Source organism: Cajanus cajan, chromosome 2, assembly GCF_000230855.2.
Source record: "Cajanus cajan strain Asha chromosome 2, NIPB_CcT2T_4, whole genome shotgun sequence".
NCBI classification, from domain to species: domain Eukaryota; kingdom Viridiplantae; phylum Streptophyta; class Magnoliopsida; order Fabales; family Fabaceae; genus Cajanus; species Cajanus cajan.
The window spans coordinates 50,605,259-50,677,347 of NC_138518.1; the positions used below are offsets into that span (position 1 = coordinate 50,605,259).

Here is a 72,089-nt window from a genome sequence, read left to right on the forward strand (position 1 = left end):
CCTACAACTCTCATGAAGACACCAAGTCATAATTCTTTCATCTACCTTGTTAAAAATTCTAAAAACCGCAACAGCTATACGTAATGCTGGCAGCTTGACCTCTCTTCACTAAAACAGCCATAACTGGAGTTCTAAAACTCCTTTTTGGGTGATTCCAGCGCCATTGGAAAGCTAACATCCAAGGCTACAACTTTCATGAAGACTATGAAGTCAATTTCGGAACTTCAAATGCGCGCTCAGCGCGTTCAAGTTCGCGCTCAGCGCGTCTCAACCAGAGACCTATAGAGGTCTATTGCGCCCAGCGCGGTTCTCCCCGCGCTCAGCGCGATTCACCCAGTGAGTCCCCATTTCAAGTCGAGCTCAGCGCGAAGAACTGCGCTCAGCGCGAATTCAAACAGCAACTCTCCCCAGTTCGAAAGTTTCACCCAAAAACCTGCAAAATCAACTTCCCAGGCACATGCAATCGGTCCAAAGCATCACATTTCCATCCAAGAACCCAAAAATACTACCTTTTTCAACATGCAACAACAAATCACGGATTTCCCCAAATTTTCTCAAAAACCCCGAAACCCCCAAAAACAGGTTCTCGTTCAACACAGCCACGAATCAACCATCCATAAGCATCTAATGAGTTTCTAGAACTCATCCACAGCCAAAAACAGCGACAAAAGAAAGAAAATTACTAGCTTCCCTTACCTCGGTGCGAAAAATCCGAGCTTCGGGACCACGAAAAATGGAGAAGAAGATGGAAAGAGCTTGAATAACCGAAAGAGGGGAAAAGACGGCTCCGAACACACAGCTAGCAATCCAAAACTGCTCCTCACCACCACCTTGAGTCAGCAAGAAAAGGAAACCAGGGAGTGAGTAGAGAATGAGAGAAAAGAAAGTCTTGAGTGAGTGAGGGAGAGAAAAGATAGCTACGGGGTCTCACACTGTGGAGTTCTTATGAGATAAGCTACAGAAAGGCATATGCATATTGTCAATATAGGTAGTACAAATTAATTCTTTTAAGTCATCCTTAAATATACAATCTCATACTTATTTTATCTTTGGATTCCTCTCATTTCGGTGTATCCGAACCGTTATAAAAATATAATAATATATTTAATAATTATATTATCAATAATAATAATTATATTATATTTAATTAATCTTTATTTATATATACTTACTTTTATAATTAACAATCTACTTATTTCTATTTAAAATTAATATTATGATACAATTTAAATTATCTATTATAAATTTAAAATTTTAAATAATAATTTTTATATTTTAAAATGAGAAGGGTTATAATAACACTGGTATAACTTTTACTAAGTATTACATTGTTCAATAACTTTATATTAAATGTGAATTTTGTAAATCCAACCGTTAAATTGAATAACAACTTGAAGGTAATCAAAGTGCTCATATTTTAATATATTTTGAAATGTATATGCTACGTCAATTTTATTTTACAAGAATGAAGTATCAAATCATCTTGAATTCATATAAAATTTTGTATATATGATCTAAGAGTAAAAAACTTTCAATCTAACGGTTGAATTTATAAAATTCACATTTAATATAAAGTTATTGAGCGATGTAATACTTAGTAAAAGTTACACCTGTGTTATTATAACACCTCTCTTTTAAAATATTATTTTTATAAATTAAATTTTAAAATTTTAAATAAATTATTAATTAACTTAATATATTTATTCATCTTAAATCTAAGATATAAAATTCAAAAAATGTATTTATCCTTGTTTTATTTTCTAATTATCAACCATTAATAAAATACTAATTTAAAATCTTATCAAGTTATATCATAATATTTTCATATCAAGTTTAAAACCAGATATTAGTTATAAAATATGTTAATTTGTGTTGGAATTTTATTTCAACATGAAACTTTAAAATAAATGTGCGAATAAAAAAACTCCGTTAAAACAGTCACGTATTCTATTTGATAGAGAAAAAAGCAAGGAAACGCATTGTGATGTATTAAAAGCTGATCAAAAAGAACCAGCGGGTGGTTTGCCCAATTAGTTGAGGGGGAAGACTTAAGATTTTCTCCACGTAAGTATGTGTGTGGATTCGAGCTCTACTGTCAGCAATTTTAGCCTTTTTAAACAAAGCAGGTGTAATTGTAATAAAAAGGAGGTGTATATATCATAAGTTAAATACTATGAACATCTATGAGTAAATTAAAATCAAAGGATAATAATTTTTTTAAATTACTAAAAAATATTTCATTTTATAATTGTTTCATAAATTCTTACTAATTTTTGTATAAGTCAATTGCTTTTAAATAATGAAACTAGCACGATTATATCAATTGAATTGAATGATTAAGCTTAACTTTTAAAATAACAACTGAAATAAAATAAGATTCATGAAAATAATTTCAAAATATATTAGGTAAATAATTTTTATATATAATAAAATTAAAGACAAGGATTAAAATAATCAATGGAGTTAATGTAATATTCATTTATAAATATTTAAATAAATTATAAGTAGCAAGGTATTATTTAATTGATGTTTAAAATTAAATATTTTATAATATCTAAATGAATTGATTTTTAAGATAAACTATTATATACATATTTAATTAATAAAATTTTAAAATATATATGTATAATTAGATATATTTTAAATAAATATTTTTATATTAAAAATTAATTTATTATTAAAAAAAATAAAAATATTTCAAAATATGGTTGTTGTTGAATCAGTTTCCCATGGTGGGATCATATTTATATATATAATAATAGAATCATGTCTCCTCAAAGAAGCGGTATCTACCCCAAGGTAGACGAGCATAATCGAAGATAGATGGTATAACGTATTTTAAGTATTTCATCTCATGTGTTATTGGTGTATATATTTATATAAAATTTATTTTATAATTTTTATTTATTAAACTAATGGAACATTAATTATATTTTTATCAATTTTAGATTTGTTTGATAAATTTTTATTAATCCTTATATAAGCCAATTATTTTTAATTTAATGGAACTAACGTGTTTATATCAATTGAACTAGATGTTTAAGTCAATTTTGAAAATAATAATGAAAATAAAATAAGATTTATGAAAAGAAGTTTATTTATCTTAACAAAATTGGAAAGTATAATAACTTATGTATTTTCATATTATCTAATAATGTAATATAATATTAAGTATGGTAAAAGAGAAAAAAATTTCTCAAGAGAAAAATAAATAAATTTTCTAGATAAATTATTATTTAAATTAGTCTAATTTTTTTAAAAAAGATTCAATTAAAAAGATTATTATTTAATTTTCTTTTATAGCAATATGCTTCTCATTTTTTAATACATCATGATATATTAATTATCTATTTTAAATTATATAATTTATACTATTTTAAAAAACAAATTATTTTTATTGGGAGGGTACTGATTTTTATTTCTTATCATTAATATTTTTATCATTATAAAAATAATATTATATATTTTTATATTTGCTTTCATTTAAAAGAAATATATTTCTAAATTTTAAAAAAATTACATTTAGCGACCGATTTTAATTTAGTCGCTAAAATTATTATAAATAATAATATTTTTATTTTTTTAGCGACCGATTTTAATTTGGTCGCTAAAATTATTATAAATAGTACTATTTTTATTTTTTTTGCGACCGATTTTCATTTGGTCCCTAAAATTATTATAAATAATAATATAATTTTTTATTTTTTTAGCGACCGATTTTAATTTGATCGCTAAAATTAATATAGATAATAATATTTTTTTATCTTTTTAGCGACTGATTTTAATTTGGTCGCTAAAATTATTATAAATAATAATATTTTATTTTTTTAGCAACTGATTTTAAGTTGGTCGCTAAAATTATTATAAATAATATATTTTTTTTTTATTTTTTTAGCGACTGATTTTAATTTGGTCGCTAAAATTATTATAAATAATAATGTTTTATTTTTTTAGCGACTGATTTTAATTTAGTCGCTAAAATTATTATAAAGAATTTTTTTTAATATTTTTTTAGCGACCGTTAAAATTATTATAAATAATAATTTTTTTTATATTTTTTTTAGCGAGATTTTAATTTGGTCGCTAAAATTATTATAAATAATAATATTTTTTATTTTTTTAGCGACTGATTTTAATTTGGTCGCTAAAATTATTATAAATAATAATATTGTTTATTTTTTTAGCGACCAAAACCGTTCCGTCGCTATTTTAATCAACAATTATTATTTTAGTGACCGATTTAGCGACCGATTATTTGTCACTAAAAAATTCGGTCGCTAAATTGGTTGCTAAATAAAATTTGCAACCAAATCAGATTCGGTCGCTAATTATGTCGCTATTAGCAACAGAAAAAAATCGGTCGCTAATTTCGGTGGCTAAATTGACTTTTTTTTAGTAGTGAACTATGATAAGATACTTTGCATATTGAATTCATACAAGAAGATTGTATTTGATGCACATGGCACACAAAATAGAGTGGGCTCGTGGAATTAAACGGTCCATATTAACAGGGCAAATACTTAGTCAAATTTTATAATTAGTAATTAGAATCGTAGTAGAGAGCACTAACAGACTCAACAGATTATAAATACCATGGGAATCTCAACTTATCATATCATCTGTCTCAAAAACATTTTCAGAGATACATAACTAGCAAGTTCATTCTCTCTATACAAAACGCCTTTTAGTTCTTCCTTAACTCTTCAGTGATCATGGTTGTGCACAAATATTTCTTCATTTTCTAGCCCTAGTTGCTTGCCATGAACCCCTTCAAACACATGGCAGGAAAATAATAAGGCCATTGAACCGACATGCTTCACAAAACACTGTAGCTAAGACCTTCTATCACTTAAAACAAGCTTTGAATCACTAAATTATTCATCAGGCAACAGAACTACATCTCGACCAATTATACCAGGAGGGAGTCATGGTGTTGGCCACAGAATAATTACATCACAAGATAACAACAAGATGAAAACAATGGTGGCATTTTAGAGTCCACGTGTTGAAGTTTCTGTGACTGAGGGCTCAAAAGATGATTTCAAACCTACAGACCTAGGTTACAGCCCTGGTGTTGGACGTGTTTATCCAAACAAAATTGGACATGCAAATTAGTCATGTAAACTAAGCATTAAGCAATAACTCCACCAAAACTAGTTGGCCACGTGTATAATGAATAATGATGTCTTTGTTTTTCCTTTTTGCACTAGACTCTTTATTTGGCATTTCTTTTGGTGCAAATTTTTTTTAGGGGGTACCAAAACCCTCTGTGACTAGGACTACATAAATGATGATATGTGTTAATTTTGTCAGAACTTATATTTTTTAAGAATGTTTTAATATTTGCTATTTAACCCTCATTAATTATATCCTTTTAAATAATAGTCCCCAGCCTATTTAAATATGTTTTATCTTCTTCATTTCCCTACCCTTTCATTTTCATTTTTCAATCTTCTCTCTAGCGCATCTCTGGCTCCGGTGCTCTCCCTACCAAAAGCTCCATCAAAGACAGTAACTTTCCTGTTTACCCTTCGTTCCTACCCTTTTCATTTTCATTTTTCCTCTTCTCTCTGTTGCATCTTCTTGCAAGCAACTCTGATTTTTTGTTGTTTTTTATTTTCGATTACCTCCCATTCTCTAGTCTCCGGTGCTCCAAAACCTACTCTCCCTACCAAAAGCTCCATCAAAGAAGGTATCTTCACCGTGTACACTCCGTTCCACATACCACAACGAGTATCTAGGTTGGGAAATCTTCAGCATATGGTTTCGATTGAGGTTCGGATTTCGTTAGTCATTTTCTTTCTATTACTGTGTTTGCTTCATTTTTATCATCTTCATATTCCAAAGTAGGTTTGTTCTTCATTTGTATCAGGTTACTCTTCGAAAGGGGATTTCTTTTGAAGTTTGTTAGAAAGTATGAAATGCATGTTAATTTTATTAAAAGGTTTTATTTGTTTTGACTAAATAACAAGTACATTTATAACATTGTGTATGTTTTTTATTTATTTATCATTGTTATGAAGATGGATGAGTTTAAAGAAATGTCTAATTTGAATGAAAATGGTTTTATTGATTGTAATCGTAGTGAGGTTGAAAAAGCAATTAATATAGATAGTCAAATTGATGAAAAGGTTAATTTAGAAGATGAAGGTGTTGACGATGTATACAAAAGTTATCTTGATCTGACGGTAGATGATATTTATGGATTGGAGTTTGCAAGTGAAAATGTTGCTTATAAATTTTATTTCACTTATGCTAAGTGTCATGGTTTTGGGATTAGAAAAGATGAGATAGGTTATGATGATAAGCACAATATTGTGATGCGACAATATTTATGCAACAAAGCTGGACTAAGAGACAAAAAATATTTTATGAGAGATGATAGGAAAAAAGAACATAGACCACTATCTCGTACAGATTGCAAAGCAAAGTTACGTGTGCGTTTGGATCAAAAAACCTCTAAATTTAAGGTTATTTCATTTGAGGAAGGTCATAATCATATTCTATGTGGTTCTAATTTTGTGCAATTAATCCGTACGTACCGTGGTTTGACTTTTGCAGACAAAGTTCAGGTTGATTCGTTACATGCCCAAGGTGTTAGGACATGCCATATAATGGGTTTTATGTTGGACCAAACAGGTGGCCATATCGGCCTTAACTTTAACAAAAAATATTTGTTCAATCATATTCAGCGTAGTAAGCATTCTAAGATCAAAGATGGAGATGTAGTGGCTGCTTTAAGTTATCTTTAAGGCAAGGCAGATAATGATCCATTATTTTTTTCAAGGTACATGATATCATGTGAGGGTCAGTTGAAACACCTATTTTGGGCTGATGGCACCAACAGAAGTGATTTTCAATGTTTTGGTGATGTACTTGCTTTTGATAGCACATATAAGAAGAATAAGTATAACAAGCCATTGGTGATTTTTTCTGGTAAAAACCACCATGCTCAAACTGTTATATTTGGTTGCGCTATTGTTTCTGATGAAAGTATCGAGGCATATAGGTGGGTGTTGGAATCCTTTATGAATGCAATGTCAAATAAGCAACCAAAAGTTGTAGTAACTGATGGAGATGGTGCAATGAGATAGGAAATTAAGCAGGTATTTTCAGAAGCAACACACAGGCTTTGTTCATGGCATTTGCAAAAAAATGCCTGTCAGAATGTAAGAATAATAATTTTTGGAAGGATTTCAAAAGAGTAATGTACGGTAATTTTACCCCAGAAAAGTTTGAAAGATTATGGAATGAGTTGGTAGAAAGACATGAACTACAAGACAATAATTGGGTTCAGCAAACTTACCAAAAGCAGTTTATATGGGCTACTACTTATTTACGTGACAAATTTTTTGCGGGTATAAGGACTACTTCTTTATGTGAAGGAATAAATTCATGCATAAAGTCTTATTTGAAGAGAAAAAAATACTATAGTTGAGTTGTTGTACAATTTTGAGCATTCTTTAAGAGATTATAGGTATAATGAGTTGTTGTCTGATTTCAATTCTTTTTATACAGAACCTGTTTTATCCACGTCTTTGCCCTTAATTGAAAAAGAAGCCTAAAAAATATATACCAGTGATGTGTTTAAATTGGTAAAGGTTGAGATTGTTACTGCTGGATCTTTGAATGTTATTGATACAAATGACAATGGTGATAAGCTTACACTCACAATTGACAATTATAAGCATTGTCAATCTTTACACAATGTTGTTTTTGACAAAGATGAGTGCAAATATGAACGTGGTTGTATGATGTTTGAATCTTGTGGCATTCCTTGTAGTCACACTACAATAAATGAGCTAAACAATGGAGGTTATTTTTATGTTTAGTGGAGGTTTTTACCCTCCGCAAAATAAATCGCAGAGGTTTCTAAAAACCTCCGCAGTTACATTCGCCGCAAGTAATTAGCGGCGTTTTTTTTAGAAACCTCTGGTATTGTGAGTGTTTAGTGGAGGTCTTTTCAGAGGCGATTTTAAACCTACACTAATAGTGGAGGTTTTTTAAAAGAGGTTTTAAAGCTATGCTAACTGCAGAGGTTTTTTAAGGGAGGTATTAAAGCTATGCTAACTGCAGAGTTTTTTTAAAGGAGGTTTTAAAGCTATGCTAATTGCAAGGGTTTTTTTTACTAGAGGCTTTGAAGTGGAATAACAGTAAAGATTATTTAGTGGAGGTTTTAAAGTAAATTAACTATTACAATCATTAATCAATATATTTTTGTGGAGTTTCTAATCCTCCCTATTTTCCTGTGTATATTTTATACTTATTTTAATTGCATACACTACTAGAAAAATTAAAATTAGAGAGGGAAAAAATCCGTCACTAAACTTCATAAAATTCGTCACAAATAAGTTAGTGACGGAATTTGTGACGGAAATGATTCCGTCACAAAATTTGGCGTCACAAAATATTTAGTGACGGATTATTTTCTCCGTCACAATTAGTGACGGAATTAAGGCGTCACAAACAATATAATTTTCGTCACTAATTTGTAACAATAAATGTTTAGAAATTAATAAAAATCCGTCGCAATTTGTGAGGGATTAAACCCCTCGCAATTTGTGACGGATTAAATCCCTCGCAATTGATGAAAGAATCCCTCGCTATTTGAGAGGGATTAAATCCCTCGCTATTTGAGAGGGATTAAATCCCTCGCTATTTGAGAGAGATTTTATCCGTCACTAACTGAGATGAATCCCTCGCTAACTGTTTGATGACTAAATTTGGGGAAACTATTGTTTTAATAGTCTGGTAATCGATTACCTATACATGTAATCGATTACCAGACAATGAAAATCATATGTTCGAAATTTACTTATTAAAGGTTCTCTGGTAATCGATTACCCATTTATTGTAATCGATTACCAGAGACTATTATTGAAACAATTTCAATCAAAACAAAAATATCAAGTCTTTTTTATGAAAATGCATGATATCATTTAAAATGAAGATAAAAGAACAATACAGACATCAAGAGGAGTTCCGAAGTTTAATGATGTGCTTAATCGGCAAGACAACACATGAAAAATAATGAATGACCTCTATCAGTGTAAGTATGACAATAAAGCTTCATTGGAGTATATCCATAGCCATGATACTTTTCATCATTTAGAGATCAAAATCCACAAGGCACACATTTAGGCAAAGAAACCCCTTCAAACAATACACATGAAGCAACCTAATTTTACTAAGCTAGATTGCTTATATAGTGATGACCTTATACCTATCTACCAAACATACAATTAATAGAGGCAACATGTTCCAAATCAAATCATACAAAAATTCAAATACAGGGGAAAAAATTCTTAAAATTAATTACCTTTTTTCCCGGCCTAACAAGCCTCAAGGCCACCTCAGCAGCAGTATTTGCAGGAGCAATAACATCAGTTGCCCTTCCTGTGACAGGACCTTCCTGAAGAAGATGAGTGTGAGCCACAGCTGCGATGAAACCATTTATATGACAAGCCAAATCACTACAAACAACCAAAGAAACTACCATCAACTTTTTATGCTTCACTCCAGAACAGAGACAACAGACAATCACAACCAGTTTCACAAGTCCATTTTCACTTCATGGTGACTTACAACCATAAGTTTACATTCTCTTCACGATTTCACAATATATCATATTGCAACGTTAAAATTGAATCACAGTTCCAGAACAACTGGAAAAAAGATGACAATCGTCATACTGTTGAATAAATGAAATGTTGAAACAAACTGTTGCAAATTAAACCCAAAGAATGGGAGACTAATAAAGTGGTTCCTCTCCAAAGAATGGGAGACTAATAAATTAAATCCAAAGCACTATTCTCTATGACACGGCAGTAGGATCGTGAGATCACTAGATTGCAACTTTAATTTTTAACAACATTCCATGGTAAAACAAATATAGTACAAGCAGATACCAAATGGAAACTAAAGGAAAACCAGCATCATCAAAGCCAATATATGAACTGACAAATTAAAAAATATATATAAGAAAAAATCATGTGGGCATAAGTCTTAATACAAGTGTTGGGAACTTCCCTGCAAAGTGGTGCAAAATATCAAAATAAGGTTCAGCTAAAGCAATATTGAAATCAGAAACCCAAAATATAACAATTCTAAAAAGCAGGGAATCAAATTCAAAAGTACCAATCCAATTGCTAGATGTTAAAAAAATTGAACTTGACAGTTAACTATGTGTACGTTTCACTCTTAGAGATGTTGCAAATATAGTTACTCGATCGTTAGATAATTGATATGCATAAAGGCCAAGAATTAATCATCCAAGTACCTAAAGTTACCTTTGAAAAATAAGCAATTTTCTAAATTTATGCTATCACAAACAAGCACATAATGCAACTGCTAGTTGTAGAATAAACTACAATGATACTCAACTCGAAGCTATAGAAAAAAGGAAAACTGTGTGAGGATGTATCTAATGAAAAAGTTTTTTTGACTAGTGAGGGAAACCAATTTTAACCATACAACTACAAATGGATGATTGAAATTAATAGGTCACATGATCATCCCAAAAAGTACATGATTTTTATAATTTAAACTTAATCACTCATGATAAAGATTTAATGGCCAATACCTGTTCCTGTCAATCACACACAAAAAAATATCATTGATGTCTCTCATACATAGATGTATAGTTTACTGCAGTATCATAAGCTTGGCGGTTCAATATCTTAGACAAGTCAATTTCAAAATATGAGGCACCACTAGGCCCTAAGGTAACTACAATAAAGCACGGTGACATAACAAGAAATTTTACCTCCATAATCCTTCTCCTTGACATTCAAATGAGAATGAGGAAGCACCCACCGAACTCCCGGCAATTCTGCATTTCCAAAAAAACCACAAATCGAATAAACCCTCACTAGCACAAAACACATGCAAAACACTTAAAGCTCAAAAACAACATATACCTTTAATCTTGTAAGAAAGCTCTTCAGACACAAGCGCACCAAACGCAAAGTAGTGCCTAGTCGAAACAGAATATATCTTCATCCGGGCTTCCTCTTCACTGCAAAAACCAAACCAACCACACTAAATAATCAAAATCCAAAACCCACAACCACCTAAGGGATGCACCTCCAATAGCTTCTACATAGCCCATTTAGGTTCACCTTATCATACAATAAGAGCTTAATTTTAATTAAGCCACTAGAGCAAATAAAAATAAAGAACTAAAACTAATTTATGTTAAAAATAAAATTCTTGAAAAAACTAATAGGAGAATTAGGTTATACACAAGGCAAATTATTTCATTTTTACTTGTTAATTTATTGTCCTGAAGAGGCTAGGTATGATGGATAAAAAAAAGGGGTTTTTTTAATGTTATTTTGTTACCTTCCGATAACCTTGGCCAAAGTTTTGATGTAGGAATCGATGATTTCGTCGCGGGTGGGGTCGCCTTCGGGCTACTCCATGACGACGAGCCAGTGTTCGAAGTGGTAGCCGTCGAGGAGGATGGTTTCCTTAGGGGGCGGTTGGACCAGTTGGGGTTGGGGTCGTTGAGGGAGGAGGTGGTGGCGCGTGTGGGGAGGGCGCGGAGGGAGGGGGTGGCGGGGAGGAGGAGGCAGCGGAGGGAGGGGGAGGCCGCGAGGGAGATGCGGTGGAGGAACGAGAGGGCGGAGAGGGAGGGGGGTGGCAGCGGAGGGAAGGGGAGGCCACGAGGGAGATGCGGCGGAGGAACGAGAGGGCGGAGAGGGAGGGGGGTGGCGGGGAGGAGGAGGCAGCGGAGGGAGGGGGAGGCCGCGAGGGAGATGCGACGGAGGAACGAGAGGGCGGAGAGGGAGGGGGGTGGCGGGGAGGAGGAGGCAGCGGAGGGAGGGGGAGGCCGCGAGGGAGATTTGGCGGAGGAACGAGAGGGCTGAGAGGGAGGGAGGAGCAGTGGCTGAGAGGGAGAGGGAGCGGGAGAGGAAGGGGGTTAGGGTTCGGGTTTTGGGGAAGACTGAGTGGCGGAGAGGGAGAGGGAGAGGGATAATGGAAATGCAAAAATATATTTTTAGGGAGAGGGAGCGGGAAAAGTAAAAGAGGGAAAATGATTAAAAAAATTTCAAGAAAGAGTGGTGCCTCTCTTTAGGGTTTAAACCCGTTCCTCTCCTCTCTGTGCGTTTTAAAAATATATTTTTTATTTTGAAAAAAAAACTACCATTTTAACTCCTATAAATAATATGAAATAAATATCTTTAAAATACAATTATTTTTAAAATTACTACCTTATATTTTTATTAATTAAATTAATATATAAATAATATTTTGAATTTAAACTTGAAAATAATGATTAATATAATTTAATTTAAATGCAAAATCGTAGTATTTCAAATTTAAAATAATAATATATTTATAATAACAATAATAATAGTTCAATTTTGAAATTTTAACAAAATTTTAATGTTTTATGTACAACACTTTTTTCTTTGGATATAAAAAAAATGATATTCTCTCTAAATAACTACATAAAATCTTCTAACAAAAACAGAAGATCGAGTAATACCTGTCATATTAATATTCTCTCTAAATGATTTAACACAGCTGGAGGTGTGGTGGCCGGGGAGAGACTGTTGGAACGGTTTAACACAAAAAGAGGTGTGGTGGCCGGGTGAGGGACTGTTAGAATGGTTAAAATTAATTAAATATTTTTATCAAACAAACTCATTCAGATTTTAAATTTATTTACTATCTTTCATAATCAAAAGAAATCCAATATTAATTCAAAAGATAATAAAAATTATAACTAAAATATTTATAAATTTTCTAATATTACATTTAGTATATATTTAAATTAATTAATTAAATATTTGTATTTAAGAAATTGTTAAAGATTAGATTTTTATTTTAAAGTTTTTATTTTATTAAATTAATTAAATTTTATCACTTTTTAATAAAGTGAGTGAATGATAATGAATTAACTAAAATTCAAAAATATATTTTAATTAAAAATAATTTTTTTATTACCGAAACAATTAAATTCTTTGTTTAAATATATTTATATCTTATAGAATTATCTTAACATATCTTATAGAAATTAGGAGAGGATAAACTAGTATATCTAAACTATATCTTATAGAATTATCTTAACATATCTTATAGAAATTAGGAGAGGATAAACTAGTATATCTAAACTATATCTTAGTTATTATTATTATTATATTAAATTTAATGACTATATATAATATATTAAAATTATATATACTATAATATATTAAAAGATTGATCTATTTCAATAAAAATGAATAATAATAATAATAATAATTATTATTATTATATTAAATTTACAATAATATATTGAAATTATATATACTTTTATTTATCTTTTTAAATATTAAACTTGTTGATTTATATAATAAAGTGAAATTTATAAGTCTAAAAATTTGTATACTTTATCGTTTAATCAATAATTTTATTGAGTTTTGCTTATATATATATATATATATATATATATATATATATATATATATATATATATATATATATATCGGACAAGATAAGAAGATAAAGAAAATAATTCTTATAATGTGTGTTTGGATGAAAATTTTACAAATTTAAAGAATTTTAAATTCTTACTATTTGTAATATAGTTTTGTTGAAATGATTTTGTAATTTTAAGGCAAACATTTTCAATCCATAAAATTATAATGAGTGTGGATGCTTTGTAAATTATCACTTGAGAGTGCAAACGAGAGGTTAGAGTTGTTTGAGGCTAATTTAATGCTGTTTCATTCTACCGTTGACTGTGGATAGTTATTACAATATCAATTAATTCATATGTTATTTCCCTTACTTTTTCTTTGTGATACATATGAATATATAGTTCTAATATTTATTCATTTAAATCAATTCTAACTCATATTTTATCACAATATTAGGATACTTGAAAACACAAGATCGAGTAATACCTGTCATATTAACAACTTTCATGCAAAATAAAATATCTCCATTTTTTAGGTTGTGCTTATTTCTTTCATAAATCTAAATTAGATTAATTTATAAGTTTGCTTTTAAGCATAAAAAATAAGAAATTAAAGGATATTAATTTATTAACAAAAAATAAATTTTTTTTAATTTTTAACTAAAAATTTAAATTTTAAAATTAAAAATTATGAAATTAGAAAGATATTTTTCAATAAATAACTAAATTAGTTAATTATTATTTATTTTATATTTGTGGACATTATCTTTTTATATTTATTTTAATGACTTTTATAGAGCGTTTTAAAGGTTTTTAATAATTATTAGTATTTTAATAATGAATATTTATGAAAATTAATTTTTATAATATTTTGATTTTTAACTAGCCCAGAACGGCCGTTCTCAAACTGGAACGGGCCATTCTAGACTACTAAAATAGCCTATTAAAACTAAAGTGGAACGGCCCGTTCTAACACATAAATTTATGAACAATCCGCAAATACGGAACGGCCCGTTTCCAAGGTGGAACGGGCCGTTCTAAAATACTAAAATAGCCTATTAAAACTAAATCGGAACGGCCGTTCTAACACATGCATTGATGATCACTACGCGAATACAGAACGGCCCGTTCCAGTTTTGGAACGGGCCGTTCCAGACATGGCTGATGTACCTTAAAATGTGATCCCAGAACGGGCCGTTCTGTTTCTCCAGTTTTGGGCAATTTTCTTATTCCGGAACGGTCCGTTTCACTTTTGAAACGGCCCGTTCCGGCCACCAGCAATTTTGATATTCAACTTATTAAAAATCTAAATTTAAGATATTTCTATTTATCAAATTCATTTTTTTATATAAAATAACATAAATATAAATTATCGTTTCAATAATTTCTAAATTCATTTTTAAAAATTTAAATATATAATCATATTTTATTATAAATTCAATTTTAAAATTAGCCTAATTTTGAATTTTGAAATTTATATAATTCTTATGGTTTTTTAATTACAAAAATTCTAATAACTAAATTAATGTTATTTTGAATATTTTATTTAGAAATTTGATTTCATTTGAGTTTTTTCCAAAAAAAAATTTATAAATAAAATCTACAATAAATTATTATGTTTAGTCATTTTTTATAATCTAAATCATGTTTACTCATTTTAAAAAAAAATCAATTTAAACTTATTTATAACTTAACTAAAGATAAAAGAAATACAAAGGTTTTGGTCTCCACTTTATTAAAAAATAACCTCCATGTAGTAGTTTTGTTGGTTATCCAATTTTACAGTTTTGTTGGTTTTTATAATAAAAATAAGACATAATTTAAAACAGATAAATTATTGACGGTTGAAAGAGGATGGAGTAAAGCAATTCTTGCATTTCAAAATCAAAGTGTTTAGGGTTTATCGAATATGCATTCCAATTCATCACAGTAGTAGTACTTTCTATTTTCATTCGAATTAAATCTTCGATATAAGGTTCCCAACCTCTCCATGTTCTTGTTAATCGAATTCATAACGACCATGTGTTACTGTCAAACCCATGGTTGAGTCAAATACTATGGTATTGATAAAAATTTATTCACTAGAGTGTGAGATTGTTTCTCATAATTTGTTAGATATCACTCAATGAAGGGTTTCAAGATATCTTGTTTTCTTACTTTTTTTCCTTCATTTAGAAGCAATTAAAATTAAAAAAATAATTAAAAACTTGTAAATTATCCTTGTCACTTTTAAATCTAAATTACATTAATTTATAGTTTGTTTTTAAACAAAAAAAAATAAAGAAATTAAAAGATATTATTTTATTAACATAAAATAAGAAACTTTTAATTTTTTAACTAAAAATTTACACTTTAAAATTATAAAATTATGACATTAGAAAGACATTTTTCAATAAACAACTAAACTAAAAAACAACGTGTATTATAATTTTCATTAATACTATATTATTTGTCTATTCATACATACATATATATATATATACATACATACATATGTATTATAATTTTCATTAATACTATATTATACTCTCATTAAAAATTCATAATTTTACTATATATACATACATACACACACACACACACACACACATATATATATACACAATATTTTAAAATTATATTATTTGTCTATTCAAATCAACGTGTATTATAATTTTCATTAATATATCAAATTGTAACATCCCGAATTTTCTATTAGTATAATTGTTTATTATTACTAAATAAATAAAATTTATATATTATTATTTTTATAATATTATTGATGAATTAATATCAATAATATTATTAGTGTATTTATAGATAAACTCATAATTTGATAAATATAACTTATTATATATTAATATACTTTTACAAAATTATAAGTATATTAATTATAAATATACATATCTTATCTAGTATATTTATATTTTTGTAAAATTATATTAACATATACTAAGTTATATTTATCAAATTATGAGTTTATCTATAAATATACTAAAAATATTATTGATATTAATTTATTAGCAATATTAAATTATTAATAATATATAAATTTTATTTATTTAGTAATATTAAATATATATCATTTGTTACATTAATAAAAATTATAGTATATGCTAACTTAAATAAGCAAATAATTATATAATTTAAATTATTATATATATATATATATATATTAAAATTTTAAAATTATTAAATTTTTAATGGGAGACATTCAAATTGTACAATTATGATATTTGAGGGACTAAAATTGTTCAATTAAAAATTAAAGAACTAAAATTGCACAATTACAATTATTTAGGGACTAAAATTATCTAATTAAAACCTTAGGGATCAAAATTGCACAATTACAATACTTGAGGGAACAAAAATGTAATTAAGCCAAAATTAAATTAATACTTTTTTTTTAATTTCACAAGTTTTTTTTAAAAATATTTTTAATGAATGTCTTAATTTCTTATGCTCAAAATTGATAATTTTTTATTTAATTAATTAAATTTCATAATTTTTTTAGTCTTTTAATGAAATAAAATATTTTTATTTTTATTATTATTTTTAAAAATATTTAACATATTTTCTTTAATTATGCATAATTCTTAAATATGAAAGTTTCATAAATAAAATTTAATATTTTGAGAGGGAATAATTCGTCACAAATATTTTCACAAAATATTTTAACCTATTTGTGACGGAATTTTGAGAGGGAAAAATCCGTCACTAAATTTTTTTTATTTAGTGACGAAATTTGTGACGGATTTTTTAGAGACGAAGTTTATTCCGTCACAAACATTTTTTTTTGTTTAGTGATGAAATTTGTGACGGATTTTTAGAGACGAAAAATTTTCCGTCACAAAATCCGTCACAAATTTTTTTTTTTGATTCAGTGACGAAATTTGTGACGGATTTTTAGAGAAGGAATATATTCCGTCACAAAATCCGTCACAAAAGTCAATAAATTTTAGTCCATCACAAAACTTAAAATTCCCTCACAAAATGCGTCACTATTAGCGATGCTATTTTTTCCATCACAAAATTCGTCACAAATATTAATTTTTCTAGTAGTGATAATCTACATGTATTACAATTTCTCATTTTCACTTTTGATATTTATAAGAAAATTAATGAAAAAAAATACACATAAAATGGAAAGCAGTGGGGTTGGCTTTCAACTGTACTTTCCTTCTCTTTGGATTTGTGATTCAGCTCATAGGATGTGCATGGTCAGATCCTTTCTTAATTTCTGCAATAGAAAAGGGTTAATCTTATATGGTTTTGTTCTCATTACACAACACAACACCTTTAACACTCTCTTTTGGTTCCTGTTGCAAAAACAACAATATATATTACAGGTTTCTGTAAAATAATATTACTATTATATATTCATGTAATAAAAGTTTATTTTAGAACTGTAGAAGCGATTTTGCTCTGTTTTTTTTTTCATATATTTGCTTGCTGCATAAATGCAGAAAGATATGGTACATTGTTGAGAGTGTTAATAAAGAATACAAAGTTAATCTGCTATACATTATGTCACAGCTTTGTTATGAAAACTCCACAACTTGAAAATATAGAAAAACTGTTACAGAATCCAAAGAATCACCGAATTCACATGTACCTTAATCAATTCACAATCCACTAGGAAATATTTAACTAATTACATATATAATACAAATAAAATTAGTATAAAAAATATTCCCTTCATCATTTCAAGTTCTAATATTTGAAACTAAGAAACAAATTAAGAAAATTCATTTTTATAATTAATAGAGAAAACAGGAAATGAAAATACAAGTGTTTTCCCATACACAAAAATCGATCTTTAAGTTGCAAATGTGAATATTCTTGAAAAGTTTTCTATTTAACAGAGTGACAAAACCTAAGAAAATCCAATCTCCTGTTATACAAACTAGGAAAAGACATTATCCAATACTTTAGAATCATAGGTATAGCTAACTTAAAAGAATTTAGACATTTACAACTAATGTCTGTAAAGTACTGTATCAAAGTCTGTATTTCCTATTTGCTTTCAACGAAAAGTGAAGGGATTAGGTGATGGGAGAAACAAAAGTCTGGCCACGAATGAAAAACTAAGGAATGAAAGAGTAGGGAAGTCTTAAGGGTTTAGGTGGGATTGTTGAATGAGTGTTATTTATACATTCTACTAAAAGGTCACTCAAAATCCACCATATAACATAATCCATCAAAATTTATATGTTTTTTGAATGTCATAGGACTTTTCATGAATCACAAACATATCCTAGACTAACACTTTTTCAGGCTCTTGCTCAATGTGAGAACACGCTAACAAAATTCGGATTGGTGCGAGAAGCAGTTGATGACACAGTTGGTGCTGCTAAGGTAAGTGTAGAATTATTGAAAGCTATTTAGCTGGTATCATTTTACGTGTTTCTGTTGACTAATGGTCATGCTACAAAAAGAATTTTTTTTTCCACAAATATACTAAAATGGAAGAACGATTTCAAACTCGAATATAAAATCACATATTCAGTTTCCAACCAAACACATATTTTAACATTAAACATCACCTAATTTCCCATTAAGTGTAAAATGGAAGAAGGATTTCAAACTCGAATATAAAATCAACGCGCATGTCTACTCTGAGTCAACAAAAATAATGCAGAAAAACATACTGGCAGGAGTTTAATCTTCGACCATTATTAAAGGGTTTTCATTTACCTTTTGAAAGACAGCAGTGCGCAAGAATCGCCTGATGAGTAAGTATGTGCAAGAACTGGGCACCCAACTCAGCGTCAAAGATGACCCAATCAACCTAAACCCCAATTTGTAGACAACCACCCAACTCAGCACGAAATGCAACAGCAGCGTGACCACGGAGATGTAATTGCTGAGGGGGCCACCACGCTTCACTACGAATGCTACTCGAACATCGTTTAGGGTTTTCTAATTTCACAAAAGAGAATTCTGATTTTTAAGAAGAGGGACGCGCAGGTTTAAGCGGAAAAATAATTTATTTTAGAGAAAAATGAGATTTAAGCGGGAAAATATTTTTTAATTAGAAGAGGTTAAAAACCTCCGTAAATTAATTTAAAAAATTGCAGTATTTGCACCTGATTTAATAATTTAAGGAGGTTTTTAAAACCTCCGCAAAATAACCTCTATTATTTAATATTTTTTTTGTAGTGATATTATATGTGTTATGCGATATCAACATGTTCATGTGTTTCCTCCAAGTTTAATATGCAATCGATGGTTGAAGGATGCTAAAAATTCAGTTTATATGTCTTATGAGACAGGGGATAATTCTAATGATTATTATTGCACGCTTTGGGGTTTTAAGTGCATGTTTTAATAGACTTGGTCACCTTGCCTCAAAGAGTCGTGAAAGTTATAATTTCATAAGGAATGAAATTTTGAAGCTTACTGATAAGTTACAAAAAGAAGTTGGTTTGCAGCACAATGGATATGCTGCTAGTAATGATTATTGTGACCCCCTTGTTGTTAAGACAAAAGGTGCCCCATCAAAGAAAAATGTCAAGAAAAAGAGTAGGAAATGTTCTAATTGTAATTTAACTGGTCATGTAGCTTCAACATGTCCTGTCCTCCTTTCCATGGATTATGACTTTAGTTCTAGTGAGGATACTATAGAATTGGATCATGCTGGTGTTATAAATAATGATCAAAGAAGTGTAAGTAATTTATTTTGAAATATCATTTTAGGTAATTAATTTATTTATTTGACACATCAGTTTATATAAGTAATTTATTTTGTTAATTGCAGGAAAATTTTACATCCTCTGATGATGATACTAACAAAGAAGATGACAGTAGTGCTCCAGTGAAGGTATTTATTGTCTTTAATGTATATTTGAAAAAAGTTTTAATAGTCTCATTATTTGTATTTTGTGATTAATTTATGAAGTTTGTTGATTAATCGAATGTACAGAATAAATGAATGGATGATGATTTAAGTATAACAACATTGAAATATAAGTGTGTGTTTGTATAATCGGTGGTGTGCATTCCAAAGCAACGAAACGAAAAAGTATGAGTCTTGATGCTTTGAGTTGAACGGACGTTTACACGATTTAAACGCCAAATCAAACACACCCTAAGAAACCAAGGGTTTCAAAACCCAATTTGAAGGAGGAGAACATTGTAAGTGAATTTTATTTTCATATATGTATGTATTAAAATATTTATCTTTGTATTTGATTAGAATCATTTTTTTATATTATCATATTTAATTTCAGAAATTGAAAGCTTCAGATAGTGGCTCAAAAGTACATACAAATGGTAGGAAGATTTGTGAAAAAAATGTAAAAGCAAAAGGAAAAGGAAGTTGTTGTAAGTTAGTGAAAGATGTGAACATGGAGTCTTCAATTCAAAAAATAGAGCACCAGTTTGTGAGTAACTTTTGTTTTTGTTGAGTTCCATGATGTTTAGCATATAAATTTTTTTTAAACTTGTAATTTGTTTATGTTAATGAAGGAAGCTGAAGAATCTGACAAAAGAGATATTTTTTCCCCGGCATTAATTGAAAGAATTGATTTTCTCCGTACTTATAATCAGTTTCCTACTGTGCAACATCCCTTTTATAATCATAACAGCAATAACAGATGTTAAACTTTCAATATCCACAATACTTGCCAATAAATGAGGTTAGTTAATTTTGTTTCCGTAATGTATATACATACATTATCCATGATATGTTATTAATATAAAAAAATTAAAACATTCATAATATTGTAGAATTATCGTTTGATGGACATGGCTGGTGCATCTCGTTGGTCTGACTTACTTCAAAATGTTATGAATGGTGTCATTGAAACAAGTAAGTTTGTTTGTTGACGGTGTTGTACATTAAAATAATTTTTTTTATAATGCTTGTAACGTTTGACATTTTTTTTGTAGGTAAAAAACCAGGGTAGAAAATGGTGATTTCCCAGCTTTAGATGGTAAATTTTACAAGCAACGATGGTCTTGCTTTGACTAGATCGGGTGTTGAGACAATGTTATTAGTTTGACATGCAAAATTATTAGTGAAGTCTGAAATTTAAACATATTTAAATTTTATGTATTGTGAAAAAATGATTGTCGTACACTTATTTTGAAATGATACTCGACCAAAATTTTAAATACTTATGACTTTAGATGGAGAAAATGATTTATATTTGATTTGATTATGCATGTGGAAATTGACTGGTTAAATAAGAAAATATTGTGTGTATAATTTGTGTTAAATTAATGTACTAATGTTGATGATAAAAAAGTAACAATATGATTACAAATTATAAATGAAAAATAGATAAAGTCATGTAATACGTTATTTATTATCTATAAAATTCTTACAAATAAAAGGAAACATCATTAGTCTTTTTGTAAATATAGTATGTTAGGATTATGAGTAAAATAAAACTGAAAGACATCATCCACCACAAAGTTGTTGGAGCAGACATACTCATACCATCCTGCAACCATGTACCTTTCATGAGAAGTTCCTTTCAAGTCACATAAATATTGATTTTCATCTTCATCCTGTAAGACTATTATTTTTTGTTCAACTGGGATAAAATCTCTAACAACATGAGATGGAATAGTCTACAAAACCAACATGTTATCATTAGTCATGAAATATAAAATTATATAAATTTTATCCACAAATTACCATATAAGTTGTTAATTACCATAAAACTTACTAGTGGTTGAAATTTATTAAAATCTTGATCAGTAATTATTTTGACCCAACTTTTGTCAACCATAAATTGTTGTAAATTTTCTTCATCTTTTACAATATCGTAATTAATTTCCATCTTGCTTCCAAAAAACACCCTTATTAAGAACTTATTATGTTCCAAATAATGAATTCAAACCAGATGATTGTTCTGAAGATGATATCTTTGTACTAGTTGCAAAGCCCCAGTCAACTGGAAATCAATACCAGTTGAGTCCTATTCTAATTGCAAAGAAAATTCATTTCTTGCAGGATCAGTAATGACGGCAACACCAACATTCATCTTATCTTGCCAAAAAAAATTAAAACTTCTTCCAAGTCACAATATATCCTGCGTTAAATAAGCAAAAGAAAAAGTTAAAAGAAAATATATTGATACACAGATCTGCACACATTTTGTGTATGGATTAGTAACTTTAAAATTAATACCTGTTCATTATTTATGTTGGTTTTGAATGTTTGAAAAAAGTTGGTTGAAAAGTCAATAGTACATAGGTTGATGAATGCGTTTGAAATTGGGTAATCTATTTCAAAAAAAATTTCATTGAATATACGTAGATGAAAATAATTATTTCCTATAAAGTGCATTAAAATAACATGAATTGTGTTCATTTGATAGAATTTTTCCATATCAGTGCACCCACTTGTAAACCAATGCTTGTTTTTTCTTTTACAAATTACAAGTGTGTTCACATTGCCATTGGGATCCATTGCATAACATAAATCAGTAACTAAACGATGACCCTAAAATTTGTCAAAATTTTTGCATTCATTAAATCCTGTATATTGAAATAATAAAAGTTAGATTACAAACAACAATAGTTGATAAACAATATTAGTGAACATTAAAAATAATATGAAAATACCTTTCCTGGAGTTAATTTTGTAGCGGAAGTTTGAAACCAGTATTTGAACTTGTCATTGTTTAGGGATGTCGAAGAAGATGTCATCTTTAAAATATGAAGAAAACATTAGTACGAAGTGAATGCTGAATAAAATCCAAACGAATTTGTCATTTTTAAAATTTGAAAGACAATACAGACATACCTGGATGAGAGAAGGATGAACTGAATGTTGAATAAAACCAAAAATGAAGGCAATGGTACATGTTATGGAATTTAAGTTTCACTCAGTGAACATACAAACACTTTGAAAATGAAAATATATGGTCAACGGTTATGGAATGTGAAAAGTGTGTATTGTAGGTTACTTTAAATAAGTCATTAAGGGGGTGGGGGTGTAAACTCATAACAGGAAAACGAAGAGTCTTTTAATAACTTTACACAACTGGATATTAATTATATAATAAAGAAATATATATTAATATAAAACTGACGTGTACCCAACCATATAAAATTTATTTGTATGACTGCGATTATATGATTCCGATAAGCAATGATGATTTCAGAAGTATGCAGTAATATCACATGATATAGTCATACACGTGTGCAGTAAGAAAGTAGTGTCAGTTTCAATAATACATGCGTGTTTAGTGTTTATTGTCCGAATCATTTTCCCAATGTTTGATAGAAACTGATTACAATATAATATTAATATTTTTAATTAAATTTATTGATTAAATCATTAATATTAAAATATGAATTATATAATTATTTATTAATAAGAGTAATTAATTTGTTAGTGTTTCGGAATACAATTACAAAGATGAGAAATTATTGTTTTCGAAAACAGGACATTAAAAGTTTAAAAATGATATAAATAAATATGTAAAAAAATATGAAAAATTGAAAATTTAACTAATAACTATAAAAAATAATCACATTTTACAATTATTTTTATTAAATTAAATAAAATTAAGGTAATTTTTTGTTAGTTTACAAAATAATATATTTATGTATTTCTCGTAATTGGAATTAAAAGAATGCATATTAGAGTAAATGACACCAAAACTAAGTATAAAAGTTACCAATGTTTAACAAAAAATATATATTCAACGATTCCCGAGAACAACAACAACTAAATTTTGAAAACGTTTATCAGTAGATATTTCGAGTGAAAAACTTTTTCCAACTTCAGGATGTCACCCTCTTTGAATTTTCCACCCTTCAAAAATTGCATCCATGCAGAATCCAAATAACATTCCTTAGTTTGACAAGACGATCTTTTGCTTAATTATATATGATTGATATTGTTTTTTTTTATTGACATCAAATAAAAAATAATATCCATAATGATTTATGTTCCAACGACGTATTTAACAAGAAAATTCTGCCACCAAACAATTAAATAATTAGTAAACTATATTATAGTAACGATATGTTAGTTATATTAATTATTTAGTGAAAATATACAAAGTTCATTAATAAAATTATTTTAAAATAAATTATTTACTCACCAATGGTTGTTTTCCTGTAGCTGCTGCCTTTGTTAGAGTCAAATACCATGGTGGATATATGGGCAGGTTATCCTCCGGTTCGTGATTAGGTTGTGGTGCTGTTGGAATTATTAGTTCTAGGTCTCTTGATTCACCCTCATTGGGCTCTTGTATTATTATGTTATTGTAACTGATAACAAAAACTTCCAACATTCAATGAATTTAAAGTATGACAATAAACAACTTAAGAAATTTTGTAAATTATTAAGACTTACCTTAGATTTTCAAAGCTTGGATTGTCGGGATAAATAATTTCTTCCCCAGCCATATTAAAAATACGCATATCAAATCTACTATTACCTTTATACCGAAAATCAATAGTATGTTTTTTTATACCATAAAAAATGAGTAATTCCTTTACTCCTTCTTCAATAGTATGTGTTTCCTTTTGGATCAATAGTTTCGCATACACACTTAACTTCCCTTTCCATTGTTTATAAAATACATACTTCCAAAAACTTTGGCCCTGGAAAAAAAAATTAAAAATTAAAAATCACATATATAATGGTAAAATTTGTATTAATTTATAAAAAAAATAAAAAAACGTTAAATACCTTTTTTGGTCTAAAAAAAGAACTGAAGTGTGTTACCAATGGCCTAACAATAAAGAAAATCGCATTTATCATACATTCAGTGTCTGAATAACTTAAAAATTAAAGTTGAACACACTAACCATAAGGAATATTACGATTTCGGTTAAACAAGTTAAAAGTAAAAAAAAAATTTACTCAGACTTAAAAGCAATAAAATAAGTTAAATCATTGACTTTATATATTCGTTTTAGACATGCATAGACTGAAACTTTATTTAAAAAAAAAATAGTTAAAATCTAGAAAAAAATAACAAATATCACCATCTACTGGAAAACCCTAAACACATGCAATAACAACATAAATGAAGCTTACAGACGATTTTTGTTTGGAGAAACGATGCTATCATCGGTCATGTCTGTATAGATGAGAGGGAAGAAGATGAGAAAAATTTTCCTTTTAGAAGAAAAAGATGAAAGGGAAGAATGTTAGATTTGTTTCTCTCTGATGCAAAGAAACTGTCAGTCTTATATTTTACAAGTAATGAGTAATGATTACTCTCCCAATAATGCAATAAAGGGGTTCACCTTTTTCAACTAAATTATTTCATAAAGTCCCTTTGTATTAAAAATAAAAATTTTGAATTCCAGAAGCAATAATTACACTCACTAATCAATATACGGGATGAGACAGTCTGTAACAGCCCGCGCAACCCGCATGAGGATATTGTCCGCTTTGCCCTAAGGCCTCAGGGTTTTGTTCTAGGCAATGCCCCACGTCGGCTAGTAAGGTGAACGAAGCATGCCATATATATGGGTGTGGATACCTTACTCTTGAGGACGCGTTTAGGGATGCCGTGGGGCATTGCCTAGAACAAAACCCTGAGGCCTTAGGGCAAAGCGGACAATATCCTCATGCGGGTTGCGCGGGCTGTTACATTTGGTATCAGAGCCGGGACCCGGGCAGGTGTGCCAGCGAGGGCGCTGGGCTCCCCGAGGGGGGGTGGATTGTGAAGTCCCACATCGGCTAGTAAGGTGAACGAAGCATGCCATATATATGGGTGTGGATACCTTACTCTTGAGGACGCGTTTAGGGATGCCGTGGGGCATTGCCTAGAACAAAACCCTGAGGCCTTAGGGCAAAGGGGACAATATCTGGCCATGTGGGGTCGCTGTGCTACTCTGATGGGGTTGGCAGGACTTGCCTTGGAGGACGCGTTTAGGGATGCCGTGGGGCATTGCCTAGAACAAAACCCTGAGGCCTTAGGGCAAAGGGGACAATATCTGGCCATGTGGGGTCGCTGTGCTACTCTGATGGGGTTGGCAGGACTTGCCTTGGAGGACGCGTTTTGGGGTGGTGTTGGCCATTCCCGAGAACAAAGCCGTGAGGCCGTGGGCCAAAGCGGACAATATCCTCATGCGGGTTGCGCGGGCTGTTACACAGTCTATCGTGTAAGAAAATATTAACTGACTATTCCTTGCATTTACTTCAAATGAAATATTACGGAGTATTTTTCTAAACCCCAATAATAACCTTTGAGTTATGAAATCATTTATATACATTAATTAATTGTTCGTAAAATGCAATTAACACTTTTTTCAACATAATCATTCTCAGTAAATAACAATTTTTTGTTATAACTAACCTTTTATAATATGGTAATAACAACTATATACACAAAATGTTATTAATCTTAAATATAAAGTACATATAAGTGACACAGTGTATTCATATATTTACCCCTTAGACACAGACACCTAAACATTATTAATCTTAAATATAAAGTACATATAATATCAAGTTACTTTAGTTATCTGGTCATGTTAAGTAAACACGAGTGTCATCAATTTAAGTAAGTCACACAGTGTATTCATATTTTACCCCTTAGACACAGACACCTAAACATTATTAATCTTAAATATAAAGTACATATAATATCAAGTTACTTTAATTATCTGGTCACGTTAAGTAAACACGAGTGTCATCAATTTAAGTAAGTCACTCAGTGTATTCATATTTTACCCCTTAAACACAGACACCTAAACATTATTAATCTTAAATATAAAGTACATATAATATCAACTTACTTTAGTTATCTAGTCACGTTTATTAAATATTAGTCTAATCAAAGACACATAAACTTTATTAATTTTAAATATAAAGTACATATAATATCAACTTACTTTAGTTATCTGGTCACGTTTATTAAATACGAGTCTCATCAATTTAAGTAAGTGACACAGTGTATTCATATTTTACCTTTGAGTTACAGACACCTAAACTTTATTAATCATAAATATAAGGTACATATAATATCAACTAACTTTATTTATCTAGTCACGTTTATTAAATATTAGTCTGATGAAAGACACCTAAACTTTATTAATCTTAAATATAAAGTAGATTTAATTAAATTTTTATTTGTTAATTTAATCATTAATAATGACAAGTAGTTAAATTAAAATATGCGGCTTCAATAATGTAAAGGAATCAACCTGATCCACTTAAATCCACTTAAAATAAATAAAAATATTAAAAATAAATAAAAAGGTTACATAATTAAAATAAACAGTTGTACTCCAGCAGACGTGGGAGCCAGGGGAACGCAACTTCTAGTATAAATATAACTCTTTGTATATGTCATTTTTCGTATAAATATCCCCAAAAGTCATTTGTTAGTCATCATTGCTTCATTGCACAACAAATACTGTACAATCATTATCTACAGTAAACATCACCATCAAAAATGGCACTTCCAGTGGAGTTAGTAATTGAGAGTTTTTTGCGGGCACCCGTCAAATCAATTTGCAGAGAAAAAGCAGTGCGTAAACTTTGGTTAGGTTTGTTTGCCGAAACTCTCTTCACAAAAAAGGCACTACGCAGAATCCAAAATCGTCAAAAAAGTTATGTTTTTTTCATGTTTCGTAAATGAAATACTATCCGTAGACGTAAGCAAGCCTCTTGTTGGTGTAGACGCAAGTTGCATTCTTCAGAACCCAATGCACTACTCCAATGCGTACATGAAAATTATTGGTACATGTAGGGGCATGATTCTTTTTTGGGTTCCTACATCCTTATTCATTTGGAATCACTCTATCGGGTTTACTCGTTCTTTTTGTCCATATCCACCTACTATACTGAGAATCTGTGGGGATTTTTTTGGCCTCAACTTCTATGGATTTGGTTATGCCGATCTGAAGACAATTATGTTGTGGTTCAAATTTATCTTAGTAAATGTGATCCATCTCATCGCGCATTCATCTATTCTGTCAATGGTGGTTCATGGAGGGATTTTGAATATGACTCCCTTATGACAATTACACAACCTTCTATTTCTGTTCATCAGGGATGTATTGGACTCTATTTTGGCGATTCTCTTCATTGGATTAGTTTCAACTGGCAAACAAATGTTGATGTCATACAAATAAAGCACAAACCTAATTTGGAAGATGAAGATGATAAAAATGAAGCAAACACAGTATTAGAAAGAAAATGACTAACGAAATGTCGTATGTGGAAGGGAGGGTACACAGTGAAGATACCATCTTTGATGGAGCTTTTGGTAGGGAGAGTAGGTTTTGGAGCACTAGAGACCAGAGAATGGGAGGTGATCGGAAACAAAAAATAACAAAAAATCAGAGGTGCTTGCAAGAAGATGCGACAGAGAGAAGAGGAAAAATGAAAATGAAAAGGGTAGGAACGGAGGGTACACGGGAAAGTTACTGTCTTTAATGGAACTTTTGGTAGGGAGAGCACCGGAGACAGAGATGCGCCAGAGAGAAGATTGAAAAATGAAAATGAAAGGGTAGGGAAATGAAGAAGATAAAACATATTTAAATAGGCTGGGGACTATTATTTAAAATGATATAATTAATGAGGGTTAAATAGCAAATATTAAAACATTCTTAAAAAATATGAGTTCTGACAAAATTAACACATGTCATCATTTATGTGGTCCTAGTCACAGAGGGCTTTGGTACCCCCTAAACAAAACTTGCACCAAAGGAAATGCCCTTTATTTTTGCATGCTCAACCATACGTGTAGTAGTATGAGCATGGCTTTAGTTTGTTAGTGCTTGGGATCAGTAGTAGGTCTTATAAATGTATCAATCACTCAATTTGATATCATTTGCTCATTATTTGTAATGGTAGGGTTTACTATGTAATGCAAATTGCAAAATAAATGAAACTTGGTTTTTTGGAATACAATTTGTATTTCTTCATGAATGTTGGAGTTTTATTAAATTGTTTAATTTGTACAAGCTTACACAAAACTATTTGAATTTATTAAAGTAATTCATATAATAAAATTTTGTTAAATAGGAATTAACTAAGTTATTTATTCAAAAGCAATCTTGATTCTCTTCGTCCTTAGTGCCACTCGAAGAAAACTCAGAAACTACTTGTGTTATATAGGTTATATAGTTGTAAGCAGTGATTTAAAACTCGCATCAAACCGGCCGGGTTGGACCGAGAACCGGTGGTCTAGCCGGTCCGAATCTTAAATTGGATCGGTTATGCAGTCGACCCGTTTCAAACCGGATTGAACCGGTCAATTTTTTGGTTCAACCGGTGAACCGGTGGGTCAAACCGGTTCAACCACTTTTTTTTTCTTATTTAAAAAAAAAAATTAAGGGACCATAAACCATAAAAATAATAATGAAAATTGAATCTCTTAATGGAAGAGCAAAGAGTCTTATTAAATATAACAATGACTACTTGTTCTGATGTATTTGTTTGTAAAATATACAACTTAAATAACTTTTATAGTATATTATTAATTTTAAATTATGTATTTAATAATATAATATCTATGTAGATATTACATATATTATTTTGTGATATCAATTGCAAGCATATTATATATGTACATATTATTTATATTTTTAATTTGTATTAATATACAATTTAACATGTAATTTTTTATGTATTTTTTTACAAAATAAAAATAAAAATAATTTTAAATAAGATAGAAAAATTGAAATTTAAAATAAGATATGAATTTATTAAAATTTATAAGTATAAAATATATTTAATATGAATATTTTTTTAATAAAAATAAATAAAAATCGAGTTATGCGGTTCAACTAGTGACCCACCGGTTCAACCTTTGACTCACTGACCCAGTACCTTAACCGGTTCAATGACCGGTCCGGATTTTAAAACTATGGTTGTAAGTGCATAGTTTCGCGTTAGATTATCAAAGAGTGGTTATATAAGTTATCAAAGATAAAAATAATTGATGAAGATCTTCCTCTCAATAAAAACATTACACACAAGATATACCCTATCTGTTTGTTTGTTTGATGAAAATAATTTTAAAATTTTGTCAAATATATATAGGAATAGTATGTGATAATATATTGAGTGTAAATATCATCTATTTTTGTGAGATGACTGATACGCTCAAGTGTGAGGATCGTGGGTGTGAATTTGTGTAATGGAGTTAATGTTAATGTTAATTAATTGCTCGCATTACTTTTTTTTTCTTTTTATTATTTGTCATTGTTCTTTCTACTTGTATTTTGTCTGTGTGTGCAAAAAAATCTAAATTAATCTAAATTGATCTATAACCAATTTGATTTATATTAAAAAATTTGATTCATTTAAAAAAAAAAATTGTACTAAACCGATCGTTTCAATTAGATCCTTAAGCTAAAAAAAATTGTATAATTAGATCTTCATCTTTTATATTTTTATAATTTAGGTTAGAAATTTGTTATAATTTATGAAATTTTACAAAATATTCGCTACATATAAATAGAGGATGACACAAAATAATAATTTAGATATTATTATTGTCCATATGTGATCTAATTACAAATTCCTTTAGTTTAGGACCGTATTAATTGAAATTTTTTCAAATTTAGACTTAAATTTATCAGGTTGTTGTTGTTTTTTTTTTTTTTTTTTTTTTTAATGTGTTTTGCAGTGTAGTAATAAGTTCAGTACTATTTACTAGTATCTTTTTTTTTATTTTAATTTTTTATGTTGATCTAAATTTTTTGGCGCATTTTATGGGCTATATTTCTTTCAATAAATCATTTAGCTTATAACTAGCATCAGATAATTCTTTGATATTGTTTAATTTATTAGCTCACTAGTCCAAATAAATCGTCTAGCGCTCCGCCACCACCGGGACTGTTCTAACTAAGATCAGATACTTTGCATATGAAATTCTCACAAGATTAGATGCATCAAAGGAAGAAATGATCAAATCGAATACAAATACTTGATAGAAAAATGATGAGTCCAATTTATATTTTATACACATGGACACTTGCACAAGAGGGAGTGGGCCATGGAATTTGAAAGCTATTTGACATATAAACGGTCCACATTCGAAAAATCATGCACTCCACAGACTTAGTCCAGTTGCATAATTAACAGTTAGAATATTGGGAGAGCACTACTCAGTACTAGCTAAACAGATTATAAATACCATGGGGATCTCAGAACTTGTTATACCATCTCCCTTCATCTGCCTTGTACTTAACTAGCTCATTCTCTCTGGTCTTGGTCTATAGCTACCTATACAAAACCCCTTAGAGTTTCTTTGCTTAATTCTTCAGTGATCATGAGTAAATTTGAGGCCATGCACAAATATTTCTTCTTTTTTGTTGCACTAGTTGCATGCCATTCCCTTGTAGCACATGGGAGGAAAATAAAGGCATTGAACCAACATGTAGCCAAGCCTCACCTTCCATCACTTAAAACCAGCTTTGAATCACGAAACTATAATGAAGGTGTTAGTTTGGGAGATTCAGGTGAAGGCAACACAAACGCTTTTCGACCCACTACACCAGGAGGTAGTCCTGGTGTTGGCCACAGAATAGTTACATCACAACATAACAACGTGAAAAAAATGGAGGTGGTTCAGAGTCCACATGTTGAAGTTTTGGTTACTGAGGGCTCCAAAGATGATTTCAAGCCAACAGATCCAGGTCACAGCCCTGGCGTTGGACATTCTTACACAAACAAAATTGGACAGGCAAATTAAATTATCAATGTTACGTACCAAAACTAGTCCATTGGCATGTGTACATATAATAATGTCTTTCCTTTTGCTTTTCCTTCTGCACTAAACACTGTATATACTATTGCATGCCTAGCCATACGTATGATGAGCATGGCTTTAATTTGTTATTGCTTCGGATCAGTACGCAGCTCTTTAATTGCAGGGTTTACTATGTAATTCAAATTGCAAAATAAATAAACATGTCTCATATTTTCCTTCATGTATACAAATTGTATTTCTTCTTAAAGTCAGAGTAGTGATTATATATTGGTTATATAATTAGCGAGGTGCTTAGTTTCGTGTTTGCTCACGCCAAATATATTCACTAAAGAGCCAGCTGACTATACAGCACTTAATTAGGATCAAATCATAAACTTTCAGCAACTAATTATATATTAATTGTACAAAAAATAAGTGTAGAAAGAACAGTGAAAGATGGTTAAAAAAACAGATCAGAATGTTCTTTTGTAATCAGTGTTTACATTAATTGCCTCAATTTGTTCTCGTACATGACTACGAACAGGTTTACAGTGGCTGATAAACTAGACGCCATTCATAACTTTTTTAATCTTCATCTTCAATTTCCTTAACTTAATTTGCACTTAACGTCTTAATTTGCTTTAATTATTGAAAATATGAATTAGCTGTCGATGTAATATGCGTGTGTATGCATTCAATAATTTACTATATATTTATTATTCTTTAAATTGTCAAGTACCCCCAGAAATACTGGTTAGGGACTTAGGGTGGATTTCAAAGCTTCTTCAACTATCGAAACTAAATTTCTTCAAAAATTGAATAGCACTATATGTAAAAAAAAAATAGATATATTAATAAGATTTGGTACGGCGAGGTTAACATTTTGAAGATGATAAAATTTGAGAAATTTATTTTGAGTGAGATATTAATTTGATTTAATGGATTTAACTCATGATAAATTTGAAAAGAATAGATATACGTTCAAGACTTTTTGGATATAGAAAAGAAAAACTTATTGAGGAACTCGACGGTAGTAATTTAAAAAACGAAGTAGTTGAATATAACAAATACAAAGTTAAGAAATTAAATTAAAACAAAATTAATAGGAAATTAAATCATTCATTAGTTATAATAATAATAAAAAACACACACACACACACTATATATATATATATATATATATATATATATATATATATATATATATATATATATATATATATATATATATATATATAAACATCACTCTTGTGGTAATCGTTATTTTTTTTTTGTAATGTAAACCAAATCTATTTTTGAGATTATATATTCAGAGCAAATAATCTACAACACAGTTTTCTTAGTAAACAAAAGAAAAATGTTTTCTAGTATATATTCGCTCTCTCTCTCTCTCTGAGACAAAAAGATAGAATTCAAAAATTATTTCTCATTAAAAGTGTGATTCTTAAATTAAATATTCACAAAATAAGTTCAAATATTTCTGTTTGAAGAATTTTAGTTTTTCATGAAAACCGTGTAACCGCTTGGATTAATGCTTGTAGAGTTAAGTTTACAAAATAAACTTCATTTTGTAAAAGCAATTAATCCTTTTTTTTTCCCTTCTATTTCAAATTAAGTTATAAGGTTTTGTTTCAATACATAAAAGAATCTTAAATCAATTAATAGTTGAGATGAAACGTAATTTATAAGTATTTTTTTTATTGAAAATCTCATGATGATATGACTATAATAAAACATATAAATGAGAATAATTCTTATTTTATAAATTGATTTTATAAAGTTGAATTAAGTTTATTTTACATTTTAAGACTTATTTAGTCAATTGACACTAAAGATAATAACTTTGAATATAATATGACTATATAATAATACCAATAAACTTAAGATCATAAAAAATTTAAAGTAAGACTCAATTTATAACTTAACTAACTAACTATATATATATATATATATATATATATATATATATATATATTAATTAACTATATATATGTATTATTTTTTTAAAATAAAATATATCTGTTTTGTTTTTAATTTTACTTTCTTTTTTGTTAAAAAATTTAGAATAGATAAGGCATTTTAATTTTACTTTTTAAACGAAAGTTGGGAGGCCTCCCAACTAAAATTGATAGCCTTTGTGTTTTTCATGAAAAAGAACTACATTAATTAAGCCTTTTATTATTAATATTTTAAAAGTGACAACATATAGTAGAATATTACATGTCTGCCATATGAATCAAGATATTTTAAGCACAAACACATCGTTGAGATTCGAACGAAAGGGACCCCAAAGATTCCTTGTCTTACCGTCAAAGACGGCATAATCGCACATTCACTAAATATATATTTATTTTCTTTTTTAAATTTGAGTCACCATGTTAATGATGATAGCATATAAAAATAAACACCCTCGTGCACTACAGCGAGAAAATCTAGGCACTAGCCACCACAGCTACCCTATACCCATGGGCACTTTGCTTCTTATGATTTTTCATTTTTAATATAAAGTTGAGAGTTCATAAATTATACTAATCTCTTATATTTATTCGTGTCATGTTGATTCTCCGTACCTTAGGAAATTGATTAAGCGAAGACCAAGCAGAAGTGAGGGTTCCCCAATCTCTGGAGTTAAGCTAACTTTTTGGAAGATTCTCCATATATAATTCCCAGTTCCCACCACCCCTACTTTATTTGTTTGTTTATTTGCTTCATTCATTCTTTTCTTGTTTGGTGCTTTATTGATTACGAGAACGACTGGTATAGTGACAATGTCAAGTGGTAGGGACTGTGCGACCATGCCGTTCTTGACTTTACTTTTGTTGCCTCTCTTCAACATCATTTCTTAATTTGATTAATTGCAGCACACTCATAGTTGATGCGTGCAATGATTTGGTGATCTGTATAATTTTTTATTTTAGATTTTTTTTTGTTTTAATTTTTGTTTTTGGTACATGAACATTTATGAGTGAAGGATGGTGCTTCGGTTATGCATATGGAAAACTTCCAAGTTCAAAGAATTTGTAAAGAAAATTACATTTACCCTATCTCGAAAAGACGACTGAAGATTTAAACCCATAATCTATTAGATATGAAATTTGTCTCACTCTACTTAATTAATCCCTCAAAGTTTACTTGGGAGGACCACATCGGCCACATATGACACACTCTCTCGGTTATCGAAACGGCTGAGACAAAAGGTATTTTTTAAAGTACAGTAGTCTCAGGTATGTCGGCCATCGAGACGGCCGGGATGCAAGGACTTTTACATCACATGATTTAGCACAGACTCTCAAACGCGTCGGTGACCGAGATGGCCGAACTTACAAGGCCCCTTGTGCCCAAAACGTCAAAGTCCCGACCATATTAGTAACCTAACTAGTCAGCCAAATAACGTCTCAGCCTGGTCAGAGGTCGAGACCTGAAGATAGCTTTGTACAAGACGCCCATACTTAGGCGGCCCTTTACCTCTCAGCTCGGCCAATGGCTGAAACGACTAAATACTGCAATTAGAACAACGATCACGATTAACAAAGAAAAACACACGATTAAGGCATAATTGGTCATTTAGCATCGTATTACCTAATTTGGCAAATGTCAAAAGAGGCCCACCACACTCAGGACCCATTACAACCAGTATAAATAAGTCACGTAAAACGAGGTATGTCACTGTTCATTAATTACTATCGATATTCATGTTTGTTCTGACTTGATCATCGGAGTGCCTTTTGCAGGTACCCTCCCCCTCACCGAAATATTTGCTTGAAGTTCTCGTTCGACCTTCAAATTACCAGAAAATTACTAGTGTACCCTTCAGACATGTACAATTTTGTTTAATACTATATATTATATGATATATGCTAACACCTCATAAATCTTATAAAACAAAATATATATAGTGGTATGATTTCCATAATGAGTATTCACACATACATATATATATATATATATATATATATATATATATATATATATATATATATATATATATATATATATATATATATATAGAAGACTAAATCACTAAGAGTATAAGGTTGTGCTAGTTGACAATGAGAGGTGAAGATAGATTATATGAGGTCATATGATTAAATCCCACATAAAACTTTATGTATAATAAAATGTTACTTTATTATTTCAATATATAAAATAAAATGCTTATATTCTGGGTGGAATAACTAGTTTCTTAAAAATAATTAAAAATCGCATGATGTTTTGCATATAACTTTAACTTTTATTGGATGGGATAGTCTATTCAGTTGGGTCGAACAATTATTACTCTCAATCGCACTGTGATTGTTCTATACCAGGAATGGAAAGATTCTTCATTTTATACACGTTGGCTTGAATACAAAATAATGGTGTCTTTGTTGTCTCTCAAAAATCGTCATGTTATTAAAATATAAAATAAACTTGAATATATATATATATATTAAATAAAATCCATGAGAATCTCGTCATGAGTCACAAAGTAAATTACATTTCACAATTCACAGTGACGTGTTGAATAATACATATGGCTAGTTTATTGATGTTAACATGGGTGAAATATAACTCCTTCTAGCCTTCTCATCAAGTTGATTTTTATAAAAATAAAATAGTATTTTCATTTGTAAATTTTGTTTTTCAAAATAAATGTCTAATATATCTAGTTAACGAACATAAGTAATGAATCACAAAAAATAACTTTAATTTTGCCAAATAACAAGTTAATGAAACAATAATTATGTTGGTTGGAATGAAAATCGACTTGATGCCTTTAACTAACGTTCATATTCACGATGGAAAAATCGTAATTAATTAGAACTTACAAAAGAAAAAAGGAATTACTGTTAAAATTTAGTATATAAAACAGCATAATTATATGGAAAAAGTGAATGGCTCTGTGGGTCAAATCATGGATCTCATATGAACCATCCTTTTGGAACCCTTCTTCACGTATACATCACATCGTGATAAGAATATTTATGCGATGTTAGCAAGTGTAAGTGGTTATGTAATGTTGCGGCAGAAGAAGGGATACGTTAACTAAAGTGCAGTCTTACTTAATTTAGTGTTCGAGAAGGCGGCAAGAATATGAATGGTAGTAATCTTTGTCTCTTAAACACCCAATGAAATGGAGCATAAATGCAGTGGTACCAATTTTAATTTGATGTAGGCTAGGTCAAACGTAATTTAATTAATAAATAAAAGAATCTTTCTCCTTTTATAGGGGCTGCGCAATCATGCAACCCATTTGAAAATTTTTATTTGTGTGTCACTTGAACTGGTCGACCATAGTAAAAGGATTTCTGAGCAACAGAGGCCATTCACTTGTAGTGGAGGGGGGAAGGTTTAGCCTGCAGGGCCCATTTTCATATATGGTGCGCAAGTCCACGAACTTTTTTCTTTTATTCATTTCTCATCACTTTTTCAACTCGTTCCTGTTTGGAGTGGAAAAAAAATTACTTTTTTTTATATCATTATTTTGAATTTTGTTAAATATGGTATATCTTCGCTAAGAATTCATAAAAATAATATAAACTTTTAATCTAACGGTTGGATTTACGAAATTCACATTTAACATAAAGTTATTGAGCGGTGTACGTAATACTTAGTAAAAGTTACATCAGTGTTATTATATAACCATCCTCTTTATAATAATATCGGTATAACTTTTACTAAGTATTACATTACTTAATAATTTTATATTAAATGTGAATTGTGTAAATTCAACTGTTAGATTAAAAGTTTTTGACTCTTAGATCTTACATACAAAATTTTATATTAATTCAAAATAATTTGATACTTCATTTTTATAAAACAAAATTGACGTAATATGTACATTTTTTAAAATATACTGAAATATGAACACTTTGATTATTTTTAAATTGTTGTTTAATTTTAACAAAATTTGATATAAACATATAAAGTGATATAAATTTTCAATCTAACGATTAGATTTACAAAATTCACATTTAATATAAAGTTGTTGAACGGTGTAATACTTAATAAAAATTACACTAATATTATTATAATCCTCCATTTCATATATATATATATATATATATCTTAATGTTTGAGAATCAAATTCATCCATATTATAACAATAAAAAGACTTTCACAACGTTTGACAGAAAGTTTGGGCTATAAAAACATATTAATTTTTCTAAATTTTATTTTGTTGTTGTCCCTAAAATTATATATAAAATAATACTACTACTACTAATACTAATACTAATAATAATAATAATAATAATAATAATAATAATAATAATAAAAAATTATTATTATTATTATTATTGCCAGCATTTAGTGAAAGATAAAGATCACACATCATTTTTTACTAAATATGTAGTGACTAATTTTTTTTATAATTAAGAATTAAAATAAATGTTGATATTTTTAAACATAAGAAAACATATTTAAATTGAAAAGAAGTTTGTTCTAATTAGCGAAAACCTTTTTGAAGATTTTCTATGACTAGTTCATTTGAGTGTGTGTTGTGTTCTATCTTCCGTTTGGGATGTCATGAGATAAACTCGTGTAGATGGTTAGTCTTCTCATATCATGGGAAAGAAGCCCTTCATGGGATTGTGATTTTCTACCTTGGTCTCTAACTGTGGAAGAGTACACATGACAGAGCACTCAATCTAGGACCAAGTTTTGGACATGCATTCTTCACCATGCACCGAGGAAAACTCAACCCAATTTTAGAATGCATGTGATGTATGAAAAAATACACAACCCTTCAATTTTCAGATTAAAAGGAAAATTTTAGTACTTTTATCATTTACTATTCTAAAATTCATGGGTACTAAAACCAGAATAGGTTAGTAATCATTTATTTATTCAATATTTTTACAATTTAAAATAGCATTTTTACGTCAGTTCAAAATTACCTGATGTATAAAAGCTCTTTTCACATCGATTTCAACCATAGCGAATGTAAAATGAGTTTTTTTTAACATCCTTGTTGGTGGTGGTAATTAGGGTGGTTTAGTTAAGGCAATGACGGCTTTTGGAAGAGTGATTTCAACCAAATTTGGAAGTGCAAGTGCAGAGTCCGAGAAGGTGATCAGCTTCATGGTCTGAGGAGAAGAAAAAATAGTTGGGGTCATGGAAGGGTTCAAGGGAGAGGCTCGACCATGGAAGCTGGCACATCGTGTTGGAATCAAATGCAGTTTTCTACATTAGTTGAAATTATAACATATGTAAAAATTGTATTTTATTTCGGTTTAATGACCACTGTAAAATGTTCTCCTATTATATATCAATGGGATTAAAAAATTAATTATAAAACTAATTTAAAATATTCATGATATTAGATGTCCTCGTGTAATAGTAAATCACTTTGACTATAATTTACTAGTGGAATTAGTGATTTAAATGACTATACCGAACTTAACAATATTGTTTTTTTTAAAGAATAACTTAATAATACAAGCCTGAAGTCTCACTCTTTATTTAGTATTTTAGTGGATTCAAATGAATTATTTATCCGATAATACAAAAAAAATGTATTAGAAAATATATAAATGTATATTACAAATATTTATCAATAAAATAACATAAATACTAATTGTAACAGTTGAACACCATTAAAGATCACAGTCTATAGCTAGTCATGAATAATGTAGTTTCAAACTTTCATAGTTAAGGGCAGAGCAAAGAAAGGATATGGAGGGGAGGCCAAATGAAATACCACCGATGCATAAGAGATTGAGGAGACTGAAGTTGGAGGTGATCAGAAATTTTTAGTCTTTGATTTTCAATGCCCTCCAAAGTCAAACATATAAATATATATATATATATATGGGGAATGCTAATGTACTCCCACCTATTTTTTAGTGGGAGTATGTTAGCAACCTACACCAATTTTTTAGGACAAAAAAACCACTCATTTATTTTGATTTGGTTAATTCGTACAAAGGATATTATAGTAATTTAATTTAATTTTAAATGAAAATAAAAATATTTTCTCTCTCTTATTAATTTCATTCTCCAATTCATTTATTTTTTCTATTAATAAATTTTTATTTGTTCAGAGAGAGAGGAGGGAGACATCATGAGAGACGAAAGAGAAATGAGTTAAAGAAAGAATTTAATAGGAGAAAGATAAATAAGTTAGAGAAAGAATTTAATAAGAAAGAGAAATGAGTTGGAGAAGAAATTTAATAAGAGAGAGAAATGATTTAGAGAATGAAATTAATAAGAGAGAGAAAATATTTTGTTTTCATTTAAAATTAAATCAAATTACTATAATATCCTTTATACGAATTAACCAAATCAAAATAAATGAGTGATTTTTTTGTCCTAAAAAATTGGTGTAAGTTGCTAACATACTCCCACTAAAAAATAGGTGGGAGTACATTAGCATTCCCCTATATATATATATTAAAATCTGTTTCCTCGTCCATTTCCCTCCAACTATTAAGTTAATGATACTTTTCTTTTTAATTTATGCTGTATATATGTTCAACCATCCTTTTTGCTTTTCCCATTGCATTCAAGTTCTTCACATTGGAAAAAGTTCAGAAATCTTTTCCATTTTCTCAGTGATGCATATATAAATCCATTGATATGCTACTATGCAATATAATGACCAGATTTTTCTTGAGGGTTGGAGTACACTTGATAATAATAATCTTTTTGGTCGACGATTGTTTCCTTTTTTGCCCTTCACAATATATCTGTATATTATTATTGCGGCATTTCCTTTTGTACAAGTTTTGTTTAGAGAGTACCAAAACTCTATGTGACTAGGACCACATAAATGATGACATGTGTTAATTTTGTCAGAGATTATATTTTTTAAGAATATTTTAATATTTTCTATTTAGCCCTAATTAATTTATAACCTTTTAAATAATAGTCCCGGGCCTATTTAAATATGCTTTATCTTCTTCACCTTCCTACCCGTTTTATTTTCATTTTTCCTCTTCTCTCTGGCGCATCTCTGGCTCCGGCACTGGCACCATCGCCGCCAACTTCACCTCTCTCAACATCTCCATCCGTAGCTCCAGCTCCACCATGTCGGTGCCGTCGCACTATTTTCGCGGGAATTACTTCAACCCTAGCACGTTCTCCACCTCTATTGCTGTCGCCGTCGCCGCGGCGGCGCAACTGAGAAACCTCGCGGAGTGGGACCGGAACATGAGCATGGTGATGGAGTATTCTCGTAGGAGCATGTTGGAGAACAGTTCTTCCATCTCCGCGATTTTGAATTTCAACCCTATGGGCAACGTCAATGTAATTCAACAAGTGAAGCAGGAGCTCCGGGAAGAATCCGGTGGCGACGGTGGTCTTGAATCGGTGGCTTCGGATTCCGATGGAGGCTTAGGGAGAAAGGAAAAATGAAAATGAAACAGGTAGGGAGATAAAGAAGATAAAACATATTTAAATAAGCTGAGGACTATTATTTAAAAGGTTATAAATTAATGAGGGTTAAATAGCAAATATTAAAATATTCTTAAAAAATATAAGTTATGACAAAATTAACACATGTCATCGTTTATGTGATCCTAATCCCAGAGGATTTTGGTACCCCTAAACAAAACTTGTACCAAAGAAAATGCCTATTATTGCACACATTATTCTAAGCATAAAAGTGAAGGTTCTAGTTAGGCTAAAATAATCGAGTACCAAATCATACAATCAAGATCACATGCAGCAGAATAAGAGGTGAATATCAAAAGAGACAAATATAAAATTGAAGTTCAAATTATTAATCTACAAAAGATTATGAACCCCAATATATTTAGATGAACACGAACATTTTCGCCCACGGTCCACCCAAGAGCTAGACCCACAGAGTTAAAAACTATTTGACATATATACAACATTTAAATATATAATATACAAATCACATAATTAGTCAAATCAAGTGACATAATTAGTGGTGAGAAAATTGACACAATAACACGCAACAATATTATAAAAGTAATGTTATATACTCCGAATTTATTATCCGAAATGTTTTCGAAACACATAAAAGATTCAAATCAGGAAACTCACATTTGACTTTTCAAAAAAATTTATGAAGGATATTTCGAAATTTAAATTCGAAGCATTAGCATTTTTGACATTATAAATACTCGAGGATGCCCGAACTTGTCATATCATCCCACACTTGCATTCCTATAATCTTTGCTAATTAGTTGAATATCCTATACATCATTCTCTCTTAGTTATTTTGTCTTCTTACTTCTCTAATCTCTAGTCATGGCTATATTTCAGGCCACGAGAAAATTTCTAATAAGTTTACTAGCACTAGTTGCCTTCAACGGTTCCCTTTTAACTCATGGGAGGCAAATAAAACCATTGAACCAACATTCCTCGTTAAACAAAGGCACTGTAGTGCCAGAGAATAATCCCTTCCCACCTCATATTAATGTTCCTACTCCATCATCAGAGAAGAAGAAAGTTGACTCATTCGTGATGCCAAAACAAGGTGTTGAAGGTTTTGGAGACACAAATGCTTTCCGACCCACTACACCAGGAAACAGTCCTGGTGTTGGTCACAGAAAATTTGCTCAGGAAGATAATGATATGAAAGCAAAGGTGGTGGTAGTTCACAGTCCTGATGTTAAGGTTCATGTCATCGAGGATACAGAAAATGGTTTCAAACCTACGAACCCTGGTCACAGTCCCGGTGTTGGTCATTCTCAGCAGAACAAAATTGGACAGTTAAATTAGCCATGTAAATAAGCAATTGATTCCTTATATATATATAGGCCCCAAAACTATATTGCATCTGCCTGTGTACGTATAAATAATGTCCTCACTTTCATTCCATAGTTCGGATTCTGATCAATTCATGCATTGAATGCATGCCAATAAAGTTCGGATTCTGAATTCATGCATTGCATGGATGCCAATCTTCAAATCATGCTGTAGCATGAACTTGGCTTTTTTTTTTTATCATTGATTGGAGACAGCAGACTGCCATATCGTTCAAAATGTTAGTTAGCATTTGCTCCATTTACAATTGTCGGGTTATTGTGTGACTCAAATTGCAAATTAATAAAACTGTTATTTATAGAAACGATCTCTTCTGTTCTAGACACAAATGTTGGCCAGTACCTGCACTTAAGTCACTAAGAAAACCTAAATTAATCCGGAAAGTATTGTTAGACAGTAAAATACTATATTGGGGTATTTAATATTTTTTTTACTAATTAAAGTATTAACAAGGTGTATAAATATTTTTAGTTAATGCCTTGGACATTCATCATTTATTTGATTCTTAGGTGGTGTATTGGTTTAGGATTTTATAAGATTTTAAAAGATTTTTTTTGGGTAAAAAAGTCCGTTGGTATTCAATCAGGATTTTATGTCACTTAAAAATAATCTAGTGACATTCAATCTGGTTTTAAGAGTTCATTAAAATCTATTAGTATTCCTTTGAGACTTTTTACAACTTAAAAATAATCCATTGATGTTAAAAAATATAAGAATTTTAAAGGAATGTTGTATTAAAGAGATTTTGAAAGACTTTTTAGTAATATCTATAAATACCAAATTCATAAAGTAATCTTATCTAGACCCATCAGATTTTGGAGGATTGTTTGAAATAACTTTTTATTTATTTATTTTTTCTATGCTCATATCTTCTTCATTTTTTTAAAATACTATATTTCTGTCTACTAGTAATATTCCTTCTAACATTATTAATTAGGCTTAAAAAAATTTAGATTTGGCGGTTTTTAATGTAGGGAATAGGAAGTGTCCTTCGTAGAATAAAATGTACTTATAATTAATTATTAATTATAAAATTAATGATTAAGAATATAATAAAATTAAATTAATATAAAATTAATTATAATATTAATTCTTAATTTTTTAATTAACAATTATTATTATACTTTATTTTTTAAACTCAATTCCTTTATTTTAGAAGATTTAGATTAAAAACAAACTCATACTACCAAGTTTATCACTATTTAATTTTGTGTTTGTTTGGAGTAATAGTAACAATCTCAGCACGAGAAAAAGGTCTATTTGCAACCAAAAACAATTAATCTGTAATTGCAACTGAGAAAGTTTGTTACCTGCGGAAGCTTTTAAAATTTAACAACTAGAACATATTTTTTAGTCATTAAATATGCAGAGAAACAAATGATCGCTAAGTCAGTTTAGCTCTACACTAAAATTTGAGAATCAAAATAAATTGAATTTTAAGCCATTAACATATTTCGATCGCTAAATTGAAATTAAACATTATTTTGAACAGATTTAACTATCGGTTTGTGACTTTGCACGAATTCAAATAAATTGTAATCTAATCTGTGACCAACAGATTCAGTCTAAACTAATTTTACCCTAAATTACTCTGCACTTTTTTCTTCTCCATATTTCATTCTTTCCCTCTATTTCTCGTGACATCTCTATGATATTCTCCCATTTACCTTTGGTACACCCATACAACACCACATCTCTGGAGCTACTGTCACCGTATACCATGTCATTTTCTTGTGTAGGAGGCTGCACAGTTTGGGTGAAAATAATTTTATTACTACATGAGGGCTTTGTATTGTTCTTGTATCACATTTTCCGGGTCTCCGTCTAGGATTGGTGTCTTGTAATAATCACTTGATGCCAATGATTAGCACTCCTTATGTTGGGCTTGGTACCTAATATATTCGGTTTTTTGTTTTTTTTTTCTACTTAAAAGCATGGTGTGAATGCCAAGTGTCAAGATCTTTGAATAAATAAATATACAAGTTGGTATATTATTATATTTGTGGTTTGTGTTTTGATATTAGAATTATATATGCTATTCTACGTTTTGATAGGATTGATCCTAATAGTCATATAGTTTTAGGACAAAAGTGCTAGTATTTTTTTTGTTTTAGTTATAGAACTTAGTACATAAGTTCAAAGTTTGCTATTATGTATGCAAATACAAGTGTGGTATAATTACAACTTAAAGTGATTGGTGTTGTTGTGTCACTTTTTAGTTAAGCATGTTTAGATACAAAATACTGGGATCACTACAAGAAAAATGTATATTATCGACGAATAATTTTTTACATATATAAATCCGTCGAAAAATTTATATTTTCGACGGATTTTAGCGATGGAAAAAAAATTCGTAGGAAAACTTATATTATCGACAGATAATTTTCAAGGATACAAATTTGTTGAAAAATTTATATTTTTGATGGATACAATTCTGTCAAAAAATTTATATTTATGACGGATATATCTGCAGGTAATTTTCAACAGATATAAATCTATCAAAAAATTTATATTTTTGATAAAAAAAAAATTGTAGAAAAAATTATATTACTGATGGAATATTTTCGACAAATTTATATTTGTCAAAAATATAAGAATTTTTGATGAAAATTGACAATCATATATTAAAATAGATCATCAATAAAATTATATATATATATATATAGAGAGAGAGAGAGAGAGAGAAGAGGAGGAATTAATCAAATGACTCACAAAGTCACTCTTAGTAAAGTTACTCCGTTCAATAACTCATGGTGTATGTTAAATTTCATCGATCTAGTTATTAAATTAAAAGTTATTAAATTTTACTAATAATTAATATAGAAAAAATTGATTAGCTTTGGAATAAATTATTTACAAAAAATATAGTTGAAAAATTAATTATTTTAAATTATTTAACTAGAATCTTATTGACAATTTACTATATGATTTCGATATTTTTGTATAACTAATATCTGGTTTTAAATTTGATATGAAAATATTATGATATAATTAGATAAGATTTTAAATTAGTACTTTATTAATGGTTGATAATTAAAAAATAAAACAAGGATAAATACATTTTCTAAATTTTATATATCTTAGATTTAAGATAAATAAATATATTAAGTTAATTAATAATTTATTTAAAATGTTAAAATTTAATTTATAAAAATAATATTTTAAAAGAGCAGGGTTATAATAACACTGGTGTAACTTTTATTAAGTATTACACCGCTCAATAACTTTATATTAAATATGAATTTTGTAAATTCAACCGTTAGATTGAAAGTTTTTTACTTTTAGATCATATATACAAAATTTTATATTAATTTAAGATAATTTGATACTTCATTCTTGTAAAATAAAATTGACGTAATATATATATTTCAAAATATATTAAAATATGAACACTTTGATGACCTTCAAGTTGTTGTTCAATTTTAACAAAATTTGATATAAACATATAAAGTAATATGAATTTTCAATCTAACAATTTGATTTACAAAATTCACATTTAATATAAAGTTATTAAGCGGCGTAATACTTAATAAAAATTATACCGATGTTATTATAATCCTTCTCATTTTAAAATATATAAATTATTATTTAAAATTTAAAATTTATAATAAATAATTTAAATTATATCATAATATAATTTTTTAATAAAAATAAGTAGATTGTTAATTATAAAAGTAAGTGTATATATATAAATAAAGATTAATTAAATATAATATAATTACTATTATTGGTAATATAATTATTATATATATTATTATATTTTTATAACGGTTCAGACACACCCGAATGAGAGGGATCCAAAAATAGTATAAGTATGAGATTGTATAGTTGATGATGACTTAAATGAATTAATTTATATTACTTATACTAACAACATGCATCTGTTTTTCGGTAGCTTATCTCGTGTTTGACTTGGAGTAATATAGGGATGAGTGACCTTCTGGAAAATTTCTCCGAAATTGTGCAAGTAAGGACAAAACACATTAAAAAATGAAGTGTCGTGAAATAGAATCCTTAAGATGCCAAATATGAGGACTGTTACATTAATAAATTTATTAAAATTAAAAAAAAAATTTTGACGGATTTTTTTTTCGACACCCCTTTTTCTGATGGATTTGCATCCGTCAAAAATTCGTCGAAAATAGAGAATTTTCAACAGATGTTGTTTTTCATTAAGGAATTATGTCCGTAAAAAATTTATATTTTTCTTATAGTAGATATATAAAAGATCCTATATTTAAATATGGAATATATGTGAACAGGAAATATATATTTTTATTTAAAAAGGATAAAAGAAGTGCCCCGCTTAAACATCCCAAGGAATTATCTATCTTGATCTGTTCATGTCTAAATACGCCTAACTACAAAGTTGTTATAAGATCTTCATTGTATTTGTTAGTATTATGACGATGACAACTTACAGAAATATTGTTTTTTTAAATTTAGTTATTTTTAATCGATGGAATCTTAAAAATATTACAAACACACCTACTATTTAATATATTTTCTAACTTAATTAAATTAGAAGTGTTAAATTTATTTATTTTAATAAATTTAAAACTAAATTGTTATATTTGCTATATTTTTAATTTAAAAAAAATATTATTTTATACTATATAATCAATTAAATAAAATATTTTATATGAATAAGTTAATGATTTTAAAATTTTCTAAATGTTAATAAAAGTCCTCCCTACAAAATACATTAGCATTTTGTATTATGACGAGAACATGCCCTTATTACAAAACTGTTTTCTATAATTTTTACTTAAATTAAAAAAAAATACATAATAATATTATTACGTACAAGATATTTTCTAGTTGAATATTAAAGATTAAGTGCGTGTTTGATTTAGATTATTAAACTCAAATTTTTCTTCTCTTTACACGTCGGATTCTAAATTTACAGAAAAGTAACTATTTTCTACTTCAACCTAAACGTGAAAAATCAAGTCTCACAGCTGATACAAACACGCTATAATTAAGTATGAATCCAGATGTTTTATGGTCTTGTATGTTCAACAAAAGTCATGGTGCGTGCAGTTGAGATTGCATGACAGGGACCTTGAAAGAATATTCCTTACCTTTCCGTCAAAGACGGCACAACAAATCACACAGTGGACAGTTCACAAACTTTCAGTTCCGAATGTGTGGCTTCCATCTTCCCTTTCTTCCATAAAGTTAATAGAAAACAAAAAAATGTTAAAAAATTAAATGTAAGACCCAATTTTTGCTACTTCAATGGAGTGAAATTCTCGCGTGAATATTGTCAGTTGACGGCTACGCTTAAAAAACTAATAACAAAACCAACTTGGCTTCCGTATATTCTACAATTTCAACAAAACAATAAGCATAACATTTGAATTAACAAAATTTAGATACACTACTATAGATTATAGGTTTTTGTATTGTTCTCTGATTAAAATTTGAGATTCACCTTGGTAATATATACAAGTATATTTTATTAATATCTGTATTATATATATATAAATGTATATTACGTACTGAAGTGAAACATTAATTTTGATGAAAGAACAATATCAGTAACATCTATGATAATGTACCTAACTTTTATCTTTAATTTGTTAATCTAATTTATGGTATTCCAATATGTCATTTTATAATTATTGAATGAAAAGCCGACATCATACACGCACTCCCCATGTTGGAATATTCAAAGTACACTTTTCCAGCTGTGCGCTATGTTATAATGATATCAACCTGACCAACTTGGATGGTTATAAAATCACCATGCCTTGGAATACGAATTGTTTTCTGATAGATAGTTGTATATATAACTTTCTATGCACCTACAAAGAGAATAATGCAAAACCACTTGCTAATTTGCATGTTCTGTGCATGCAAATTCATTCTTGATGACAGATTTTACGGTCGGGTATATATTGGGAAGGCAAAAATGTATTTGTCACCATATATTTTGTCGCACCGTTTTTTCTATTTACACTAATATCCCTGCATGCATCTCTTTTAAAGTAAAAAAGTAATAATCTCTCTCTTTTCTTTTCTTTTTTGTACCATAAAAGAGTTGGTGTATGACAAGTATAAAAAAATCATGTAAAAGAGTACAAGTGCTCTTTGGAAAGGTATATTCCTGCGCACTTCTTCGAAGATAGAGTATTCAAAAAGCTAAAATTATTAATAATTTTTAAACCTAGGATTCCAGCGTGCATACAGGGCCCACCCTAATCCCTATAAAAAGCCCCCATGAGATTCTTTCTACAGAACTCAACACCTAGCTAGATTCTTTCTTCGTAGTTAAAGTCTAGGCACTCCTCATTCCTTCCCTAGAAAATCCTTGGTTCTTGTTTGCTACTTCAACAACCTAACTAATCTCCTTTCTTTTCAAAACTAAACTTGTCACCAAATATACATGGCACAAAACAAATTCATTGGCTCCATGATTTTCCTTGCACTGATCATTTTCGACCAGGGATTTCACTCCACTGAGGGACGATACGTAAAGCATAACGAAAGCAACCAACACCTCGTGAAGTGTAAGAACCATGATGAAGTGCATTGTGGCATTTCAGCTACAAATGTGTATCCACTAACGCCATCAACATCAATGGTTGATGCAACTGGGGCGGCGCCGCCTCCAGCTCACGGTGTCGATGATTTTAGACCCACGACACCGGGACACAGCCCTGGTGTAGGACACTCCGTTCACAATTAGTGCATGAGTTTCAACGTGCATGCATGGTGTCGTTACTACATATTCGTGCATTCTTTCATTATTCGTTTCGTTGTTTGTGTTTTGGTAGAAAGAAAGAAGTGGGAGAACAAAAATGAGTGGTGCCTGATAATACTAGTTGTGTACTTTTATATAGTGTGCTCAGATTTGAATCAGATTGAAGTTGTGTTGCTAGGGAAGGTTCTACTTTTGATTTGTTTGAGGTTTGAAAATATTTGCAGTTATTTGGTTGTTCTAATATGTTTGTAAGTTATAAAGTTAGATTACCCTTATTGCTCTATTAAGTAAACTAGCTAGTTATCAACCTGAGTGATGCGTTCTATGTTTTTGTGGATAATAATAGTTGGCTAATTTAGAATTTATATTTATGGGAACAGATGACACGATTAAAAGATAATAAGAAAAAGTTTATAAAATATATATTTGTTTAGAAGAAAATGTTGTGATGAATTAACAAATACGTCATAAAAAGATATCACAATATTTTTTAATAAAAAATATATGAATGAAATGGTGTACATAGCATTGTATAAAAAAAACATGTAAACAACAATGAATAATATTAGTAAGAAATCATATAAAAAAAATCAGAATAAAATATGCTTTTATTCCCTAAAAAAATTCTCATGTTGGACTTCAATCTCTAAAAATGTTTTTATCTTATTTTAATTATTATAATTTATAAATGCATTACTTTTTGTCTTTAAAGTAGGTTGAAAATTGTAAAATATATCACTATCTTTATTCAACTTAGATAATTATTTAACAAATGTTATGTTTTAGAGTCTTATTTTTTTCTTATTTATTAAAAATTAGGTAAGAATGAACTAATATCAAAGAAATTGAATACTGTGAACACTCACTCAGAGTGAGAGAAGCACACTATGAGCGACTTCATGTTCATCAAAGCGAGTCATTTGGATGTTCTAAGTGAGCTAACTCATAAGAAACCCTTAGAATACTATGAAGAATTCACTCAAACAAACTATCTAAGGGCTCTAAACAAGCAAATACAACAATGTCAATGTTGACAAATCATTAAACTTGCTTAAGCAAGCCAATAGGTCACTCATAGCGAGTATGCATCACAAGTTCAATTGTAGATAGACCATTTAAAATCTTATAAAAGTAGGATTCAGAGATAATAGAAAAACATTCCACAAGATTCAGAGATAATAGAAAAACACTTTACATACTATATATTTTAGATAGTTTGAGAGAATAAAGAGAGTCGTTGTTGAAGATTGACATAACTAACTCTACTCCATGCAACTCTTCATGTTTTTATTCATTTAATTATTTTCTTATATTCTTAATGCTTGTTTTGCTTTGATCATCCAATGCACAATTTTCATATATTTAATTGAGGTTTAGAAACCCTTTTGAAATTATGATTTGGAGATTAATACTTATTCCTGGGAATAAGATAAGTCTTATCGGTCAACATCTTAGGCCTTCAACATTAATGCAGGTTGCTTAATAAAATTCCAAGAAAAAATTAGATTTTCCTTAAGTAACAGAATTTTTCATCTAAAAAATTAGGATTAAAATATTTTCATTGATTGTTGAATTAACTTGATAATTACTTAAATTGAATAATAATTTGGAAGGGTATGCGTGAAAAATCTAGCGATATTAATCATTGACGTTTTTTATTGTAAATTTTTAATTATCTTTTCAATTTCTTTATTATTCAAAATCCTTAAAAATATATATTTTTTAATCTTTAGTGCATTCTTCAAACAAAATATCTATCATTTTCTTTTTCTTATTAAGAATTAAGTTAGATTAATTAATTATAGCATAAGTTCATATGAATTTGAAACTTGGACTTCTACTCATTTTACTAGTGACCATAATTAATATATGTGTTAAATGTCTAATATAGGTTAAATTGCACTTTTATTTATTTAAATGTTATTTAAATTAATGACTTTCATTATTTTGCTTTCTAAATATCAAAATAATTTTGAATTTTACTTAAATTGTACTAGAAAAGATCAATTGCAATGCTGACTCAAAAATTCATTCAAGACAATCACGAAGTGGTGGTATAGTGGCAAAAATTATATAAAAAAAATTAATTATTAACGATAATTATTTAATGATAATAAACTAATTACTTCTATTTTATTATTTAATAAAAATATTAATTAATATATAATAGCCGCTAAAAATATATTTACATTACATCAAAATTTACCATTAGCGATAATTATTTATTAGAAAAAATTCAAGTCTCACATCGACTATATAAGTAGAGAACAACTCTCACCTTACAAGTCCCATATCTTTTAGGAGATAAGAAATTTAAAGAGTACATAAGTTAGAAATCTTTTCTTAAAGAAAAACTCGAATTCCAATTCACATCGACTAAAAGTAAGAAAATTAAAAAATATATAAGTAGAAAATAACTTTTATATCTTACAAGTTTCATATTGACTAGAGATAAGGTAATTAAATAGGCTAAAACCCTATTTTGGTCCCTTATATTAATTGTTTGTTTCAATTTAGTCCCACATTTATTTTTGGTTTCAATTTGGTCCTAAACTAATTAATTGGTTTCAATTTAGTCCCAAATTAATTAATTGGTTTCAATGTGGGGACTTCCGTCCAAATTATTTAAACGGATTTAACTTTTGACCACGTGGATGCCACGTAGATGCATACGTGAATGTCACGTGGATGACAATTTTTGGCTAAAACCTATTTTGGTCCCTTATAATAATTGTTTGTTTCAATTTAGTCCCAATTTTATTTTTGGTTTCAATTTGGTCCTAAATTAATTAATTGGTTTCAATTTGGTCCCAAATATATTAATTGGTTTCAATTTGAGACTTTCGTCTAAATTATTTAAACGGAGTTAACTTTTGGCCACGTGGATGCAGTTTTGATCCCTCAAGTATTACAATTGTGCAGTTTTGATCCCCAAGATTTTAATTGGGTAATTTTAGTCCTTAAAGAATTGCAATTGCGCGATTTTGGTCCTTCAATTTTTAATTGAATAATTTTAGTCCCTCGAATATCATAATAGTACGATTATAGTTTCTCCCATTAAAAATTAATAATTTTAATATATGTATATATATATAATGTTTTAAAATTAAACAATTATTTATCTATTCAAATTAACGTATATTATAATTTTTGATATTATATCAATAATATTATTAATATATTTATAGATAAACTAATAATTTGATAAATATAACTTGTTATATATTAATATACTTTTACAAAAATATAAGTATATTAATTAGAAATATATATCTGATCTTATATATTTATATTTTTGTAAAAGTATATTAATATATATTATAAAATATTATGATATTAATTTATGATATTATTGATATTAATTTATGATATATATTTTTATAATATATATTAATATACTTTTACAAAAATAGAAATATATAAGATCAGATATATATTTCTAATTAATATACTTATATTTTTGTAAAAGTATATTAATATATAACAAGTTATATTTATCAAATTATTAGTTTATCTATAAATATATTAATAATATTATTGATATAATATAAAAAATTATAATATACGTTAATTTGAATATATAAATAATTGTTTAATTTTAAAACATTATATATATATATATTAAAATTATTAATTTTTAATGGGAGAAACTAAAATCGTACTATTATGATATTTGAGGGACTAAAATTGTTCAATTAAAAATTGAAAGACCAAAATCGCGCAATTATAATTCTTTAAGGACTATAATTACCCAATTAAAATCTTGGGGATCAAAACTGCACAATTGTAATACTTGAGAGATCAAAACTGCATCCACGTGGCCAAAAGTTAACTCCGTTTAAATAATTTGGACGGAAGTCCCAAATTGATACCAATTAATATATTTGGGACCAAATTGAAACCAATTAATTAATTTGGGACCAATATGAAACCAAAAATAAAATTGGGACTAAATTGAAACAAACAATTATTATAAGGGACCAAAATAGGTTTTTAGCCAAAAATTGTCATCCACGTGGCATCTACGTATGCATACATACATACATACATATATATATATATGTGTGTGTATGTACACACAAATCAAGAGAACAATAAAAGTCCACGATCAATAGCATATGAATTATGAATTTTCTACCTCTCTCTATTCTTGCACGAATGAAATTATTACTAAACTCATTTATTTTTTTAACTTAAACTAAATTACCATGAACTGAAATCTCAACAGAGTATCAAAAAGTTATAACTACAAAAAATAATAGGGTTGATGGAGAAGGATATCATTTTAAAGAGTTTATGCTGTTTTAAATGGTGATCGACTTTTGGTTTCCATCGCATAGAATTATGACTATAATTTCACTGGTTTGACTAATATGATAATTTAGTAAATTGGAGACCAATGAAACACACACACACACACACACACACACACACATATATATATATATATATATATATATATATATATATATATATATATATATAGTAGGGATATGTTTACTCTAAAATTATAAGTAGGTCTACTTAAATTTATCTCGTACAATAACTCATATTCTGCATCAAATTTCAACAATCTAACCATTAAATATAAAGTTCTTACTGCATAGATCAAATATAAATTTTTTAAAAAATTGAAAATCATTTGATACTTTGTTTCAATAATAAAAATCAATGTATAAAATATTTTTATGATTATTCATCAATTTGAATTAATGAAACGAAGTATCAAATGATTTTCAAAATTTTTAAAAATTTACAAACTTGATCTATGCATCAATAAATTTAATTTCAACGGTTGAATCATTCAGATTTGATGTAGAACATGAGTTATTAAATAAAATAAGTATAGGTATATATATGAAAAGGGATTCGTTTACTCAAGAAGTAAGTTTACCTATACTTATTCTATTTAATAACTCATGTTCTACATCAAATATGAAAGATTCAACCGTTGAAATTAAATTTATTGATGCATAGATCAAATCTGCAAATTTTTAAAAAATTGAATATCATTTGATACTTCGTTTCATTAATTCAAATTGACGAATGATATGTTTTTATAATTATCTGTTAATTTGAATTAATAACATGAAATATCAAATGATTTTCAAAATTTTTTAAAAATTTGCATATTTGATTTATGCATTGAGAAACTTTAAATTCAGCTGCTGGATTTTTGAGATTTGATATATTAAGCATGAGTTATTAAACATAGGAAGTCTAGGTAGACTTACTCTTAGAATAAACAGATCCCTCCTTATATATATATATATATATATAATTGATGCTCCCTTCATTTTTATTTTTCTAAAAGGCAGTTGTTCCAAAACAAATCAATTCATAAAAGTACCATAGTGACCATTTTCCTTTCATATGATTCAAAAACTTTTCTAGATACGATACCTAGACTTTTGTCCAATTTTACTATTTATGAATTTAGTAAGTTTGTCAAAATCATTACAAAGGACATGCTTCTATAACTTCTATTTTTCAAGTGGAGTGGTTCTTTCCATTATGTGGGTGGATTAAGTGTAATATTGATGATGTTGATCATGGAGGGGGCCCTAGGGTTGCGACTTGCGGGGTGGGATTTTTTTTTTCTGATAATAGAGGTGCAAATTTGGGTTCACTACTATAAATATTACATATAGTGACATATAAGAAGTGTTATTATCGATATTATATATGTAACTATAAATCTATTTGACATATATCCAACTAATTTTAGTATTAATTTTGAATGAGATTCAACCATATATATTGTGTGTCACTATAACCTATATGTACACTTTTTTTAACAAGTTTTTTTTTTCTTATTCTTTAATGCCTTCCAGTTGGAGCATATATTTCTTGTTCAAGTTATTCGTGAAGAAAAATAGTCTTTACATCAAGTTGTTCAAAATGTTAATCAAATGCAACACACATAGTTAGAACAACTCTAATTGTGTGGTCAATCAGATAACTGGCGAGATTATCTTATTGAAATCAATACCCTTTTTCTAAGCATATTCCTTGACCATTAATCTTGCACAATACCGCTCCACTTGAACATTTCCATCTCATTTGATCTTGTAAACCTATTTACACTCAATGGCTTTTCAACCTTCTAGAAGCTCAACAAGTTCTCATTTCCTATTTCTTTGTAAGGTGTAACACCCCAGTTTTCATGCTTTTTATTGAGGGTAATTTAGTAATTTTCAAGGTGACTTAGTAGCCTATAGAACGAGCCATTCCCAAATTGGAACGGGTCATTCCAAACTACTAAAACAAGCATGATTTAGTAGCTCAAAACGAGCCGTTCCAAACTACTAAAATGGCCTACAAATCCTAGTTGGGAACGGGGCGTTCCAAACCACCAAAAAGGCTTGTAACCCTAGTTGAGAAAGGGTCGTTCTAGTTTTAGAATGGGACGTTCCAAACATGGTTGTTATGTGTTAAAGTGCAACTTTAGAACGGACCGTTCTGGTTTTAGAACAGGCCATTCCATATGAGAATTTAATACATGATGAAAGGATTCGAAACTGGCCATTCCGGATTCGAAACGGACCATCTAGCCACTCCTGAAATCTATAAATAGAGCACTCTAACAGTGTTTCTGGACATATTCTTTGGAGACCAAGGAGAACCAAGAGAAGGAGATTGACCAAATTCACTCTAGCTTCGTCTTCTGCTCATCTAGGTAAGGGGGGAATGAGAAACCTCGCTCGGGGGTGTAGGAGTAATTGTTGGATAGTAGGATTGATCCTCAATCCCTTGCTTGATGCATGCTTCTAGGAATAGGCAAAATATGGATGTTTTCTGTTTTGCTTTCTGATTGCTCTGTTGCGTTCCCTATTGGATGTGGCGTGTGAATATGTATTTGATTTCAAAATTAGATAAGTTTTGATATGAATTAGAGTGCTCTGTGAGTTCCTACGGGAAACTCTATGAGAAAACAGACAAAATATGAATGTTTTATGTTTTTCTTTTTGAATGTTCTGTTGCGTTCCTTGTGTGATGTAGAGTATAAATATGTAATTGATTTCGAAATTAGATAAGTTTTGATATGAATTCGAGTGCTCTATGGATTCCTGTGCGAAACCCTATGAGGAATATTTATAAGTATCACTATGTGAAATATGAACAAATGACATGAGACATGATGTGAAATGAAATGTGCTATTGTGAAACGTGATGTAATGAGATAAGCTATGAGAATGTGAAATGTGATGAAATGAGATAAACTATGACTATGAGAATGTGAAATGTGATGAATGTGATAAAACCTGAAATTTCATGACAAGTGAAATGTTGAGTCAATGAAATTGTGAATGTGTGACATGCATCATGTGCATATATGAGCTAACAAGGTGTACCTTAGGATCACTAGTGATGTAACAAGCTAATAAGGTGTACCTTAGGGTCACTGGTGATGTAACAAGCTAACAAGGTGTACCTTAGGGTCACTGGTGATGTAACAAGCTAACAAGGTGTAGCTTAGGGTCACTGGTGATGTAATAAGCTAACAAGGTTTACCTTAGGGTCACCGGTGATGTAACAGGTTAACAAGGTGTACCTTGGGTCACCAATGATGAAATGATGAGATATGTGATGAGACACGAGACTGGCGCCACATGTATTTATGAGTCGAGTCCATGATATCATTGCATGATAAATGAGTGTACATGTGATACCGATTATGTATGTTTATTGTTTATATGTGGTTGGTGTTTATGACTTGTAATATTTTTGTTGTGTGTATGTGTGCTATCTAACCTTTATTTCTGCACCTGAACCTGAGTGAGATGTTTCTCACTCCCTTGTTGTTATTTGTCTGTGTTTAAACTGTGTTTCAGGTGATCATCACATGAGGATGTTGGTGATGAGGCTTAGGTTTCAGTTGGGCATGCTCTGATAGGATATGTGACATCGGGGCATAGCTAGGCTTAGTTTAGGATGTTATTTCCATTAAACTATTTGAAAACTCAGTTTTATTTCTTTGTAATTTCCGTGTTGAAGATATTGTTTATGAGTTTATGAATATGAATTCTCTACGTAAGATATTTGAGAATTTGGTTTTATTTATGAAAGATTTTAATTAAAGCATTTTTTTAAAATGATTGTATATGTATGTTGGGGTAGAGGGTGTCACATAAGGCATCCATTTCTTTCTGCATTGTTGTCATCCATAGAGAAACATATGAACTCCTTAAAGACTTTTGAAAGGTTGATTGTTCTCTTTCTTTAATTAGAAAACAATATGCATCGTGATTTTCCATGACATTGTCTGGTTGCCAAAATGGTCTCCTTACCTTATTTCTTGCCTTTTTTATTAGCAAAACAACAATATATTAAATAGGTACAAGGAGTACCATGAATCTATATACAAGAAAGCAAGAAATAGTTGTCTAAGTACATAACAGTTGGTTATTAAAGTAGTGCAAATTACTAACTAACCAAGACTAACCTTAATTTATAGCCCCATGAAAAGAATTCTCCACACTAAAGTACTTGTATCCTCCTTCACTACAATTTTGTCCCTTTGTATATTATGTTCCTTACATGAAAAATTTTAAGATTTTATAAAATACAGATCACAGAACTTGTATGCCACATCTATTCAAATGCCTCTCTAATTTGTTGGCCCCCCAAATTGTTGCACTTTATGGCACCTAAGGCAAAAACGTCCAACTTCGTAAACAAAACATCTTGTCTACTAAGTTTTTCCATCACTGGCCCTATTTGATTCTTTTTCTCCATGCTCTTCTTCTACTACAAAAAAGTTGTCTTCTTTAGATTTCTTCTTTATCATCATTGTAGTAGTGTCTTTGGTAATGTTGTCATTTTTTTGCTCCTTTTGTTGTTCATTATTTGCAAAATCTACATCCTTATTAACAACAACCTTGCAGGCAATGGGATCCCACAAGCGATACCCCTTAACATTGCCAAAATAACCTAAGAGAATATATACTTTCTATATTTGGATCCAACTTTATTTTTTATTGGGAGTTGTACATCACATACACAAGACATCCAAACACATGCAAGGAAGAATTATTAGTTGGTTTGCCTATATCCACATCTCCATTAGTGTTTTTTAAAAAAAAAATTTTGACACTGATCAATTTACTATGTAACAAGCAATTTTAATTGCTTTTTCCCAAAACAATTTGGCAACTCCTATTGCTCTCAACATATAATTCTTGTTTTATCTGTGAGAGTTAAGTTCATTTGCTTTGGTACACCATATTTTCGAGGTGTGTGATAATTGTATTAGTTACTTCAAATTGTAATTATCTAGATTTCTTTAAAATCAGATCATTGCATGTCCTATTTTGTTAAGTTTATAGCTTATGTTTGTTTATAAGTTTAGGATCTAATTTTCATTAATTTCATGTATAGAGGATCACTCTTATCCAACTTTTGTTGCTTAAAGTCCTCCATTGTTGGGTGTCTTTATCACCGCTGGGCTTAGAACCCAAGTTGGGAGACCACGAGGTGTTGAAGGGTTGCGGGGCAAATAATTGTTAATTCATAGTCAATTCCTCGTGAAAAATTGTGCAGCGGCAATATCAAGAACAATCTTCTTAATTTAGTTTTCGTGAAGCATTCACTCTTTCATGTAGTGAATGTTTCTCGAGTTTATGTAACCACCCAACCATTTGTCAAGCAGCCTAGCAATATTCGACAAGACATTGTCTAGTTTTGGTGTAATTTCATATCACATGACGAGATATATCATCAACGAGCCATACCATTTTCCCTATAGGAACTTCTAGAAATTTTATTTTGAAGAAACGGGGAGTAGACACTATTCACAAACAAATATCTTAGTCTACTATTTTATTGTTGGAGAGGAGAATAGTAATAGTGGTTAGTTTTTCCTTATTGTATCAATTTTCTTGGTGGTTGCTCATGGGAATGGGTAACTAACTTAATCATTATTGGGGTTAGATGTAATATAACTCATTCTTATGTATTTATTACAATGAATATAAATGTCTTTGTACTTCAATATAAGTATATTTGCTTTTGTATTTAATTATTTTTATGGTTTGATCACCCATATCTTATTTTATGATTTTGATTATCATTGGGAATGTTCTCTTAACCTTGAATTAAATTAATAAACCTAAAGAGTCTCTTTTCAGGAATGAATATGAGTCTTTAGTATATTGAAAAATAACACTTAATGCAAGTCACTTTGTTAAATGATCAAGGAATTGACCCTTAATGGAATTATTTAGTTCTTTTCTTCTAAGGGATTAGGGTTGAGAAAACATTTACAATTAGATTTGGTTTAAAAGATACTAATTTTTTTTAAAAATTACTAAAAATATTTTGTTTTATAATTGTTTCACAAATTCTTACTAATTCTTTATAAATTCTCCATCCAAACAACGTATTTCACCTCAAAGAATTTGAAATTCTTCAAATAAATGAATTACTCCATTTAAATTACCCATCCAAACACACTATAAAACAATTTGCAAGGGATTTATTCTCTAAATTTGCGAGGGATTTAATAGCAATTTGTGAGGGTCTTGTTCTCTATAGTTGTGAGACATTTGTGAGGGTTTTGCAAGCAACGTAATCTCTTATTTGCAAAGGATTAGCGAAAAAACTTTTCTCTCCCTAATTTGCGAAGGATTTGCGAGCAATTTGCGAGGGATATACTTCTAACTCATTAGCGAGGGATTTGCGACAAGAAAACTCCCTCGCTAGATGAAAAATTCATTTTTTTATTTTCACTCATAATTTGGAGAGGGATTTGCAAGGCATTTGCGAGGGCCTAAGTTCCTCGCTAAATAAGTACTAACTTTAGCAAAGGATTTGCGAGGAGATAAAGGTTGGTCGCAAAATAATCACTATTTAGCGAGAGAATTTAGCGAGGGATATAAAGCCAAGCTATTTGCTCGCTCATTCGCGAGGGATTGGCGAGGAACACAGTTCCTCTCGAATCCCTCGCTAATTTGCGAAGGATTTGCGACGACTTTGCGAGAGATATATTTATAACTCATTAGCGAGGGATTTGCGACACGTAAACTCCCTCGCTAGATGGAAAATTCATTTTTTTATTTTGGCTCATAATTTGGAGAGAGATTTGCAAGGCATTTGCGAGGGTCTAAGTTCCTCGCTAAATAAGCACTAACTTTAGCCAAAAATTTGCGCGGAGATAAAGGTTGGTCGCAAAATGATCACTATTTAGCGAGAAAATTTAGCGAGGGATATAAATCCAAGCTATTTTCTCGCTAATTAGCGAGGGACTGGTGAGGATCAAAGGTCCTCTCTAATCCCTCGCGAATTAGCAAGCAAATAGCTTGGATTTATATCCCTCACTAAATTCCCTCGTTAATCCGCGAAATTCTTGTAGTGATCGACACTCTACTCAATTAGAATACTTGAATGATTTGGTTCACATGCCAAAATAGTAACAATGTGTGTGGCACTATGAATTGCCTTGAAATACCATTTTTTCTTGCAAAATGCCAAAAAGTCACCATCTACATATTCTCATCCATTGTCAGTTCTCAAACATTTAATTTTCTTCTCAGCTTCAAGTTTCACTTGTGCTTTAAATCTCCTGAATACGAGAAACATACCTAACTTCTTGATTGGCTGCACCTACAATCTCCTAGAGTAATCATCAATGCATGATACAAGGTATTTTGCTCTTCCCACATATAAAATTAGTGATTCCCACACATTAGAATGGATCAAGTAAAATATATGTTTGTTTCTTATAATTATGTTAGCAAACTTCAATGTATGTTGCTTACTTGTCACATAGTGCTCACAAAATAGTAAATTTGTTGTTTTGAGCCTTGACAAGAGATTATGTTCCATAAGAATATTTAGGCCTCACTCTAATATATGACCAAGTCTACGATACCACATCATTGTTGCTTCCTCTTGACTTGGCTGTAATCGATGTATTTGTTTCTTGCAATGTATCTACCCAAAACATGTATAAATTGATTGTGATCTTCTTTACTTTCGTCACTATCATATTTCCTTTAACTACCTTTAAGATTTCACCTTTAATGTGGATCTTGCACTTAAGGTCATCTAATTGCCCAATGTGTGACACCCTCTACCCCAACATACATATACAATAATTATGAAAACATATTTTTAGAGTAAATAAATCTTTGGAATAAAACCATGGTTTCACTAACATGAGAGTAGAGAATTCACATTCGTAAACATACTCATAATTCACTTACGAAAATTACAGAAGAAATAAAGTTAAAGGTTTTTCCAAAACAAAAGAAAGAAACTGAATTCCCAAACTAAGCCTAACTATGTCCGATGTCACATATCCTATCAGAGCACGCCCAACTAAAGCCTAAGCCTCATCACCAACATCCTCATGTTGATGATCACCTATAACCAGGGACGGATTCATTCACACACTGTGGGGGCAGTGGCCCCCAATAAAATTTTACAATTTATATATATATATATATATATTATTTTTTTTACTTTTCATAATATATATATATATATTATATTTTAATTTATTATAAAAAAATTGTTAAGTAATGACATACATCTTATAAAAATATGATACATATTATTAAAAACTATTTTTACATATACTATAATATAATATATGTTGATATATTATTAAAAAAATGTAAATATAGACTATGGTGACACTTTTATATGTGATTATAAGTAACATTTTTTTCCAATGATTGTTTTTATATCTAACATATTAAAATATATTAATATTTCATTTATATTTTATTCTATCATGTAATTTTTTTCAGTGACTGAAAAATGTATTACTTCTTTATTTATTAAAGATGTTATTTTTACTTAAACATATTTAATAAAAAAATAAATTTACTCTTATAAAAAAATAGGTGTTGTTCTCATAAAATATTTTTGTTTTAAATGAATGTAGAAATTTAGAAGAGATACAAAAGAAAATAAATAGTAACTATATTATCTTTATCTCAATAATTTATATCATTTTATTCCTCTAAAATTAAATAAGTCATTAAAAATTACAACATCACACTTAAATATAATATCTGACAAAAAAAAGAAGAAATATTAACACTCTATTTATGAGAAAATTTTAATTTATAAAAAATAAGTATATTAAATTTTTTATCACAAAAATATACTTTTAAAAAAAATATTATATTTTTAATAAAAATATTATAAAATATTTTATTGCTCCCACTTAACAATTCTTCTAGATCTGTCACTGCCTATAACACAATTTAAACACTTACAAAGAACAACAAGGGAGTGAGAAACATCTCACTCAGGTTCAGGTGTAAAAATAACGGTCAGGCAGCACACATACAAATCATAACAAAGCACAACACAAAATACACGTTAATCAAGCACAACTCAAGTCATACATATATTAATAGCATATACATAATCACTCATTATGCAATGATGCCATGAACTCGACTCACAAATGCATGCATGTGGTGCCAATCACATATCACATGGTGCATTGCCGGTAGTAATACACGTAAAGTAGTCTAGGAGTACATGTTGGCTCAACCGTGCACTCTCAACTAGAAGGATGTTCTCTTAGGGTCTTGTCGGGATAGTGAAGTCGCGCAAGATACTAAAGTTAGCGAAAATACACACAAAACGGGGGTTGACACTACAAGAATGCACGAAAGTAGCATTGGCCACACAGCGTCGGTCGTGGAGCAGACGCATATAGTGTCGGCTAAGGCAACTGTAGACGGACAACAAACAAAAATAATGTAATTTTTTTGTATTATTTCATAATTATTTAATTTGCGTCGGTCAAAGTAGACGCTAAATAATAAATTTTATTTTAATATATATTATAATAGATGTTAGTGTCGGTTTAGCAAACTCTATATCTTTTTAAAAATTTATAATTATGTAATTTTTTTTATTATTTCATAATTATTTCATTTGCGTCGGCCAAAGCAGACGCTAAATAATAAATTTTATTTTAATATATATTATAATAGATGTTAGTGTCGGTTTAGCCAACTCTATATATTTTTAAAAATTTATATCTATGGACGAAACCCATTTGTCAATCAGTTTGTTTTATAAAAAATAATATATTAAATATTAGTGTCTGTTTAGCTGACACAAAGAATTGAAAATTATTAATAAAACTAATTATAATAATAAAACCTGAAAAGGGTCGAAACTCACTCGTAAAACCTTTCGCACATTAAACAGAACCCGCGCCTGAGTGGCTCACACTAGTACACAAAGGGTGTTTTACGTCGTGTATTTTGACCATTTTACGTCGGAAAAGGGTCCGACGTTAATACGGGAGTCGTAAATTTACGTCGCCACTGGAAGACGACGTAAATTTACGTCGGGCAACTTTTCAGACCGACGTAAAAAGGGTCAAAATCGTGCCACAAATTTACGTCAGACGTGGCCTTGTCCGACGTAAATTTACGTTGGTCTTTGCCAGGCCCGACGTAAATTTACGTCGGACAACGCCATGTCCGACGTAAATTGTGGCAGTTTTTTTTTTTAAAAACGTTTGTAAATTGATATACCCAACACCTGCATATAAATATAATCCAGAATACCAAATCTAAACCAGGCAGTCCAGAATAGAAATTCAAATTGTATTTCAAAATTGAATGACAAAAAGAAAATAATATATAAATCTTAAAAAACATAAATTATGACAATGTAAATCCTATTATCCTAAAAAAGCTATAAAACATGTTTGTCAATGCTATCTAAATAACTAACTATCAAACTATAAACATAATATCTAACTAACTAAACTTAGAAAAAAAGTTGCCCATTGTTCTCTTATCTTGAGCATCTCATCTTCGGGCAATGGAGATGGATCTTGAAAGACCTGAAAGGGTAATTTAAGTGTCATTAATATGCAATGTTAATTATTCTAAAGGTAAATATAGTTAAATAAATTTTGATATGAATTACCTGCGCCCAAGAATCAATAATACCCGCAGAAACTATGGCTTTCATCCAATACATGATGTAATAGCCACATTCAAACGAGTCTTGTTGCTTATTACACTAAAATGAGAAACAAATAACTATTAATTCCAAAGTCAATAAATTTAAATATTATTGACTGTATGAATTAATTTGCTAACCTTAGGGTATATGAAATGCAATGACTTTGATGATCTGGCTCTTCCACTTAATATATTAGCTCCAGACACGATTCTAATTAATTGAAATAAAAATAAATGTTAGCCAATATATATAATTACAGTGTTAAAACATAATGAAAAAATTTAGTTACCCATGTAATTGGCTTTTAATTTCCTGGCTTGGTTTTCGATGAAGTGAACAAAACCACACCACGGTATATTCCTTAGGAATGATTACCATTAACTGCCAATGAGACCTACATTGTATGACAAACAAATCAGTTAAAAAATTACCATGATTAAAAAATCAATTAAAAAACTAACCCGTCAATGTATGGAGCCATGTATATATGTCTTCTTGAGTCACTCATCCATGTTTGCATATATTGTTGGATCTGGACCTGAGTGTTTCCTGATTTTTGGATGGATTGAGGCTCAATAAATCCATATACTTCTGCTTGTGCTTGCTCCACACTCAATTTGTCCATGTACCTAACACAAATAATTATTATAAGTTAAATGTAATTATTGTAAATTTAGACTCATAAAAGAAAATATGACTTACATGGCCCACAACTGTATGATAGATATATTTAACATGGAGGTTCCCCCAACAATCTCTAATGCATCAGGCAGAGATATGTATAGTGGAACATCAGAGCTATCAACTCCAAAAACTCTAATGTCCCACTGCAATTGAATTGGTTGCTTCTTTAATCGTGGTAATTTGATTAGAAGCTTAGATATGGGATCATCCTCAGCTTCTGCGATATTAGCATCATGAACATGAGGTTCTCTCATGACCTCCTTACCACGATCGATAAAATCCTAAAGAAATAATGAAAATTAGTTAAACAATAATAGAATTATAAGAATCTAAAAGAGCAATAATATAACTACCTTTGCCCGTGCTGAAAGCGGCATGACCAAACATTTTGGCCAAGCTAAGAATGTGCCGGTTGCCTGCCCCACTAGTTGAACCTCTGTATTGGGCAAAGGCACTGGAGCAGCAGCATCTTGAACTTGGTCAACCACAACCCGTGTCCAGTCTGGCTGTAGAGGGACACCATGGATGGTTGAGCCACCCTCAAATACTCGGCCAATAGCCACTAACCGTGGGGGGTCATCCTCAACATATAACTCGCACTGGTTTGGTACATCAGTGTGAGCATGTTCCCCTGAGAAATTTGGAGCAGCACAACTCCCTTTAGTGCTGACTCGAACACCATCATGAGCAACTGCAGTCTGTTGCTGAGAACGAGCCAAAAGTTCAAACTTCTCTTCAAACTGTTTTTCAATATTCTTCAGTTTCTCTTCAAACTGCATCTCCAATCTCTGCTCCAATTTCTGTATAACCTCTTGACTGCAAGAGTCGACAGTGCTCCTCGATGATCGGCCACCAAAGAAATCTCGGTGGCTCCAAGAACCACCAACACCACGCACACGACCTCCGTGCTCTGGCTTTCCTATGGCCGTTGTGAGGATATCATTCCGACCATCGGAAACAAATGAGCCTTGGGTGCTCTGCTCAACTAAATCCTCCTGCAACAATAAGGAAGATTAAAAAATCTTATGAATTAAATGAGTTGAAATGAAGAGTCTTAATTTGTATATTTTTACTTACTATTTTATTAGCAACGACCCTTGCAGACTCAGAAGTCATTTGCCCATCTGGTTTTGTCCGGGCTGCTATCCACATCTCATGGCGGGGAGGTGACTCCACACGGTCAGCATCCTCAACCCCTGCTGCCTGTGCCCTAGCCTTCTTCATTTGCTTTTTTTTTCTTTCATATCCCCCTCTTGACAATAGATGGGGTGCATCATTCTTGGCTTGTCGTTCTTGGGCAGCTATTCTTTTAGCCTGCAATAATACAAAAAAAAATGAGATAAATTAAAATATACCTTAAGTATTTGTGTCAATGTAAAAGTTATCGATAACTAACCTGCCACGAAGGGTCCAATCGAGTGGCACAAAATTGCATCCACTCCTCATCAGTGATCTGGTACTTTAGACAGGGAGTCTCATTTTGGCGCTCTCCAAATACATACTCCCGTGTCAAGAAAGTCTTGAAGTCTCTCCACCTGCTGGCAAGGGCAGATAACATCTTCCTCCTCATGCCCTCAGTGTTGGGAATGTCAAAATTTTGCTATGAAAATAACAACAAATAATAAATAATGTATTTAAGTTATATAATATTGAAAGGATGTGAAAGTATATACCTGAATATCCTGCCACATGAGGTTCTTGTCAACCTCCTGAACGTCATCCCATGATGGAATGATAATAGAAACATGTCGTCGAGCTAGGACTCCCAAATAGCTCTTAAACTTGGCAGCATTTGGGCCTGATGCCTTGCCAGAACGAGGATCCACCTCAACCGATGTCCTCTCCTTGGCAATGCGCCCAGCTGTCAACCCAGACAATCGAGTGACAGATCTACCTTCCCTCCTTCCACTGCCAGACCCAGAATCCTCCATAATCCTGAAAAAATTAAACTGTCATTATTAAAACAATGAATTAATTGAATAGACAAATAAAGTAAAAAAGATAATAACAATATAGCAACAAAATAACTAATAAAAAAACAAATAATACATAAACAGAAACCTATTAGGTTGGAATGTTTTCCCATATTCCTTCAGCATGATCACTTCGAATAGCATGTATTTCGTCCACTTCATTGTCCGCAATAGGACCAAATGATCTGCTTGAAAAAGACGGTGTCTCATGCATATCTAGAGACTCATCTTCATGAGTTCCATGCATGGTTCTTCCTTCGAGGACCACTGACCATTTCTCATTACATGGATCATTTACATAAAAAATTCTGTGAAACTTTTATCAGTCCAACCATTTCTTGCTTTTAAACTAAACAATTTTAAAGTTGCTGATAATCTTGTAAACATACTGCATCCTGGGTATAATGGTTGCTCAAAATCAGACTTTAAGGTATCATACACATGTGCTCTTTCAAAATTTTCTTCACCAACATCACCTATCATCTCTTCTAAGTTATCGTTCATCCCTTCAAAATTTTCAGTTGTTGACATTGTTGGAATGTCTAATATTTCTCCGTGCCATGTCCATACTGTATAACTCTTCACAATACCATATATAAACAGGTGATCACGTATTTCTCCAACTTCTTGACGTATCTGATTCAAACATCGAACACATGGACAATAATATGCCCCTTTGATGGGTTTCCCATTTTCTCTTGCAAATTGTAAGAACTCTTCAACTCCATTTCTGTACTCTTGACTAATGCGACTTGCATTCATCCAACTTCGATTCATTATCTATATATTAACACAAATTAACTATTGACTCAGTTATTCATAACTTTTTTAACCTAAACTACAACCCTAAAAAATCGATGGTAAACTAAAGGTCAATGCCTAAAAAAGTCTCTTCTTTAATGCATCTGGAACGGCCGTACTGAAACTAGAACGGGACGTTCCAGATCATCAAATTACAACAAAAAAAATTCCAGCAGAACGGGCCGTTCTCCATGCGGTACGACCCGTACTGCTTGCAGAACGGCCCGTTCTGCAAGGAGAACGGGCCGTTCTGCAAGGAGAACGGCCCATTCTACAAGGAGAACGGCCCGTTCTCCTTGCAGAACGGCCCGTTCTCCTTGCAGAACGGCCCGTTCCAGAGGAACAAATAGCAAAAAAAAAACAAATAAATTACGGGGACAACAAACTAACCTCAAACGACCAACGTGCTGACACTTACAAACTTGGATACGTTGAATGTAGCCGTAAACGCAGAGGGAGACTCAAGTAATTCAGAGGATTTCGTATAAACTGTGAGCGCGGGAATGAAAATGGGACTTTGGGGGCAATATAGGAGAACTATTACGTCGGATAAGGCGTCGCCGACATAAATTTACGTTGCCCTTGTTGAACTCCGACGTAAATTTACGTCAGATTTGGGTGGGACCGACGTAAATTTACGTCGGACTACAGGGAACCGACGTAAATTTACGTCGGAATAGTGGTACCCGACGTAAATTAACGTTGGATTGGAGGTACCCGACGTAAATTACCTAATTTACGTCGGTCTAAGAGAGGTCCGACGTAAATTAGTCTCCACTTATTTACGAAACTGCCACCGCGTTTTTACAACGTCGGTGTTTGTGGTTTGCGACGTAAATTGGGTGACGTAAATACCCTTTTTTGCACTAGTGTCACGCCCCCTTTTTCATCTACCCTAACTCATCAATTCTCCCTTTCCCGGAAGAAAAACATGAACCGTGAGCCTTAGTATGGCTCATGCCCCTTCTGTATTCACTCTTAATGAGCCCTAGCTTGTCAAATTTTCCCTTCCCAAAAGCAGAATATGAACCCTAAGTCCTAATGTGGTTGACGCCCCCTTCCTAGCAACACTCACGACCTTCGCCACTCTTCCCAGCAACACTCACCTCTTGACTTGGTTCTGATTGAGGCTCGGGCTCTTCTCCTCGGACAAAATCCTACTAGTTTCCCAAAACCCTAAGTTCGATAACAAAGGTATTTTTCACTTTTCTCTCTAAACTTACCTTAGAAAAAATGTTCTTTTTGTTGAGTTACTGTTTTTTATTTTTGTTTTAATATGTGTTGGATTTTAAATTTTGTGCGTTTTGTTGGGGACTAGGGGTTGAGGTTAAGGGACAATATTGTATACTGGATCAATATTGTATATTGAGGAAGTGGCCATGTGTTACGTGTAAAGGTATGAACTAGGACTTCTTATTGAATTCGAAGAACAGAAAAATAGGGAATCCTATGGAAGAAAGGAATCTGAGAAATATTATTGATTTGAGTATTAAGAGAGGATACAAGAATTCATTTACAAAAACTAACTCTGCTTAGGACTTGAGCTTTTCTATTTATAAGCTCTAACTAACTAAATGATTAAGCGGTTGCATCACTAAAAAGGGTTGGTTAATGTTTTGCGGCAATGGCTAATTCTGCACTGCAGCTATGTTTCTTGGGTCAATAGATACACCTTCTTTAGATATGAAATGGCCTAAATATTCTACTTGGTGAACACCAAAGTAGCACTTTGACATCTTAGCAAATAATGAATGTGTTCTCATAGTGGATAGTACTTGCTTGAGGTGGCTCAGATGGATGTTCAAACAGTCACTATATATTAGAATATCATCGAAAAAGACCAAAAGAAACTTTCTCAAATATTCCTTAAAGATTTCATTCATCAACCCTTGGAAGGTTGCTGGTGCATTAGTAAGCCCAAATGGCATTACTAGGTACTCAAAGTGGCCCCCATGTGTTCAGAATGTTGTCTTGTCTATGTCCATAGGAACCATCCTCACTTGATTGTACCCGGATCTCAAGTCAATTTTGGAAAAAATTGTTGCACCATGCAACTCATCTAATAAATCTTCCACTAAAGGAATAGGAAACTTGTCCTTGATTGTAGCCTTGTTTAAATCCCTATAGTCAACACACAGCTGCCAAGATCCATCTTTCTTGCCTACCAAGGCAACTAGACTTGCAAAAGGGCTATTACTTTTCTGGATGATTCCGGACTTTAAGTAATCTTTAACCAGGCTATGAATAATATCCTTCTGATTCTTAGCATATCTGTATGCCCTCTTGTTAACAGGATTACTGCCTTCCACTAATGGTATCTTGTGATCAAACCCTTGCCTCATAGGTGGTAATTGAGTTGGTGCTTGAAAAATATGACTATTATTTTCATCACAAACCTGCAGCATGGATATGTGTACACCCTTAGCTAAGGTTTTTTCACTTGTTTCCGTTTGATTGTAGATACTCTAGAGGATGATGCCCCTCTTAAAACATGTTTTCTTCCTTGTGCCTTGAACTCCATACTCAGTTTGTCAAAATTCCATGTGATATCCCCCAAAGTAACCAGTCATTCTATGCCCAAGACTAAGTCACAACACCCTAGCGGAATCAACATCATGTCAGAGTAAAATGCAGTATTCTGAATTGTCCATTTAAATTGTTTAACAATAGATGTAATGCTCAATCTACTACCATCTGCTACAGTTACATGTAAGGATTTAAGATCTTCAATTTTACACCCTAACTTCATAGCCACCTCCACATCAAGAAAATTATGTGTGATGCCACTGTCAATGAGAATGTGGATAGGTTTCTTTTTATAGTAGCCTGTCACCCTCTTCGTTCTAAAGCATGGAACACCAGTCAAGGCATTTACAGATATTTGAGGTTCAACTGACTCAATTCCTCCTTCCTCAGTTTCTTGTTCTTCTTCTTCGGACGCAGTTGGACTTCCTATTTCCATGACATGTATTTGTAGTTTTTTGTGGGTGAGGCTATGTTTTGTGGTAAAAGGTTGGTCACAGAAATAGCAGAGACCTTTAGCCCTTCTTTCACTCATATAACTGGGAGTCAGGGTTCTAGTGGTTTGTGTTTTAGGCTTCAGTAATAAAGAATTTGTGGTAGGTGTCTTTTTTGATTGGTTCGTGTTTAGGGGTTTTTGTGCAAGGGTAGGCCTAAGGGTTTTTGAAGAAAGGGGTACTGTATTAGGTTGTGTGTTAGCTGATTCATACAACTTTGCTAATGTAAATGCCTTTCGAACTGTGGTTGGTTGGAACATTCTAACCATCATTTGTATGTCTTGTTTCAGTCCTCCCAAAAAACAACTGAGGTTATACTCTTTTGGTAAATTGAGTCTGTTGATCACAACATGAAATTCTTCATGATAAGCAACAACTATAGTTTTTTGTCTTAATTTCATCAGGTCTGACATAGGGTCATCACAAACATTCCCAAATCTTTCTATCAAGATCTTTGTATATTGAGGCCAAGAGGGTAACACAACAGTTCCTACGGTTTTAGCATAGGCAATGTGCCATTGTAACGCTTTTCCTTCGGATTGAACAATAGCTCACTTTACCTTATACTCTTCAGGGCTTGAATCAATTGAAAAATATGTTTCACACCAATAAATCCATTGATTGACATTTTCACCATTGAACTTCGGAAAATCAATGCGTGCTAAACGAGTATTGCAAGAATAAGAAGAATTTTAGAGTAATAACAATTATGTATAAAATTTAAATTAATATTGTTGTATGGTTTTGTAAAAATATGAAGTTTTAAATGAAAATGAGTGAACTTTGAATTTTGTCCGCTATTCTACTCTCTTGTCTTTACATAATAGGGATGCAAATGCTAGATTAATTGACACACAAAAATTTCACGTATTAATTTTCATCATATTTGATAGTTATAGAATGTTTTCTTTATCTGATTTTAGACCTAGAGCTGCCCTGGAGTTGTTATTTCTATTTTGGTCACTTGGTTCAAGTCTGGTGCTTACTGTTTTTAGTTTGTTAAATCTGAAGTTCTCTGGTTGTTTCCTATATATGCATCTCTTGTCTTGGTGTTTGCTAGCTTAATAAGGATACTGACTTTTAATTAAATGTATAAAGTAGAGTACATTGTTGTTTTTCTTTTTGTCCGTTTAAAGAGTACATATGATGGAAACAAAATGTATAATTTTGAATTCTTTCATTTCATATTCACTCAATTTTCTTTATTTAGTG

General features: G+C 30.4%; 4 protein-coding genes and 1 long non-coding RNA gene across 8 annotated transcripts; 3 read left to right on the forward strand and 2 right to left on the reverse strand.

Annotated features, from left to right (window-relative positions):
• The first annotated feature begins 6,023 nt into the window (after positions 1 to 6,023).
• LOC145955015 (protein FAR1-RELATED SEQUENCE 5-like) lies at positions 6,024 to 6,752 on the forward strand. Its single transcript, XM_083069712.1, has one exon. The coding sequence runs from the start codon at positions 6,024 to 6,026 to the stop codon at positions 6,750 to 6,752; it is 729 nt and encodes a 242-aa protein (XP_082925838.1).
• A 3,992-nt stretch (positions 6,753 to 10,744) lies between these two features.
• On the reverse strand, positions 10,745 to 11,499 carry LOC145954340 (uncharacterized). The gene is made up of 3 exons (XR_014431544.1): positions 11,344 to 11,499; positions 10,920 to 11,017; positions 10,745 to 10,831 (listed from the first exon to the last, which is right to left on the reverse strand). It is a non-coding gene; the product is annotated as an uncharacterized LOC145954340 (long non-coding RNA).
• A 19,932-nt stretch (positions 11,500 to 31,431) lies between these two features.
• On the forward strand, positions 31,432 to 32,263 carry LOC109791997 (uncharacterized). Its single transcript, XM_020351373.3, has one exon. The coding sequence runs from the start codon at positions 31,603 to 31,605 to the stop codon at positions 32,023 to 32,025; it is 423 nt and encodes a 140-aa protein (XP_020206962.1). The 5' UTR covers positions 31,432 to 31,602; the 3' UTR covers positions 32,026 to 32,263.
• Positions 32,264 to 49,132: 16,869 nt separating this feature from the next.
• Positions 49,133 to 49,435, forward strand: LOC109791995 (precursor of CEP5). Its single transcript, XM_020351371.2, has one exon. It carries the CDS (start codon positions 49,133 to 49,135, stop codon positions 49,433 to 49,435), a length of 303 nt encoding a protein of 100 aa, XP_020206960.1.
• Positions 49,436 to 63,503: 14,068 nt separating this feature from the next.
• On the reverse strand, positions 63,504 to 68,111 carry LOC145954341 (uncharacterized). 4 transcript variants are annotated; one of them, XR_014431547.1, is made up of 9 exons: positions 67,148 to 68,111; positions 66,760 to 67,021; positions 66,483 to 66,686; positions 66,164 to 66,400; positions 65,440 to 66,081; positions 65,105 to 65,367; positions 64,692 to 65,031; positions 64,540 to 64,612; positions 63,505 to 64,459 (listed from the first exon to the last, which is right to left on the reverse strand). XR_014431547.1 is itself a non-coding variant. In XM_083068362.1 (7 exons), the coding sequence occupies exons 1-7, from the start codon at positions 67,267 to 67,269 to the stop codon at positions 64,851 to 64,853; spliced, it is 1,911 nt and encodes a 636-aa protein (XP_082924488.1). In that variant the 5' UTR covers positions 67,270 to 68,111; the 3' UTR covers positions 63,504 to 64,850. The 4 variants fall into 4 exon arrangements, 1 of the variants encoding a protein (XP_082924488.1); XR_014431546.1 differs by having other exon boundaries at positions 63,504 to 64,612; XR_014431545.1 differs by having other exon boundaries at positions 63,504 to 64,277; positions 64,364 to 65,031.
• Positions 68,112 to 72,089: the final 3,978 nt, after the last annotated feature.

Coding starts and splice junctions, on each gene's coding strand:
- LOC109791995 (XM_020351371.2), top strand. CDS start 49,133: ATGGCACAAAACAAATTCATTGGCTCCATGATTTTCCTTGCACTGATC.
- LOC145955015 (XM_083069712.1), top strand. CDS start 6,024: ATGGATGAGTTTAAAGAAATGTCTAATTTGAATGAAAATGGTTTTATT.
- LOC145954341 (XM_083068362.1), bottom strand. CDS start 67,269: ATGAGACACCGTCTTTTTCAAGCAGATCATTTGGTCCTATTGCGGACA. Junction 66,687..66,759: donor TCATGTGGCAGGATATTCAG/GTATATACTTTC, acceptor TTATTTTCATAG/CAAAATTTTGACATTCCCAA. Junction 65,368..65,439: donor CGCTTTCAGCACGGGCAAAG/GTAGTTATATTA, acceptor TTATTTCTTTAG/GATTTTATCGATCGTGGTAA.
- LOC109791997 (XM_020351373.3), top strand. CDS start 31,603: ATGAGTAAATTTGAGGCCATGCACAAATATTTCTTCTTTTTTGTTGCA.